The sequence below is a fragment of the Glycine max genome, chromosome 5 (assembly GCF_000004515.6).
Source record: "Glycine max cultivar Williams 82 chromosome 5, Glycine_max_v4.0, whole genome shotgun sequence".
Taxonomy (NCBI): domain Eukaryota; kingdom Viridiplantae; phylum Streptophyta; class Magnoliopsida; order Fabales; family Fabaceae; genus Glycine; species Glycine max.
The window spans coordinates 5,428,160-5,489,107 of NC_038241.2; the positions used below are offsets into that span (position 1 = coordinate 5,428,160).

A 60,948-nucleotide genomic window follows, 5' to 3' on the forward strand; every position below is an offset into this window, starting at 1 on the left:
CAGGATGATTGAGGTGGGCCCAATACACAGCCCTTCAAGCCATAAGTACAGTATGCGTGAAGTGGGTTTGTAGAGTTCAGGTTGACCGAGGTGTGGCTCAATACACAAACCCTCAAGTCATGAGTAAAGTATGCACGAAGTGAATTTGTAGAGTTTGGACCCACTGAGGTTTAACCCAATACAACTATCAAGATTGAAATTGCAAGGTACTTATTAAAACACGCCTATTGAATTCTTAACAAGTCAACGATTACAAATCTTGCAAGAACACTAGTTGAAATATTGTGTAAAATTATAAATGAATGAACCGCAAATAAAAGTGCCTAAACCATCCCTGCTTAACATAGTATAGAAAAAAAAGAGTAGTGATACATGAATCATTACCTATTATATACACCCCATCAATATCCATCTTTTTTTTTTATCTCTCTCTTTCTATCACATTATAATATCTATCATACCTATATTTCTCCCCCTTTATATCCCTAGGTATTATAGGACATGGGTACCATTAACTATTTTCCAAAAGAAAAATAGAATACTTTTCTCAATCAAGATGTCCCCAATACAATTTACAAAAGGAAAATATTTCTTAAACCCACAACACTGCCTCAACGAGTATAGCAAACAAATTAGGGTCTACCTAGGGGTAGGAGGGTGGAGATAACTTCATGAAGACTTAAAGTTCCATTTTTTATTGTAAAAGAAGTGATCGAGTGCAACAATTGATTAATTGATTGAATAAATTTGCCTTCCCCACTTCCAGTGTTTAAAATTGTATGGGTCTATTTGGATAAACTTTTCTAGAAGTATTTTTAGGAAAAAAATAAGAAAAAATAAAATAATTTTTTTCATAAGTTAAAATGAGTTATTAGTTAATTTGTAGATGTTTTTTTTATTTTTATAAGAAAAGTTATATGAGAGAATTTTTACAAATTAATTAATAATTAATTAATGCAAAACTTATTTTAGTTTATGGAGAAGTTCATATCATTTTTTTTTTAGAAGTGCTTCCAAAGAAATTAACCCACACAAATCCTATGTCCTTCTAGGAGGTGACTACCAGCAAAATTGCATGTGTTTTTCAAATTGAACCATCTAAGTTATCTATAAAAAAAATGAACCATCAAATTAAATTGAATGGTTGAGACGTTGTATACAACATTATAAATTGAATTGATATGATGTTGTACATTTTTTTAGTCATCAACATACGTGTGGAACAAAACCAATTTATTACATTTCTCACATGTAAATTGAACCGATGTGATTTTACATAGAAATGAGCTTTCTTGTGTAACATGAGTGTCCCTTTTATAGTCAGTTTTGTGGGAATGAAAGAGGGACGAGTGAAAATGAAAAACGATGAAAGTAGAAATGTTAAATTTAAAATAAGTAGCTTTTAAGTAATTTTAAAATAAGGGAGACGTGTGTTTGATAGGGATGAAAGTGGGGTGAAAGATTTAAAAAAATAGATTCCCACAGCACAATAATTTCACATCAAAATTAGATGAAAGTAGGATAAAGTAAGTAGCACCATTAAGAGAGAAAAAGCGCTCCTCGATTAGTTTGATTCGGCAGTTATATATAATCGATTATGTTATATTAATAATTTGTTATATATATATATATATATATATATATATATATATATATATATATATATATATATATATATATATACAATTTGTTTTAAAAAAATATTTATCATAAAAATAAAAAAAATAATGATATTTAATAATATTAATAAATATTATTAGTAAACAATAATAATAATATTAAATTCAATATTAATATTTTTCTTACGTATCTATCTAATACCTTTAATTCAAATATTTTATATGCCTTTCACCATTTTTTTTATCTAAACTAAAAAAAATATTATTTTTTACTATTTTTATCTTTCTTTTACATTGAACATTAAATTTAAAATTGATGAGACTCATTATATTATTTCTTATTTATTTTTACTCATTTTCCCTATCTTTTCAACCAAACATCTTTATTTTTAACATTATTTTTCACCTATTCCTTTTATTTTTATCTTCTTTATTTTCTTTTCATTCATCACAACCAATCCAAACATAATATCTTTCATCAAATTCTGAAGTACTATAATAATAATAACTAGCCTGTTAGCTAGTGGTTATGTGGTGATTCGGTACCGTGGGCAATAGGCAGTCGAGACACACTTGCATTTCTCCTTTTGATAAACAAAATCGAATTTCAATCTTTTGTACTAAGAGATACAGGAATAAATTGTAAAAATGTTACAAAATGAAAATTAATCATTAAAATTATTCACGCATAATAAATTAAAAATTCAATTAAATAAATTTTGAAATCAATAATTTTAAATTTTGTCTTTTACAGTAAAATGTTAATGTTTAGATGGGCACATTACTTACTCTCTTGTATCTTCTTACATGCAGTATTCGCTGTATATACTAAGATCCAGTCTTGAGTAACTGGTGCTCATATGCAACATGAAGGCGTCTCTGTTACTGTTATATGTCGGTTTGATTTTTTGTTAGGAGGATTTATTGTATCTTTGTGTTGGTGGTGGTAAAAAACGACAGTGCTGTGACTGCTGTCATCATGTATGTTATCTATGGCCAATTCGCTGATTAAAAAAAAAACAGTTAAATGTTAAAACCAACGAAATTAATCACATCTGACAAGGGTTTGATTCGTTTGAAGAGAAGGTGTCGTCAAGTTCCAACAACAATAAGTGGAGGACTTATAATGGGACCCGCTATTCCACATGCAAAAGTTAGCGTTTGAATAATTCTGGGGATTCCACGATCTTAATTACAGTGGAATCAAATCGCTCAATGGGTGTAAAAATTTTGCTCTTAGATCCACAGATTGAAGGCAGCCCCACGTCAAGACCAAGACTTAACTTGTGTTCAAGCATTATGATAATTTCATTAGCTAAGATTCAAGTATTCCCCCTCTACGCGAAATCTCATATATATGACATGCTTCTTTAGCTAAGATTTTGTCCTATAAGGATGTACTAGTACTTCAACAGATTTAAAGAAGAAAATTATTTAGTACTCCTGTGACTTTTTGACACATATAAATACTACTTCATGATAAATACTTTGATATATTATCTTTTGGACTCAATTAAAAATAATTGATTTCATATTTTTAAAATATTCTTTATTGGAAATTACTATCACGAATAAAAAGAAATAATTAAAAATAAAAATAAAAATAAAAATAAATAAATAATATTTTAGGAATGTAAAATTAGTTAGATTTATTTATATATAAGTTTAATATATAAGATTATTTTTTTTCTTATACATGAGTTTAGATGGAGTATCAAACTAAAAGTATTTTTATTTTATTTTATAAGATTCAATTAATTAACTCATTTGAATAAAAAAAACTAATTATTTAGTTAATAACATTAAATTTATCTTAAATTATATATTATTTTTTTAAAATTATTCCTAATATTAATGAGACGTACTTTTATTCTTTTTAAAAAAATATATTATTATTAGTTTTAATTCCTTTGATATATCTCATTAATTATTTATTCTATTATTGACTATGCATAAGGATAGTCAATGTAAGGTTCTTAAAATATTTTTTATACAAGACAAAGATAGACTTCCAAAAAGTCTAATACATGATTAACTTATTTATTTCATTTACTACTATTTATTGAACTAAAACAACTTATAATTAAGAGTATTTTTGTGCCAAAAAAATTAATATAAGAGATATCATGACTTGAATTTTATATATATAAAAAAAAAGACTACACCGCTTTTAATTTAGGTTTTATAATAAGAACGGAAGGAAAAAGTAAACTTGAGTTCAAAGCATTAATCTCTTAAATAATTATGTCAAATATTAAATTAAATTATTTCAATAAGCTTTAAAAACAATTTGTTTATCAAAAGAATTTATATACAGTATTGACAATATCAAGTTTTTTTTTACATTAACATCTAATCACGTATTTTCATATATGGTAAAATTGTTAATATTTTATAATAATTAATTAAAAAAATCATTTCTATACTGATTTTTAATTATTTAACAACTTTTAAAAAAATATATTGACGGTTTTTAAATTAAATTCTTATAAAAAAATTGCTTTAACTTATTTTAATAAACTTCATATACAACCATATAAATAAAATCTCTTTTAATAAGAATTTATTAAATAAAGAAGTTACTTAATTTTCCCAAACATAAATAAAATTTTCCCTTTTATATTTTTAATCAATAATTAAATTGATTTAGTTAATATTAAATTATTTGGATATTTAAAAATTGCAAATAAAATTATTTCTATCATTTAAATCAATTTTTATTTTTTAAATTAAAAGATTTAAATACTAATATATTTTTGCCAAAAAATACTTCTATTTTTATTTTTATATTCATGAAATAATCAGTTATCAGTTTAATCATTTTTTCTTTTTAAATGTTTTTTATATGAGAATTTTTACATAATACACGAACTACTTGCTAATTATATTTTTATAGATTCGTCACCTTGGCACTTCAAAGCACCATGAGCACTATATAAACCACCATCAGCACCAAATTATTCCCATCTTCACAACATTAGCATTTTCTAGTGATTAAGAATATAAACATATACGATAGCTACAACAGTTTAAGATAAGATGGCTTCCAACACTTGTTCCTCCCTTGCTCTTTTCTTCACACTCAACCTCCTCTTCATCGCACTTGTTTCTGCATGCGATTGTGGTAGTGGTTCAAGCCCTGGTCCAAAACCAAAACCAAGTCCAACACCCAACCCCAACCCAACCCTAACCCTAAGCCCGAATTCCAATCACATCCTAATCCTAACCCTAACCCTGACCCCAATCCAAATCCTAATCCCAATCCTTCAGGTGGCTTGTGCCCCCGTGACGCACTCAAACTAGGCGTATGCGCCAATGTGCTAAATGGGTTGCTCAACGTGACTTTGGGCCAACCACTAGTTACCCCTTGTTGCTCCCTCCTCAGCGGTCTTATTGACCTTGAGGCGGCAGTGTGCCTTTGCACTGCCCTCAAAGCAAACATCCTAGGCATCAACCTCAACCTTTCAATCTCACTCAGCTTACTTCTCAATGCTTGCTCAAGGCAAACCATATACAATGCCATGTATTAGTCAGTGCACTATTCTAACAACCCATGGTTATCCAATATTAACATAACACATGTAAATATTGATAAACCAAAGGCTAGCATGCCTTCCATCTGAAGCTTATCCAAGTGAAGAAACAATCTATTTATAGCAAAAGAATCTATATTTAATTTTTTTTCATGTGTAAAATTTTCTTATACTAGTGGCGTGCAATTATGCATTACAAATATAATTAGTCTTTGACTTAATAGATTGTGAAACACCGATAATATGTAATCTAAGACAAAAGAAGACATAATTAATTAATCGCAAACATAACTATTGGATAAATCATTCATTTTTTTATATCGGCTGAATAAATTATTCATGCATTATAAATAAATAGTGTAGCAAAGATATTTTTACACTGTTAACTAATTAATCACAAAATGTCATTGATGTGTTGCATTTTATTCTAGGTTTTGCATGTTTATTCATGCAGTTTTGCATTCATTTTGTGTTTTGATCCTTATAAAGGTGAATTACTTAAGGAGATTATCATGGATGCTTGAGGTTCTATGCTTGTGATGACTTTAATATGGACGAAGAGCATTAGGAACTAGGAACCATGTTGAATCTTGAATCAAGCAAATGAAGGACCACGAGCAACTATGTTCCAAGATAAATTAAAAAAAAAAGTGACAAATTCCACAACTAGAAGACATGGTGTATGTGCATTATTTTTAGGATATCTTGAGTTGTAGACATCAAAACAACATGAGACCAATGCCTAAATTTTTAGGACAAAATTATCTACAATTTTTGTAAAGACACTAAGTCAAGAATCTCACGTTCTAAATGTGATTTTGGTTATGCAAGTGATGCATGCTGCAACACTTTGTTTCACATTTGTTTATTTTGTGGTTTACTTGTAATTAACTTCAGTCCCTTTTAGGTTTTTAGATTTAAATAAATTTATTTAGAGTTTTTTTTTTTTGGAAGTTCCCCATTACGGGAAACCGTGGGGAGGAGCAACAACACATTGGGATTGAAAACAATTTGTCTTTCTTCCTCCTTCTTGGTTTGATTGTTTTGCCCCTTTTATTAATGTTTGAATTTCTTTTGGTTTGATTCTTATTGATTTTATTTGTGTGAATTTTTGGGTCACTTGTTTGCACCTCTTAGATAATTTGGAAAGAACCGAAAGGTCAACCTAATTGTTAGAACTATAGGAATCTGAACATAAAATCTAAAACGCAAAAGTAGTTTTATGTTTTGCAGGAAGCACCTATAAATTATTACCAAACTTATTGGATTTAATTTAACATAACTACTATAAAGATATGGGTGAATTTAATTAGACACAGTCTTTATAGGAGTCGAGAAGAAGGGTTGTTCTGGCCTCCAATCCTAAGTCGCGTAAACCAAAGTGTCTATAATCCCCTAAAAGACAACCTAAAAGAGGTATTTAGAGGTCTTGGCTCATAAATGATTAAGCCCAAGTACAACATAAAAAAAAAATACAAAATAACAAATGTATTGGATTGCGCTCGCCCCCCAGTGATCTTATCTCTGGTGATTTCGGCCTCCTATTAGCTTCTTAACCATGGTTGTAATCCTAATCACTCTTCTCCCTATGAATTTCTTTGCCATGCAAGTGCAATAAAAACCTTCCCAATTTGGGTCTCTGAGTTCTAATCCTTTCCAAGATCAGTCAAACCTAAAATGAAACAAGACAGTTACACCATAACAAGTCCTAGAATGGAACACGTCAACGGAAAAACACAATGAAATTACACTAAAAAGAGAAGAAAAAGCATGGAAACCTAACTAGACAATATAGAGAGATGACATGAGATGCAACGATTAAACAACTAGATCGGTGATGCCAAATTTTATTGAAAACCATCAGCACACAAATATTTTTAAAGAATTAAATAGGTTTGATTTCCCCATTGTACCCAAAAATACGTAAGAACAATTTTGATGAGATCAAAACAATCTTCAAAAAAATATACTTACATTCTGAAATTCACAATAAAATAAAATAAATTATTTTTAACAACTTAATAAGCTAAAGGAAAAGGCAATCATTATTTCATACATTATGTTAAAGGATACGTAACTGTTGAAAAATAATGTGATAGAATATTAATATCTTTCTTATGCATAGTTAACTCCTGAATCTATGTCTAGGTTGAGACATTTCATTAGGATGTTTTCATATGTTTTCTTAATAAAATATGGTAGTGGCACCCATTCTTTCATTTGATTCATAGTTAGGTATCATGTTCTGATCCCAAAACCTATAAGAAATTAGGCTTAATTTAAATCAACATATTCAAATTACAAATTAATAGAAGAATTATATTTTATTAAATTAATTAGGTTGCTACATAGGGTGAAGAGAAAGGAGATTCATACCCCAGTTGTCTCTAAATAATTTTTCTTTTTTCATGTATGTGATTTCTGTTTTGATTTGCATTACTTTCACGTATTTTTGGGGTACTCAAATAGTCCAGGCCATTAGTAATATTGGTATTTGCAAAAACTCCTTGTGAGAATCATACTGTTTTTAACTTTATTACTTGACATGACTGGTGCCCTTTCTGTGATCGAAAATTGGTATTTTACTACTACTTGTGTACCTCTATCAAACCTTCCTCATTTTTGTTTGGGTACAGAAACCTTCCTTAATAATTATATACGAAGAGTTTAATTATATATATATATATATATATATATATATATATATATATATATATATATATATATATTTGTTGCAATTCATATGTAAAGAATAAATTATTCAGTTATATTTAATTGCAATAAGTCTTATATAATTTGATCGTATTTTATTAATGACTTATTTTTAATATTGTTTGCCGTTGAGGTATTAATGATCATTTAGGAAAAATCAAAAGGATTAGACGATTTTTCCATATGCTTAATATGGCACTCTATGGCTTGGCCTTTATGGTTGATAAGTAACAACTTTGTTTTTAAAATGTATCATTTGATTTTATCTCTTTGTTGTATTTGATTGAATTCTAGTCTTGGTCGTGGCTATAAGGCTATTCACTAATGTTGGTAAGTTGTTTTTTTCCGTTCGCAAATTGGTGCATTAATTTGTTGTACTATATGTAAAATTTGTTGTTACTTGTTAAGGTCCAAATTGTCTATAGGAGACACTATGGGATATATTTTGAAATCTAGCATATTTAGAAGATTTAGAGTTTAATTTTCGTATATTGTTAATATAAAATTTTTTACACCGTTAATTAATTTAAAATTATTTTAGATATAATTTTTAAAATAATTGTTATAAAAATTGAGAATTTTTTTATACATAAAAATTTATAATTGAATGATATATAATGTACATAAAAAATATCGTAATAAAAAATATATAAATTTGTGTATATCTTAATTAAATTATATTGACATTTGTTAAGGCAAATAATTTGCGAACTTTGCGTAATATAATTTATTTATTTATTTTACAAACGCATAATATAAAATTGGTTAATGTGACTTCACGCAATCCCCCCCATACACACAAATTAAGAACATTTCACGGCCAAAACGCGTGGAAAACTTAGATATGATCTTAATATTAAATTTGCAATCAGTTTAAGTCAATAATTTCGGACTTGTTCACAAAGGATTGTCTAAACAAGCACTTTTTTTAAAATGAAAAGAATTTAGTATAAGTGTATAACGTTCTAATAATTTCAGTGCCTATTAGTTTGTCAGACTTCTGTACCTAGTATAGGCTCCTAGATGAATGTTTCGTGTTGAAAAATGATCAAATTTTACATAATTATTTTTTTAAAATTTAATAATAATGCACTAACACATTATAAAATATTTTTAAAATATCATTCAATGACAATTTATCATTAATCTGAAACAAATTTATTAAGTTATTATTTATAATAATTTATGATTGTACGACAATATAAAATTTTTTACATTATAATTTTTTCTCTCTTTATTAAAAAAACGTGGTTAATTTTTTTTGTCTTGAAACAGGATACTCTCGCCCGGCATTACCATTAGGAAAGTTTCTTAATAATTGTATTTTTCAATATCTAAATTTTGCTTGTTTTATTGGGATTTTTTATAAAATATTTTAAACATAAATCTAATTAATACAATTACATACTAATTTGCCCTTGGTTTCTTTTTCAATCCTGAAGATTTTATGACGCAAATGAAAACGACAAAAAAGATAAGATAGGTATTGAAATTATATTGCATATCATGAAAGAAACGGAATATGAAAATCTAAGAAGAAGCACATATATATATATATATATGGGACTAAATTACAATACTTTCTAAGCTTTTTGCAAGTCTTTAAAGTATTTTCTTTAATATATTACACATGGATTTAACTATCCATATTAACTAATAGTCATTATTTATTTCTCATATTTTCGAAGAAAAAAATTATATTATTTGATTATTTGTAGTTTAATTAAAAGAATATAACTTATAAATACAGTACCTTAAAATGTTTTTGAAATTATTTTTAACTAAGGTTTTTATTTTGATAACGAACCCCAACTTTTGATTCTAACTTATATTGCGTGGATTATCGAAAAAAAATTAATTTTAATTATAAAAACTTTTAAGAAACTAAGCCTAAGTTTTCTTTTCTTCAAATTCATAATTTAAGAATAGCTATTAGCCAGCCAATTAGCTAGTGATAATGTGAGGATATGATTAAAAATGTAATAATAGCTATTAGCCAATTAGCTAGTGGTAATGTGGGGATTTGATAGGCTGTCGTGATACACATTTTTCTTTTATTTAGAAGTTATCGGTGGGGTCTCTGGAAATTCCAAATTTAAACAAAATAGAATTTCAATCTTAAAAAAAAAAGAGGTACACGAAAATAAATACTTAAAAAAAGGTATACGAGAATAAATTCTATTAATTATCAATAATTTAAATTTCTAATTGAATTATACATATATATACTATATTAACTCCTTAAAATTTATTTTTTATTTATAGGAATAGAATTCAAATATCCAAGAGTTTACGACAACGTACACACATGGCTCGATCAATGGAATTAAACCTCTTTGATATTTTTTTATCAATAAATATTAATTATTAGTAGTTAGTTTTTGTTAGTAAAAATTCTCAAATTTATAACCTCTTTTTTTTTTCCTTCTTCTCTCATTTTTCTTTCATCACTATTTCAATCTTATAACTCTTAAAAAAGATTCAAAAGTTTCCCTAATGCAAAATTGAACTACATACAAACACAAAGACCTCCTTGATATTAACTAATTAAAAATGATACACTTAATTTTTAAAATAATTATTTCAAAAATTAATAACTTTATCACAAACAACACAATACACCTATAGCTTGCTAAAAGGAACCTTGACAAAGCTGTTTTTTTTTAATAAGGGTTCCCTCGGCCCTTTATGTTCAAATGAGACTGAGTCAAATGCTCATTTGTTCTTTTCTTATAGGAAATCTCTCCAAGTTTGGACTCACATTCGTGATTTGGCTCCTTTCCGCAAGCGTTTCACTTCTTTGCAGCGCATTACTGACTCTTTAATTAAGGGCAGATCCACAGTGTTCAAGGAAAATTTCGTTGTCTGACTATAACAATTATAGTCTACTGCATCTGGCTGTTTAAGAACAAACTGATTTTTAAAGATTATCAATTTTCTGTAATAGAGATTATTAGTAAGATTAAGTTTTTTATATATAGACAAACGTACCTGTTATATTTGTTTTAACATCTTGATATAGGCCTTCTTATATTAGGGAGACTTTTGATTTTCTCTAGTTGCAGAGTATGCCCCGTTTATTGTTATATTATTTTGGGTTTAATATAATTTACAATTTTTCAAAAAAAAAAAAAAGTGATTGACCTATGTGGCATTAGATTCAGATCCTTTGAGCATGCACTAATTAAGAAACTCAAATCCTAAATAGCGTGCATGAAAAAAAACTTAATTGGGTGAAAACAATCTGCCTATAAATGCCAACAAATTAAATGTCTTTGAAGAAATTAAAAATCTCGGTGATCCACATGAACATTTCTTTACAATCATATGCCTACAAAAACAACATAATACATTTAAATCCAAATTTTGGTATTTATTTAGGCTAAACTATCATTTAGTTTCTCTATTTGTTTAATTAATTCAATTTGGTTTTTTTATTAAAAAGATTAATTTTGGTATTTTTTTCAAAACTGATGCATGTGTACCTTTCCTGTTAATGCCATTTAAACTTCTATCAGAAATATCCTACGTGGTCATTACATGTTATTATTTTATTGTGCTACATATATAAGAAGTTAACGCCGTTTCGTACCTATATAGAAATGATAATATAGTATCAATTTTAAAAATTAAGGAATTAAGTTAAACTTCTTTAATAATAAAAAAATCAAATTGAATTAATTAAATAAATAGAAGGACGTGCTAAATTAATAATTTAGCCAAAAGTTTAAATGCAACCAAATTAATCACATCTAACAAACAAGAATTTGTAAAAAGTGTGTCGTCAATTTAAAACCTTAACAGGTAATTATTGTCAAAACTTATTCGACACTTAATTTCTTTATCAAATCATTAGGATTTGATTTTGACTTGAGAATAGATAGAGTCTTGTAATATGACTTTATTCTCAAATAAATTAACCCGATGGGTGAAAATTTGCTGGATGCCTAATAGTTAGAAACCCAAAATACTTTCCGATTATGCACACACCAAAAGAAAAAGTGATACTTATAACAATACCCACTATTCCACGTGCAAAATCTCTCGGGTGGGTTTGGTTGCGAGAAAATAAAAGAAAAAGGAATTTTTATATAAAAAAAAAACATGTATAATATTTCACACTTTTAATATTCTATTTTAATTCAAATATTTTTTTTTACAATTTTCTTTCTTTTTCTTCTTTTTTTCCTCGACCAAATTAAATCGCCCTGCATACTCTCTGATCCACCGATTGATGGAAGTCCCAACATCACAGATCACAAGTGTCCAAAACTTAATTTAAGGGCTTTCCCCGCCGGCTAAAATTCCCATGTTCACACAAGAGCATGTACTTAAATTTATGTAATAAGTTCAAGTGTTTACTTATAGTTTTCAGGTATTGTATTTATAAGTTTGGTTAAATTAATTTATTTTTAATTCAATTTACTCATTAAATTCTTTTGGGATTCAATTTATTTTTTTAATTTTTAAAATTGATTCAATTTAATTATATTATCTAAATTCAATCAATAATATTTAAAAATTATATTTTATGATCGTTTAAAATCACTTAATAATGATTGTAAATCATCATACATTTAGATGAAATGATCAAATTTAGATGACAGAACCACTCAAATTAATTTAAAAAAAGATTAAATTGAATCAATTTTTAAAAATTTAAAAATCAAATTAAATATAAAAAATTAGAAAATTAAATCAAACTAATTTTTAAAAAATTAAATTGAACCTAAAAAATAAATTAGAAAAAAAAATCAATTTTACTTGTAAGTTTTAATTAGATCGACTACTATTATGTTTTGGTTCCAATAATCAGTTTCAGTTCACTTTTTTTTACAGCAAATTTCGGTTCACTTTATGGTTATCTAACCTGATATTATTCGATTCCGGTATCGGTTTATAAGTTTGCAAACCCGAATAATCTGATCCAATCCAAACGCATATACACTGAACTTTCGTTCTAGAGCTCTGCAGCACTTCAGCACAATCGTTTTTATTTTTTCTCAGGGTACCAGAGCTTCTGCCATCATGGATGGACACCGTGTTACTCCAAAAATACAAGATTGATTTGATGATTGAAAAATAAGAATTTAAACATAAAGGAAAAAAGAGAAGTCTCAAGATTAAAATTCTGCTTACCGATATTTTAATAAAATTAACAAATTAATTTGTTTGATAAAAAAATAATATTAGGATGTCTCTTGATAAGGATCTTTGATCTTAGTTCGCCAACCTTGACTTTCTTCCAAGCTCGTTCTCTCTCAATCTCTTTCAGTCACGAATGGTCGCACTATGCAATAACTGCAGCTACGCTATTTTGCTGCTCCCTTCCCATAGAGAGATTAATAGGGCACCCCCATTATCACACAAAATTAGTGGGATGGGTTTGGACTTGGACCGGACTCCTCTAGCCTTTTCCTTTTTTATATTTTCCCATTTCTTATAGTCAAATGCTTATGAGACCCTTTCTTAATTAAGACTTTATTTCTAGCTTTTTTTTTTTAAAATTACTGATTTGAAATGTTCCACTTTTAAACTAGGAGATAGAATCGTTAAATAAAAAATAAAACTCATTAAAATTAATAATTTCTAATAAATTTTATTAGAGAATGATAGAAAAAAAAAGAATAAAGAGAATAAATTATTACACGTGACACGTACATAAGTTATTAAATTTAATTTAAGAGAAAATAATTCATAATATTTAATTATTTTTCATTTAAAGATTGATTGAAATCATCAACAAGTGATCATCCGTGTAATAATTTTTTGCATATTGAATTTAGTGACTCAAAAAGTTTCGATAAAGATAGGATTAGTTTCATTAGGGTGCTTATATAAAGATCATGAAACGTGAAGCAATTCTGTTGTGTGTGGCTGGACGATCATGGTCCGGACGACCGGGGCAGACGAGGGAAATTGTACTCAGTTAGTTGGTTAATTTCTGTTATAACTTCCATAACAGAAATAATTATTTTCTGTTAGAGTCTATGGGTATAAATACATTGTATTTATCAACTCTTGTACGTTCATGATTGATTAATGCATAAGTCCCTCTTACGCTGAGAATTACTTGTTGTCTCTTTACTCTCGTTTTCTTGTTTTCTCTCTCGTTTGTTGCGTCCATCTCGAGTGTTCGTAGGCTCTGTTTTGGGTAACAGATTGATATCAGAGCTCAAGGTTGGAGTTGATCCTTGGGGGTATTCTTTGATCTTTGAAACAACTTCCTGATTGTTTAACAAAGGTTTCTGCATCAAAGAATGGGTTCTGCGAAGTTTGATATCGAGAAGTTCACAGGCAAGAATGATTTCAGCCTGTGGAGGATAAAGATGAGGGTGTTGCTGGTTCATCAGGGGCTGGATGTTGCTCTTGATGGGAAGAACCTCCCAATGCATTTGTCGAAGAGTAAGAAGAAAGAGTTGCTTGACAAGGCGCACAATGCTTTGATTCTTTCCCTGGGTGACAAGGTTCTAAGGGAAATATCAAAGGAGAAATCTGTTGCGGTGGTGTGGCTCAAGCTGGAAAGCCTATATATGACCAAATCTTTGGCCAATAAGTTGTTCTTGAAGTAGAGGTTGTACACGTTCAAGATGTCATCGGGTAAATCCTTAGAGGATCACTTGGATGATTTCAATAAGATCATTCTTGATCTGGAGAATATTGAAATCAAGGTGAACAATGAGGATCAAGCGTTGTTGCTGCTCAGATCATTACCAAGTGAGTATGATAGCCTCTCAGACACGCTCATATATGTCATTGGATGAGGCGAAGGCTGCCCTATTTTCGAAGGAGTTGAAGAAGAAATTAGAGGGAGGTGGCTATCAGGACGCTGAAGGATTGTACACGAAGGGCAGAATGGAGAAGAAGGATCCCAAGAACAAGAAGGGATCAAGATCGAAGTCACATGATGGAAGGAAAAGAAGGTGCTTTGTGTGTGGGAGTGATGAAGAAAGATTGCCCAGACACAAGGAAAAAGAAGCAGGGCAATCAAAAGAGTCAGAATGGTGATGCGGACGTGGCTGTAGAAGGGTATGACAGCACAGACGTCATGTGTGTTTCAGACGTGAAGATAAAACCAAAGTGGGTGCTGGACTCTGGGTGCTCATTCGACATGTGCCCTGAGAAGAACTGGTTTTGTTCGTATGAAGAATGCAACGGAGGCCAGGTTCTTTTGGGTGACAATAAAGCCTGCAAGGTGGTTGGGATTGGAGCTATAGAGTTGAGGCTTGCAGACAGCACCATCAGGACACTGAAGGAGGTGAGGCATGTGCCTGACTTGAAGAGAAATTCAATTTCTCTTTGTATGTTGGACAAGTAGGGGGCACACATGCAAGGTTAAAGGCAGAGTCCTGAAGGTCACGAAGGTTCATTAGTGATCCTGAAAGGGAGATTGGTGCATGGCTTGTATCTCCTAGAAGGAAACACAACATCGTTCAACATTGCGTCGTCCAGCACTAAATCATCTAGTGCTGCTATTGTGACTGCACAGATGCACTCTCAGGCAAGTCTCTGGCACAAGAGACTTGGTCACATCAGTGAAGGAGGCATAAGAGAACTTAGCAAGCAGAAGTTGCTTGGCAAGAAGAGTCTGGACGCATTGGAGTTTTGTGAGCACTGCATCTACGGCAAGGCCAAGAGGTTGAAGTTTGTTGTTGCTGAACACCATTTGAAGGGGACTCTGGACTACATCCATAGCGATCTATGGGGGCCTACGTATGTTCTTTCACACAGTGGAGCAAGGTACTTCCTATCCATCATTGATGATTTTTCGAGGAAGGTATGGGTTTTCATCCTTAAGAGTAAGGATGAAGTCTTTGCTAAGTTCAAAGAGTGGAAGGTGTTGGTTGAAACTCAAACTAGCAAGAAGGTCAAAAAGCTGAGGACTAACAATCGTTTGGAGTTTTGTTCTGATGAATTCAATCAGTTCTGTAAAAGGAATGAGACTGAAAGGTATAGAAGGATCAAGGGAACACCTCAACAGAATGGACTTGCAAAGAGGATGAACCAAACGATTATGGAGAGAGTCAGATGCTTGTTGTCTGACAGTAATTGTTCGGGGCATTTCTGGGGTGAGGCTGTGATGACAGTCTGTTACCTCATCAATAGGTGTCCGTCCACTGCCACCAACATGGTGACTCCTGAAGAGATGTGGAGTGATCATTCACCCAACCTCAAGAATTTGAGAGTGTTTAGGTGTGTGACATATGCTCACATTAGACAAGACAAGCTTGAACCGAGGGCCTTGAAGTGCATGTTTCTGGGGTACCCACAAGGAGTAAAGGGGTATAGGTTATGGTGCATGGAGAAGGGGCATGTTGTGTTCAAGGAGTCTGAAATGTATCACTTGAAGGAGGATTCAAGTAAAGGGAAGGCAGTGTGGACGCAGGAGAGCGTCCAGTTAGAGGTGGAGTCTGGTGCAGGATCGTCTAGTGCAGGAAGGGGTCGTCCACTACTTGGGTCTACAAGTGCTGAAGTGGAGCGTCCAGAGCATGGGTCGTCTGGTGCCAGAGTCAAGACGCAAGGGGAGGAACAGGAGGCTGACATCATGCATTTAGACTTGCAGGACTATCTCTTATCACGAGATAAGGAAAGGAGGGTCAGCAACCCACCAAATCGGTTTGGTTATGCTGACATGGTTGCATTCACCCTCAATGTTGCTGAGGACATTGAGGGAAGCGAGCCGAAGAGCTATGTGGATGCTGTGAATAGAAAACACTCCAAGGAGTGGACGATTGCTATGCAGGAAGAGATAGACTCGTTGCACAAGAATGACACTTGGGTGCTAGTAGACAAGCCAAAGGTGTCCAAGTTGGTTAGCTGCAGATGGCTGTACAAGCTGAAGGAGGAAATTCCAGGAATGGAAAAGGCTAGGTACAAGGCACGATTGGTGTCACAAGGGTTTACACAAAGGTAGGGTATCAATTACAATGAGATATTCTCGCTTGTTGTGAAACACTCATCAATCAGGATGGTGCTAGCCTTGGTCGTCCAGCAGGACATGGAGTTGGAGCAGTTGGACGTAAAGACAATTTTTCTACATGGAGAACTGGATGAGGAGATCCATATGATGCAACCAGAAGGCTTCATAGAGGAGGGCATGGACGACAAGGTGTGTTTGTTGAAGAAGTCTCTCAATGGCCTTAAGTAATCTCCAAGACAATGGTACAAACGTTTTGATACGTTCATTGTGGATGGGGTTGTCACATATCTTCTACTGTATGTAGATGATATGTTGATTGCGTCCAGATGCAAGGCAGATATTGAGGAAGTTAAAGTGCTATTGGAAAGGGAATTTGAAATTAAGAATTTGGGTGCTGCAAGTAAGATTCTAGGGATGCAGATCACGAGGGACATGGTCCAGGGAGTGTTGTGCCTGGATCAGAGGAGCTATGTAGCTAAGGTGCTGAAGACGTTCAACATGGATCAGTCCAAGGCAGTGTTGACACCCATGGCCCAATATTTCAAACTTTCTCATCAGCATTCACCTCAGACGAAGGAAGAAGCAACATACATGGAGAAGGTTCCATATGCGAATGCAGTGGGCAGCCTCATGTATTTGATGATCCGCACAAGGCCCGACCTGGCATATGCTGTGAGTTTAGTTAACAGGTACATGGGAAAACCAGAGAAGATACATTGGGAAGCTCTGAAGTGGATCTTCAGATATCTGAAGGGAACGTACAAGGCATGATTGTTGTATGCCAAGCATGAGAGCTCAATGGACGATGTGGTTGGATTTGTTGATTCAGACTATGCTGGATGCCTCGACACTAGACGGTCACTTACTGGTATGTGTTTAAGTTCTGTGGTAACACTGTGAGTTGGAAGTGCAACCTACAGCATGTGGTTTCACTATCCACAACTGAAGCTGAATTCATTGCTCTCACTGAGGCAATCAAAGAGGCTGTGTGGATGAAGGGTATGGCAACGAGCTTGTATACTAAGGTGAATGGTGTTAAGGTGTACTGTGACAACCAAAGTGGCATTCACTTGGCCAAGAACCAGACGTACCATGAGAGGACGAAGCACATTGATGTTAAGCTGCACTTTGTGAGGGAGGTTATTGCAAAGGGGGAAGTAGTCGTCGAGAAGATCCACACTAAAAACAATCCAGCGGAGACATCGACGAAGGCATTACCAGGGCCTAAGTTCAAACAGTGTGTGCAAATCATGAAGGTTGAAGGAGCATGACGTCCAACCAAGGTGGGGAATTGTTGTGTGTGGCTGAACGATCATGGTCTGGACGATCAGGACAGATGAGAGAAATTATACTCAGTTAGTTGGTTAATTTCTGTTATAACTTCCATAATAGAAATAATTGTTTTCTGTTAGAGTCTATGGGTATAAATACATTGTATTTATCAACTTTTGTACGTTCATGATTGATTAATGCATGAGTCCCTCTTCTGCTGAGAATTACATGTTGCCTCTTTACTCTCGTTTTCTCCTTTTCCCTCTCATTTGTTGCATTCATCTCGAGTGTTCGTAGACTCTGTTTTACGTAACAAATTCAATTTGAATAATTTTGGAATAATTTAAACTTGATTCAATTAGACCTAATTACACCCTATACTAAATCAATTTAATTTTGAAATGTCATTCAATTTAAGTTTGTATATTTTACCTATATATTTGCATGATACACTAACTACTTGCTAATTTTTTAATATATTCGTCATCATATTCCCTTTGACACTTCCAAACACCATGAGCACTATATAAACCCCATCCACACCAAATTACTCCCATCTTCACAAACACTCTTCTTTTAAGCTCTAGCAGTTAACTAGCAATATTAGCATTTCCTAGTGAAGATGGCTTCCAAAACTTGTTCCTCCCTTGCTCTTTTCCTCGCACTCAACCTCCTCTCCTTTTCACTTGTCTCTGCATGCGGTAGTTATTCATGCCCTAGTCCAAAGCCAAAGCCAAAGGCCAACCCCAACCCTAGTCCTTCGGGTTCATCGTGCCCCCGTGACGCACTCAAGCTAGGTGTATGTGCCAACGTGCTAAAAGGGTTGTTGAACGTGACTTTGGGTCAACCACCAGTAACCCCTTGCTGCTCCCTTCTCGATGGGCTCGTTGACCTTGAGGCTGCAGTGTGCCTTTGCACTGCTCTCAAAGCAAACGTTTTGGGCATCAACCTCAACCTTCCACTCTCACTCAGCTTACTTCTCAATGTTTGCTCAAGGAAAGTTCCCCGTGATTTCCAATGTGCCTAATATAGCCTATACACAACATATCATATATATATATATATATATATATATATATATATATATATATATATATATATATATAGCATGTTTGAAAACTCGTTGAGGATGGAGAAATCATGTCTGGGATGTGTAAGCTACAACTATTAGCTTCTTAAAATCACATCTAGAACATGAAAAGTCGTATCCGAAACATGAAACCAAACATGTTAATCATCCTATCTACTTTTTCTTCGTGTTTGCTAGTTGTGGCTTTCCATTTTTTTTTTTCAAAGTCTATTGATCAGCGTGTGAATCTTGTACGTGCATAGAGGGTTAACTTCTCGTTATTCCTTCCTTTCCGTGTTCTTTAAATTGTAAGGTTAGAGTGTTGCAATAAATTAATAAATAAGTTCCCGATATGCTTGCTTGTCTACGCAAGGGAACCAAAGATGATGAACTGTGTTATTTGTTTGATTGAGAAATGATCATTATATGACAAATAATCGTTTGGAAAATTAATAAATATGTTGGGCACGTTTATGAAGGGGGTCACTGATGTAATAGTACCAGATTACGTATGCAGGGGCTGAACAAATATGCTTGCTGGATGCTGTGAGATTTTATATATGCTGCGTCAATAGTTTAGGAGCTGGAGCAGATTATATGTGTGTTGTGGGATTTTGCAGGGTAGTGGTTCATAATGTAAAAGGGTTTGGTTACCCATATACCCTCTATTATATAAAATTTATTTGGATCATATAAAAAAAATCCTTCTTAATTTATTTTTGCCCTTTCCTTTTGTATTTTTGAAGAATGAGATCACCAACTGATCAAATAAATTACTCGGCCGTTCTATTTTACTATCGTCCAATTCCCTCGTCCCCAAAAAGAGGTCACTAACTGGCGACATCCAATTTAGTCCTCTATTAAGGAGGAAAAAGCTGCATACGATTCGTTACCTTTTTTTACCATGCATGGTATGATCTATTTAAGCCATGCATAATAATAAAATTGTATTTCAAGGTGTATCTTTCGACTTAGTAGTGTTTTAGATTTTGATAAAGATTAGACCGTGGACATTAAGAAATAGAGTTTAATATTCTTTTTCTGATTCAAGTATTGGTTGAAAATGTATATTACGGGACGACATATTACTAATCAAGTGTTAGTTGAAAATGTCGGGAACACAAGAGAGTCCATCATATTATTAGTAACTTGTTGAACCATGCATTTCCCCTCAATTTAAGAGATCAATGGAAGAAAAAACCATCGACATTCAAATTACTTTTCCCGGTTATAGTGACAATATAATAAATAATATAAACAAATAATATATTTTGAATCACCTTAATATTAAATGTAAAATATTTATTTATTTTATTAATGATTATTCTCCTTTAGATAACCTTACAGGTCACCCATTAAATCTCTCTTTCCATTTTTTTTAATTATAAGATTTGAACTTCAAATCCTACTTAAGGAATTTAAATCTAATTTTACTCAAATTAATAACATTTGTTATTCAAACATATGATGTATTGATTGTATACATATTTTTATATATTAAAATTATGCACATCTATAAAATTTATATGACTAAATTATTGTTTTAATTTTTTATTTATAGTTTTGGAGTCGGCAAATAGAAAATGGAGGATTATATGGAGTGCTGTATCTTGTGTTATATGGAACTGGAGGAACAACATGGTGCTTAGAGGTGCAACCTTTCACCGGGATAAAGTAATCTATGAAATACTCTTTCAAAGCTGGTCGTGGAATAGATAGATCTAGTGAGCACAGGATTTTAGCTCCTTTGTACCGTGGGAAATTGGTCCTGGGGAATGCTTGTTAATTTGAAAGGTATCTTTATTTTTGGCCTGAGTTCGTGGTGCTGAAAGCTGCGTATCAGATGCTTGTAGGATTGCTTGGTGGATTGTTTATGGTCTGCTGCGGTTTGGCTGGAGTTGGTCCTTGTGGTGAGGTGCTGCTGTATTTAGAGGTCAGGGGCGTTGGTGTTTGCTTGGTTATGCCACTGGTTGGTTACGTGTGACTAGAAATATATATATTGGGTATATGATGGTCTTTAATTTTCATAGCTTCAATCTTTTGAGTATGCAATTGTTCCTTGTACGTATACTTCAAGCTTCAGGACTGTTTGAAGCATATATATTTTAGGTGATTTTTGGTTCAGCTTTGTGGTTGGATTTTCCTTTGTATTAGCCACAAAGGACATGTATGTTTTATTCTATGTCATGGCCCTACTTGTGCTGCTATCTTAATAATATATGAGGTTCCATTTGATTATTGAAAAAAATATTTTAATTACCTTTTTTTATTTAATCGATGTAAGTTGATTTCTTTATAATAAAAGTTTTAATTTAATTCTTTAATTTTCAAAATCATGTCAAATTTTGTTATTTTCATCTAATTGATCAAAATATATAATCATCAAAATGGGTTACAATCGACAAGCCACCCGATCCATCACAAATTTGAATCAGGTTGGATTATTTTTTTTCCATTTCATTTATGTATAAAATATGACCCACCTGACCTGTGCTGGGCTATGTTGACTAGCGAACCAAAGACATGTTAATGCTACAAAAAAAACTCACTAGTCACACAGCACAACAATTATGATTAGGCTTGACCTTTTTTTTCACTCTTTTTTCTTGATTAAGTTATTATTCTTGCTTTCTTATTATTAATTAGGCAATTTTTTTTTTCCTTTTGAGCAACCCATCTTCGACTGACTTGACCCACTTTGACAGCTATAGGTGTTAGTGAAATCTGACACGTGCCACTTTTACTCGTTTTAGCCACCAATGCCATTCTAATCAATTAAACATAAATGATAATATTGATGTAATTTTTAAAATTAAGGAATTAGCTTAAATTTTTAACAATAAAAAGACCAAATTGAATATATAAAATAAAAATTGAGAAAAAAAGAGTATTTTAGCCTATTTATATTAATAGTTTAATTTTCGTAAAAAAAATGCATACATAGACTAATTCAAAACTTATTTATTAGAGTTTTATTTTTGTTTAATGAAGTGATTTAATAGTCATTATTTGCTTCTATGATTTTTGAATAAAAAATCTATCAATTATTTTTTTATACTTTACTTGAAAGAATAAAAGTTATTATATATCATCTAAATTTTTGTTATTATTTTTAAATAAGGTTTTATTTTAATGACCGTTTTTATTTTAACATATGCAGTATTACTAGATTGTCGAAATAAATATCTAATTTTAATTAAAAAAAACCTTTAAGAAACTAACGTACCGTTTGATTTGAGTGTTTTTTTTTTCTAAAAATAATTTTCATTTTCAAATTTTTAAGATTTATAAAGCATATATCAAAAATAAAATACTCTATGGTGTTTTCATTTCTTCATAAAAATTAAAAATATTGATATGTTGTTTTTAATTTTGTGCCTATTTTTAAAAATATTTTCAAAAAAATACTTTCAAAATTCTAAACAAATGTAGTTTTATTATTATTTTTTATTTTCTTTAAAAATAAAAACAGAAAACACTCCCATCAAACACCACCGAATTCTAATTAGTTTTAAATTAATAATTTAATCGTTGCTAGTATAGGCAAAATAGCTAGTTGTAATGTAAGGATTTGATTAAACATGTAATAATTGCTGTTGGCCTATTAGTTAATGGTAATGTGAGGGTTTGGCAGGCTGTCGGGATATACATCATCATCATTTTTTTTAACAGAGTTATCGATCGGAGTACTCTAGAAGGTCCAAATTTAAAACAAAATGGATTTTCAATCTTATAGAGCTACACGAGAATAAATGCTAGTAAAGTTATAAATTGAAACTTAATTAAATATACTGAATATATATACATATATAATATATCATAAAATTGATCAATTTTGTTAATTTTTATCGATGATAATATTTTTGTTTAAATTTAATTTTTATATGATGTCAGTGTAATTTTTTTATATTAACTAGTTAAAAATTATTCTACATAATTATTATAAAAATTAACGAGCTCATCATTAAAAATTTAATGCATTACAATTAAATTCTTCCTACTTTGTTGTTTAAAATTTTAAATCCAACCAAATTGCTATTGGCTCTAATCTTAAATGTAAATAAAAAAATAACTCATATATAGTTATTTAAAACAAATAAATTTTAACTTTTTTAAAAAAAATTCTCCAAAACATTTTTTTATTTAAATTTTATCTCAATAACCTCTTTAATTCTCGTGATATGAATTGCATGACTTTCAGAAAGAAAGAAAAAATTTCAATAAAAAAAAGTTTCTATTAAAATAATGTTTTATAACAATTAGCGTGTGAAGAGTAGTTTGAATAATGGACATTATTTTTTTAACAAAATACAGAAAATTAAATAAATTAAAACTCACTAAACTATTCTGAAACAATCATCATATCCTTCATCCGAGTGAAATTTAACTTAAATTTTTTAACTAAAATATGAAATTTAATAATTGTCGCAAAAAATTATTTTTGGTGTAGTGACACTTTGTAGATGAAAGAAAGTAAAGAAATAATTGAGATGGGAGACTCTCATAAAAGTGAATCATTCATATTATTTAACAAAAAAATTAATTGTTAGTAAAATAAATGAATATTTGGTACTGATAATATCATAAAAATTACCATGAATGTTTTTGAACATAAAAAATAGTAAAGAATATCTTACATGATGATTTTGTAGAGAAGTTGTGGTCAATTTACAGCCACAATTAGTGATACTTAGAAATGGGACCCGCTATTCCACGTGCAAAAGTTAGCAATTGCATAATTCTGGGGGCTCCAACGATCTTACGGTCGCGGAATCAAGTTGCCCAACGGATGCAAAACTTTGCTTCCCGCAGATCCACCGATTGATGACAGTCCCTACATCAACAAGTCACGAGCATCCAAAAGTTAAGGACTTAATTTTTCGCCAGCTAAAATTCGATCTCATGTTCATACATCATTATTTCATTAGCTTCATATTTATTTATAAAATAAATTATGTTTATTTTTTATTGTCAAAAATCAAATACTGTACTTAAGGTATTATATGTCTTTATTCTTAATTAAAATTAGCATTTCATCTAGATAATTATTCTTAATTTTAGTTATAAATAATAGTAATTATTAAAATAAAATTTTCATTTTATTGAAAAATCACTCCAATTATTTTTATAATACCATATCTAGATTTAATTTATTTTTAAGAGAAAAATCACTCTCATGCATGCATTCATATGTTCCTTTTATCGGTAATATATAATACTTTTTTATATTTTTTATTAATAAAACTAATCTATCATTAATTATATCAATTTTGTAAATGTCTTTTAATTTAAGCTTTATATTTTACCTATATCGTACATATATAATACAAGAACTACTTGCTAATTTTTTAATAGACTCCTCATCATAACCCCCTTCACTTCAAAACACCATGAGCACTATATAAACTACCTTCCACAGCAAATTACTCCCATCCTCACAAACACTCTTCTCCTAAGCTCTAGCACTTAACTAGCAATATTAATTAGCATTTGCTAGAGAGACTAGGAGTATAAACATACCCCAGTTTAAGATGGCTTCAAAAACTTGTTCCTCCCTTGCCCTTTTCCTCACACTCAACCTCATTTTCTTCTCACTTGTTTCTGCATGCGGTTATACACCATGCCCTGGTCCAAACCCAAAGCCAAGGCCCAACCCCAACCCTAACCCTAACCCTAGCCCAAGTGGCTCCTGCCCCCGTGATGCACTCAAACTAGGTGTATGCGCCAATGTGCTAAACTTGGTGAACGTCACTTTGGGTCAACCACCAGTTACCCCTTGCTGCACCCTTCTCGATGGTCTCGTTGACCTTGAAGCTGCAGTGTGCCTATGCACTGCCCTCAAAGCAAACATTTTGGGCATCAACCTCAACCTTCCAATCTCACTCAGCTTGCTTCTCGATGTTTGCTCAAGGAAAGTCCCACGTGATTTCCAATGTGCCTAAGCTTATACTATCACATATCATCTTATATCCTTCTTCTGCTTCGGGTTTGCTCTAGTTGTGCTTTTCCATTTTTTATTTTTATTTTTCAAATTCTATTCATCAGTGTGTGATTCTGATTAATTTGTACGTGCATGGAGGGTTAACTTCCGATCGTTATTCCTTCCTTTTTGGTGGTATTTTAATTGTATGGTTAATTGGAGTGTTGCGATAAATAAAGTTCCCGATGCTGGCTTATGTAAATCGCAAGGGAACCAACAAGATGATGAACTATTGTGTTATTTATTTAATTTGATTGAGAAATTATTATTGTATTACTTACAAAGAATCCTTCTTAATATATTTCTGTCTTTTGTCTTTTTGGTAAATGAGATCAACAACTGATCAGTTATTTACTTGGCCCGTCTAATTAACTTTTGTCCATGCGCTCCAACAAGAGGAAAACAAATTCAGTAAAAGAATTAAAAGGAAGGAAGAACACAGGCGTTTGCAAATGAGCTCGTTATAAATATGCTACATCATATCTAATATATCACGAGATGACATAATCAAGCTATAGGTTGAAGATTTCGGGAAAACAAGAGAGTCCATGACGTTAATAAATAGTTGAAGCATTTACCCTCAATTTAACATATACTACCACGACTTCTGCTAACTACGGGGGAAGAAATTAACTACAATTAATGAATTACAAATGTATTATTGCATTACTTATTAAAAAAATGATTGCATATCTGAAACCATTGGCATCTTGTATGTCGTTTTTTTCCCTTGGACTTACATGTAAGGAATCAAAATAATAAACTACGTATTAAACCCAAAACAAGATAAATAAATAAACTACTTCATAACTTTGTTGAATTATTGTTAAAAATAGTTGAGATGCGCGATCCAACATGTCCAAGTACAAATTGAATTATTTTTGAATTTAATGGTAATACACTAATAATAGCTTAACGGTGACAACATAAATTTGGAACCTCTCCGTTCGCATGATCCAATTGAAGATTTGGAAGTCAAGGTAGGAGAGGAAGGAGCGGTGGAACTAGGTAGGAAGTGGAAGTGGAAGTGGAAGGAGTTTTTTGTTTAATTAAATGTATACATTAAATCATATTATTTGTTCCGCATTTAAAAAATAAAATAAAAAATTAAAACTATACCCGTTAACGTTAACGAATCAATGGTCAACATTTAAAATTTGAATAAAGGACTAAAATCATTGATTTTGAAAGATTGAAAAATTAAATGTATATATTTTAATATTTTTTTTATATATACGTATGTCAAAAATAGATTACAGATTTGAATAACCTTACCTCAATTATGTTCAAGAAATACTTTCCTTATAATTATAAAATGTATAATTGTTCCAACTAAATTAACCAACTAGTATGCATGTTTTAATGAATTTGTTTAAAATTTTCATTTTTTAGTTTCAAAGAGGATTTCTGAAAAAAATTAGTGAATAAAAAAATTTTGTGCAATATCCATTTTTTAAAATTAATACTACTATTTTATAAAAGTTTTGGGCTTCATATTTTTGTTTCGAAGGAGTAGCATGGCCATTTTGTGCTTCATGTTCAAAGGCAATCACGGCCATCAATCACCTTAATCAAAGTCATCATTGTATATTAATTAAGAAGCTCTTATAGGTGTAGACTCATCACATCTCACAGCAACCTCCACTAAGATATGTGATACACTCATGATGAAAAGAGCCATTAAACTTATTCGCACACTGCCTATAAATACTCTCATAACAACCTTAGCAAAGTACATATAATTCATACATCTTAGCTGTTATTCTGCCAAATATTGATTTAACCATTGAAGTCTATGCAGATATTCAGGCACGGTGTAGCCTATCCTCGTTTAAGTATAAGAGAAAGGTTTGATTAAGAGAAGTCCACGAATTACTGTAACAGTGTACCATTTCAGTTCGTCCAGAACAATATTATTTCCTGTTATTTTTTTTATGTCAGCACGCAGATTAATTAAACCTGAAATCTGTCTGGTAAGATCGTTGCTTTCTTGTATGGACAATATTATACATCACTTTTATTGAAGTCTATGACAACTAGCTTTTGAATAATCGGAGCACTATTTGTCCCGTGACATGCAACGTGGAGAAACTAGAAAAATGAAATAGATATTCTTCCCACTCAAGAAAAACATGTCGGGCGAGAGTTCATTTCTTTTATATAAATGTTTGATAGATATTTCATATGTTATCTAACATCTAAATAATATATATATATATATATATATATATATATATATAAATAGATTTATGATGATTTAATATGAAGAAATAAAATAAAAAGAAATAAAAGAAGTTAATAATTCATATCATTACTCTTTCTTTTTCCCTTTCATGTGGCACTTCTTACAAAAGCTAATGATCCAAGCTACGGAAATCTCTTTCCCAAATTCGATCAACAAAAACCCAAAGAATTTACGAGACAAATCACGTGAAAAATAAAATGCTTTTGCACTTCGTAAAAGTTCGAACACCGTGATGTTTAAAGGTTGACTTCACTCCACATAGATTGAGTGGTGTCTAGCTGGAAAAGAAAGGTTAATGCCATAATTAACTACATTAATTTCAGATCATTTTATATATTTTGTTAAATATTGTTTTATTTAAACTTAAATATTATTTTGCTTTCTAGTTTTCTTCTATCCATAATTTTAATCTTCATATTTCAAAATAAAAATATTTGGTTCTTCTAATTTAAAAAATTTAAAACTTTGGTGCAATGCTCAATTTAATCTATATTTTTTATTTCTTATATTTTAATTAATTCAATAATTTTTTCATAGTATCTTAAATGAATATGTTAATTTAGGATTCAATTAAATCAAAATAAAATGTAAGAAAATTTAAAATTCGGCCAAAATTGTGAGGATTCTAGAATAAGAAGAACAACATTATATTAAAGCCCTTTTATTTATTTTATACTACTATAAGTCAGGTAATAGAAGTTTCTCTAGTATATACTACCTTCATTCCTTTTAATTAATTCCCGAGTTTTGGATAAATTTTATTTTTATTTATTTATTATTTTCAAAGTTTAAGATTGCATTATGAATTATTATTTTGTCAATTATACTCTTACTTTCCACCTAGTTTTCAATTTAATTTTTACATATTCATTCATTATATGGGTAGAAACGAAAAAGGAGTAAAATACTAAAATTCACAACTATTTTATTACAATCAAAATAATTTATTGCATTTTTTTATTTCTACATAAAAATCTTTTAAAAAATAGATAAAAAACGAAGAGAATAATAAATATTTTCCAATTAAATACTTTTTTTTATCTTCGTTTCTTAACTTGTATATTTGGTCTTGCATCCCAATAGTCAGAAGGATTAGATTTCAACATCAATAATATTATAGATTAAGTCCAATATCTTAAAGCTTCTTTGAAATTAACTTTGTTCTATTCATGTAGCTCCATTAAAATCAACCTAAGCATTAAGTGCAAGAATCTTAAAGAACACATGTATCAAAAAGTTTTATACCTAGAACTATTTCAATACAAAACAATCAAACTTTGTTTCAACACATATATATACAAGATCTCTCATAATGCATATATGTAGCTCATAATTAGTTCATCAATGATTAGTTGACAAAAAGTATTAAAAATAAAGACGATCACTCACAATAATGAGCTCTAACAATAATGAACTCATAATCGTGACTCGAATAAAATTACCTATGAAAAAAAGACTTGTTGGAAACAAAAATAATGGTTTAAATTAAAAAAAACTATTTATTTTTATAAATTATCTTTAAAATCACTAAATTAAATAATCACTTATTTAAAGTGAATTAAACAAAAAAAAATTATATTATTTTTTCAATTGTTAAAAATATTTTTATGGATGAATAAGAGAAAATATCTTGAAATAGTCATAAGAAATATTTAATTTTTTAAAAAAATATGAATGAATTAGTTATGCATTCAAAAAAATGTTAATAGCTAAATTGGATAAATTTTATAAAATGGATCATGAATGAATTAGATTTTTTAATGAATTTTTAATGAATTGTTTATAGATTAGTGACTAACATTTTTAATACTTATAATTTTTAAATTTATCCATTTTAGTTTCTATAGTTAATAAATAGAATTTTTAATTCCTAAAATTTACATTTTAATATCCAAAAGGTTCCTATTATTATTTAACGAATGAGGTTAAAAAAATGTTAAGAACAATGACCTTTTAAAAATTAAAATATAAACTTTAAAAATTAAAAATTTATTTATTAAACTTATTATTATTTTTTATGATTTTATTTGATATGTTATTAATTTATTTTAATATTTTATTATTTAAAATATGTTATATGTTTTTAATATTATTTTATTTAAAACATGTTTTTTATTTTAATATTTTTATTTAAAAAGTTTTACCACTTTAAAGTCATAAAATAAAAAATAAAAAATTCTTTACGATTTCATCGCTGTTGAACATATGTGGTTATTAAAATTGAGTTATATAATTTATTTTTATTACAATATTTTATGATTTTTTTATTTCTCTTTTTTTTATGAATCTTTTTTATTTTTCTTTTCATCTTAATAATTATGTTGTCTCCCATTTTATTTTATTTTTTTACTCTTATCTTTCTCTGTTTGCTGTAAAAATATTGTCCAAACATGCACACCGTGCCGAAATAAATTTTCTGATAAGAACTTAAGATCATATATGGTCCCGATTGGTTGTCGTTGGCCTGATCTCGTCAATCTTTTGTTCTGACACCCCACACTGTATATATGCTTGTAGACACTAGGAAAATAACTCTTTTTACCCCTTTTACTCACACTTTATCCTATTTTTCTCGTATAAAGGATTGGAATCATGCAACAGGAAACACGGTAAAAATTAGATCAATCTAATGCATGGTATAACTTAATTTTACAACCAACATTTAATGAATGACAATATACAAATACCAAAATACTTAAAATAATGCCACCTACAAGTGCAGTAATTAATTTAAAGACAATCTATACGAATTGTAGTTAGATCAATAAGTAAACAAAATTATAGTGATTTGAGTTGGGAGCAGCAGCAACAGCAAACGAGGATTCATCTGTTAGAAATTAATGAATACTTGAAAAGCTAACAATATATATATATATATATATATATATATATATATATATATATATATATAACAATATTTTTACCTGCCACGAATACAGTGCTCTCGTTTATTCAAGTATTTTCCTTTTTAAATATAATAACTCAAACTAGTTTTCATCACAAATACGTTAAAACTATCCAAATTATACGCACATAAACAGAAAACTAGGACAGTTCACAAAAAAGTGCAGATGCGCATAAGGTTGTTCAGCGAATGTTTATAACCTTTTTTAATTAAGTTAACGATATCTATTTAAACTTCGTGAAGTCAGAATAATGAATAATGAAATGTGAAGGGAAGTATTTTGACTCACGAGACAAAATATATATTTCAAAATGTTAACACATTTTTTCCGACTGACTCTTTATTAGTTAAAATTTGTTAAAAAGCATAAACTTTTTCTCAGGCACTAATGGTGTTTTGCTATTTACTAACACTCATTTCACGAAATAAAAGTAAAAAACTACAAAAATAAAAAATCTTTCAAACCTATACATAATACATAGGTCGTACGAACTCTCCCAATCGAAACATATACTTTAACGTAAACCCTTGTATATACGTACGTATTCCGAGTTGTAGCAAAGAAAAAATAGATGAAGCACGGAATAGCAGTAACAACATTAAACGAACTTTATAGCAAAGAAACTACAACCCTCAAATTCGTAACAGGAAAACTTAGCAGTAAATCCTGAGAAGTATATAATTAATTAAAGCGTAAACTCATACACATAAAACGAAATAAGAGTCATTACATAAACCCTAATAGAAAAGATAAAGACATATTAATCTAGTAGTAAGTAGTAACTAACTAGAACTATATAGGCTTGAGTATTGGGGTAGTATGAAGTAGTGCATGCAGTGGTTTAATACAGCGGTGGACAAACAAAACCAGGAGGAGGAGTCTTCCCGCAAGTGACCAAGACTTGAAGTGCAATAGGAAGGAAGATGCTGAGGTTAAGAAGCTTAGCCCTAATAACGGTGCAAAGACAAATTGCAGCTTCAAGATCAAGCAACCCTTGTATAACTGGACAGCACACGTTCTCAACTGGGTTCCCTATTCCCACATGCACCAATCCTCCAAGCACATCCAAGCAAAGCCCCAATTTTAGGGCATCAACTGGGCATGTCCTTTGTGGAGGAGAACCACCACCACCGTGCGGCGGCGGGTATGGCGGTGAGATTGGTGGAGGGTATATCACCACCGGTGGCGGTACCACCGGAGGGTTGATTATGATTGGCGGCAGCGGAGGCGACACTTTCGGCCGGCCTCCTCCGTGATGGGGCGGCCCTTTGGGGTAACGTGGCGTAGTGCATGGCCCACATGCATATATTGGTGGCAAAAGATTTAACATTAATATTTTGAAGATGATGAACATAGCTTTAGCCTTTGATTTTGGAGACATGATGGTTAGGGTTTCTAAATTCTTCTTATTTATTTTCTATGTATGAGTTTGATATTTCCAGAGCTCGTAGTACAGTGTGTATATATATGGGTTGAATTAAGCTTTCATTTGGAAACCTTGAATAAAATATTCAAGCTGGTGCTGGTAAATGTTACACATGGCAGCATGTACGTAGAACATCCATCCACCAAGGCTTCTTCTAAGTGACAGAGAGAGAGAGAGAGGTAATTGAAGTTTTTGGAGTTTTCATGAGGGTTTCTCTGATTTCGAGAGTGATTCCGTGACTCGTTCAGTACAATCCGTGACCTGGTTCGAGTTCAAAACCAGTGTGTAGTCTCACATATTTTCATTGTTTTCTTTACATAATTTGCAATATTTGGCCTCTCTGGTGAAAGTTGTTTTCCTTTAAGATCGACTTGTTAATCAAAGATGCATATGTGATTAGAGTGGTAATTAAGGGTTTCAGTATCATTCTTTTTTTATGAATAACTGTGTTAACCTATTGATAAGTGTATCAATTTTATTAAAAATAATAAAGATTAAAATAGAAGTTTAAATGTTAAATCTATATGAACTTTGGTTAAGTTGTACTTAAGTAATGTAAACTCAATTATTAAATAATGAGAAGAAAAAATTATATATATAAAATTTGAGAGTAAAAAGGGCAAAAGAAAATTATAATAAGAAAATTAGACAATAACTTTAAATGTAAATGATGAATTCAGAATATGATAATGTTGGGATCTAGTATGCTTAATTACTCTTATGCAATATTATTAACGGTTTTCTCTATTAAATGTCTTTCCAATTTCCTCTCACATCTACTAATATGCTCAACTCGGATCCCTCATGCTGAAGAACCTAATTTATGTATTTTCTCTCTTAAATCCCTTTGCAAAGATGGAATAATAAACAATATTAAATATAAAGATGTATGCAGACACAACAAAGTAACTCTATCCTTAGAAATACAATGTTGAGATACTTTTTCTCAGTTCTTTAGACATTACTATTTCCCAATGAATAACTCGTAAAAAAAGATGCATGGATGGCCAAACCACATGCAGGAAAGAACAATAAAAATTAAAATTGCATTAATATATAGGTAAGAAGAGCAGTTACATTACAAGGGACTTTGGTTGTTAGGCTCCAACTGAGGGGGTTTAACCTCTCATAGACATGAGAGACTTTTACACTTTAGGGGGTTGATGCAGAGGGAAGACAGTGATAGATGACTAATAATAAGAAAAGAGAAATGGAAGAGGATTTTCCCTAAGGGATAAACCTCAGGCTTTTGATAGCTCTGAGACTCTGTGTCTTTTCTTCTTCTACTTCCTCCTCCTTATAAGTATTAGGTAACTTAATTTTCACAGTGACTTCGGGTTTTCGCGCTAAGCACACCTTTGAGTTTCGTCATGGACCTTTTTCGCGCTAAGCGTGTGTTGCGCGCTAGGCCTGTCTTACGCACTAAACAAGCTTTCGAATTCTTCCACTTTTTCTTCAAGATTTTTTCTTTCTGTTTTTGTATCAATTTTTCCTCTAAAACACTTGAAATCTTCTTTTAAATTTTGTTAATAAAAAATAACAAAAGTATTAATTTCTTCATTATTTCACTAAAAATAAAAAAAATAAAAAAATTACATTCATTTATTAATCTAAATTGACTATCAAATTAATTTATATCTCACAGTTATCAAGGTAAATAACTGGGACTACACATACAGGTAGACGAAGAGAGATAGAAATTGAGTTTCTTAACAATACTATATCTTGATCTTTACATTTTCAAAAATGTTTATTAAATATAAAAGTATTTATTTTAGATATGACATCCAACAATTGATTTGATGTTGCTTGTATATAAACCATTTATGTTTAAAGTTCCTTTTTTCTAAAACAAAAGAACACGATGAATCCATATGCTGAGCCGAATGCTGTCGGTGTTAATACCCGTAAGTAATGACTATACTTAATACGACTCAACTAAATTTCTTGATTTTAGAATAAATGATTTTAAATTATTAAATATTGAAATGTGTCAAATTAGCCTTAAGATAGAAGAATTAATGTTAGTATAGTCAACCAAGCCAAAGTGTCAATCTCTTCAAAACAATATCTCTCACGAATGAGGTAAATGTACACAAATAAAATATAAGCAGGGAGTGCTAGTATACATATCTAGGTATCAAATAGATATTGAAATGCAATTAAAAAGTTGTTATCCACACAAATATAAAATCAGATATGAATATTTTTCTATCAAACACTAATATAAACACAAGTACGTACTATAATATTTTATTAAGAAAAAATATTATCTAAACCCCACTTGTTATCATCCCTAGCTATCTCCGAGGAGAGTCCATGGCCACGGACGCGTTGGCTTTGTGCATGAATTGTCACAGCAAGATGTTGGGCCACACGGATTGGGAAGCTGCTTAGCTGTCCATGCAAGTCCAGAGTCACGACACATAGCATACTGTTTGAGGATAAATTCTAACAAATTCAAGATGTAATACTTAATATTTTTATTTGAAATAATTGTTCTAATTAAAATATTTGCTTTTTATTATTTAGTATAAAAAATATGAGTTTAATAACATTTATTTATAAATCATTAGAAATCATTCTTAATATAATATAAGATAGTTAATATAAATGTTAACAAATATCTTTTTGCACTATTGACTATTGTTTAGTGCGAACAAGGAGTATTTTTATGGGATGTAATCCTACTCAAGCTGCTTATCAGAAATCAAATTTAAGAGTATTAGTTAAGCTAGCTAGAACAACCCTGTCCTAGATCATTCATACACTCAGTCGCAATCTTTATACTACTTGTACATAGATTATTTATTGAAAATTATTCCTTGTATCTTTTTTAAATTTAAAATAATATTACTTATTTTATTTTTTATTTTGTATTACTCACATGTCTATTTATTTTTTTAAAATTATATATATCATAAATGAAATGAAAATATAATAAAAGCCATATTATAAAGTGAAAAATAGTTTTAATATAAATAAAGATATTAATTAAATGTTTTTAATTTGTATCCTATCGTTTTAAATTGACAAATTAAAAAATGAAGGTTAATTACTTATTTAAAATTATAATAAGACATTAATAATTTATATTAACAATAATTTTAATATAAATAATAAAGATATTAATTAAATTTTTTTAATTTGTATCCTATTGTTTTAAATTGTCAAATTAAAAAAAATGAAGGTTAATTACTTATTCAAAATTATAATGAGCCATTAATAAATTTTTGGTACCAAAAAGTTATTTAAGCCTAAAATAAAATAAAATAATTTATTATCTTTCTAATTCTTGGTTCCCTTCTTCTTCCTCTTTCCTGAAATAAAATTAAAAAAAATTAATCCCATGTTTATGTTGTCAGCAATAAAAGTAAGAGATGATAGCTATAAATCTGCATGAATTGGAATGAACAAATGTAATATCACATAAGGAAGAGGAAGAAGAAGAAGGGAGTGTATAATTCATGTGATGTAATGATAACCATAATTATTTTTTTATTTTAGATTTAAATAATTTTTTGATACCCATATAATAGGAGTATTTTTATGTTGGTACCTAATGTGAGGCTTTGTTTGAATATATATTTTTTGTTTTCATTTTCTATTTTTCATATTTTAAAAAGAATTTTTATTTTTAAATTTTCAAGATTTATAAAATATGTATTGAGAAGAAAGTACATTAAAGTATCATCGTATTTTTACTTCTTCAAAAAAGAATAAAAAAATATTTAAAACGTTGAGATGTTATTTTTAATTTTTATTTTATTTTTGAAAATATTTTTAGAGAAAATATTTTCTAAATTTTAGACAAACATATTTTAATTTTTATTTTCTTTTAAAATAAAAATTAAAAAATACCCTAAATCGAGTGTCACCTAACTTTTTTATTTTTTGTTTTGGTACCTAACAAATTTTTATTTTTAAAAAAGGTACTCACTATGAAAATGACTTGGTTTCTATGTCAACAATTTTTAAATTACCTAGACTTCGTGATGTGGTACTTCATTAGCCACACATCATCGGTACGTTAATGAAAATTCTCAAATGACAGATAGCTATTTTAAAAAAAAATTGTCAAGTATCATAATAAAAAAATAAACAAGAAGTTTAGATATATCAAAATCAATATCTCCCTATTTATAGGTAGCATGAGTTTATTTAAGTCTAATTTTTTAATAGAACTTAAATAATCTATGTCTATTTATGACTGGCTTAAATACAATATAATGCATTTTAAAAAATAGCTTCATTAAGTTTTTATGAATATTTTTTATATAGGAGTTTATGTTGTAAGAGTTTTAAATTCAATAAATTATTTACATTTAGATATATATTGATAACTGCTTATACGTTGTTTAAGTCGTACTTATAAAAGGCTGTCTTATTTTTAAAAACAATTATGATTCAAAATAAATTAAAAATTACAAAATAGATAATATAATGACAGTATATAAATCTAAAAAATATTAAAAATAGAAACCACTAGCCACTATTTACATAGTTTTAGTTTTCAAAAACATATATTTTAGAATCATAATTTTTTTTTTAAAAACAATCATTAAAATTTATGGATAGTAAATTTAAAAAATTTACAATTAGTTCCATAAAAAATTACCATACATGCACCTATCAGTAATATTAAAAATTGATATATTTAATAATTAAAATATAAATTAAGGTGCTAAAATTATATTATATATATCATTACATGATATAAAAAAATTAATATAAATATATAAAAATAGTAAATGATTTTCTAAGATAATTAACATATTAGGATTCAAACTCTGAATAGTTCTGGAAAAAAAAATAATTAATAGCTTAGGATTTCAACTCTTAATATTGTACGTATGTAAAGTTTGCAAGTCATAGCTCACTTCTATTATGACTAATACTATGGCCACATGTATTGTTGAGGGTGGGAGAGGTAATGGGAGTTAATCTTGATTACAGAAGTGGTATTTGGTATAAGGAATGATTTTCACGAACTGCACCAAATAATTTTAAAAATAAATAGCAACTAATTAACTATTTGGACCATTTGATGTACCCAAAAAACAAAACTATTTGGATTTGACGGAAAGCAAAGTAGTCAAATAAACAATTCTGACCAATCAAAACCCTTCAACTATTCTGTTATGTTATATGTAGCATTAGCTTGTTATTATATATGCTGTTGGGACAGGATTTTACTACATTTTTATCCCTTTTACCAACTTGAGCATGTTGCATATGTTGACCTATGATCTTGCATAAGTTACCCACATCTGATCATTTTTGTCTGTTTTTATACCATTATTAATTCTTCGTACATTTTCCTTCAAAATATATTTATTTATACCTCCCTCATTTTCCATGAATCCTCCATTTGAAACGGATACCTCCAAAATAAAATAGTACTACTTACTGTACCCGACTGTAAATATTGGTCAAACGCATCCCAGAATTGCATATGTTATCAGCTAAGGTACAATTCTCTTATTACCTGGATTGATATTTTTACGTAATTACTTTTGTACGAGGGGGCATTTATTTTGAGCTTTCTTAGACAATTATTTGAATGCTTTTGTAATCTTTCGGTTGGGTATTGGGCACATCTTGTGTTTAACTTTGACTCTTTAATGAAATCTATTGCTTATAAATAAAAAAATTGCTATATATTTACTATGTCTAGGTCGTTGATGAATATGACTATACATCACAAGCTCAAGCAGGTAGTGGCAAATGACAATTTGAGAAACAAAATTACAAAACATAAATAAATAATAATTGAGGTTGCGCACGCAGAATATCAACCACTTTCAAACACATAGAGATAGCACACATACATATATTAAAAAGTTTGCCTTCTTTACGAACTTAGATGACAAATCCTAGTTGGGCACAAGAACATCTTGCCCTCTTTATCATCAATATATTTTATCTTTTGCTTCTGACAAAAAAGAGAGACAAATCCTAGTTCTGTTTAAACAATATGGACGTGGAATTTCCTCGAATAATTTGTGTTAGAATAATTTCATTGCTGAATTTTTTTTTATCAGCAAAAGAAAATATATTGATTAGAGGTACAACGAATACCAAAAACCCATATAGAAAAAAAAAATTATGAGAGTATTCTTGACTTCAAAAAAAAAAACAGTACTAGACCCTCCCTCTATCTTCTAGCAGTAAATTATCTCTCTCAGACTTTCTTTCACCAAAATACAGTTCATTGGTGAAAGTGAAAATCTTCTTTTAAGTTCTTCTATTTTTGTACGCTGTCGACCTCTCTCTATGGGGAAGAGTATTGAAAAGCTTCCATTTCAATCTTTCTAGGGATTCGATTAAGCAAAGCAAAAAGCAATTAAAAAATACTTTTACTAGTCAACAGCCTCTGTCTCTTCATTCGAGTTCTACAGCCGATACATATATATCATTTCATAAGTGGTTTCAATGCTCAAATGGAAATTATGAAATGAAAAGGGAAGAAAAAACAGATTGAAAGAGGAAATAAATCATAGCTTAAATGAAGAACTTTTATTAGTCTAGAAAGTTCACTTAGAATACAAAGGACTGGTGAGTCTGACAGGGAAGAGACCAAGGAGCCTTCCATGTTTCAGCCATCACAACAATAATAATGACCAAGCTAGTACGAACCAAAGGTTCGTTGCCTAAGGGTGTATTTGTTTTACCGTTTAGTATGGATTCTGATGCACCATTTTATGAGAAGTAACAAATCTTGAACGTACATTCGGAGCTTGTTTAACAAAAATAACAAACATACATTAAATGGTACGTGCCAGACAGAATACAAAAGTACACAGAATATTATGAATAAATAACCAGTTAATATAGCAAAATATAGAACCTTAAGCATACTAATTAAGTATAGGAAACTAGTTATACGCGAAGTGTTGATTTAAGCGCAGACGAATCCCTTGGGAACACCCTTTCCACAGTAGTTGAGAAGCAAGCCCAACTTGACTGGGACATTGAGGTTGATGCCCAACACATTAGCCTTGAGAGCAGTGCAAAGGCACACAGCAGCTTCAAGATCAGCGAGACCCTGAATGAGATTGCAGCATGGGGTCTTTGGTGGCTTCCCAAGTTGCACGTTGATCAAACCTAACACATCAGCACACACACCAAACTTAAGGGTGTCTTTGGGGCAACTTGCTTGCTTTGGGGAAGGTGGGTGTTTGGGAACTTTGGGGGGTGGGTTGCATGGCACATATGTGGAGCTAACCACAGTGAAGAAAAGGATGTTGAGACACAAGAGAAGTGCAGCCTTGGATGCCATTTCTCACAATGGTGTAGGAAGTTGCTCACTGTCACAACACTACCCTTGCTATGGTTTGTTGTGTGAGCTTGGGATGGAGTTGAAGAGGAATGAGTGGGGGTTTTATAGGGTAGGATTTGGGGAGAGTCTGCGCGTGCTAGTGCACCCAGCAATTCTTTAGAATTCCCAAAATACCTCTTAACGTTTCCGCACTTAATGTTACACATGTGGAAGAACTTTCTTCTTTGAGGGAAGAACTTCTTCCGCAGGAAGCTACGGAAGAACCTTCTTCCGTGAGTTCTTACGGAATAACTTCTTCGAAAGAAAATTCTTTCGCAGTTGTAACATAACATTTTTCCGTGTCGCGTAAGAACTTCTTCTGCAGGAAGCCATGGAATAACCTTCTTCCGTGAGTTAATTTATTTTTTTGGTTTTTAAATTTTTGGATTATTTTGTATTTGTCTATGTTATTTTGTATTTTGTATTTTACTATTACAAAATTTAGTGCATATTTAATTCGGGTTATTATTACAAAATAAAAAATATTTATTTAATATATATAAAATTTTGTAATAGTAAAAAAATTTGTGAAAGTAAATATTTTTTATTTTTAAAAGAATATACGGATTAAATATTTTTTATTTAATCTAGGCTACTATTACAAAATTTAATGTATACTTAATTTGGATTACTATTACAAAATTTAATGCATTAAATATTTTTGTAATAGTAACCCGAATTAAAGCATTAAATATTTTTTATTTAATTCGGTTTACTATTATAAAATTTAGTGTATATTTAATTTGAGTTATTATTACAAAATAAAAAATATTTATTTAATATATATTAAATTTGTAATAGTAAAAAAATTTGTGATAGTTAATATTTTTTATTTTTAAAAAATATACAAATTAAACAATATATAGGTTATTAGCACAGTGCTATAACCAACCGGGATAATGAGATAATTATGTCATAAAATAAATAATGTTACTATACATATCACTACAATTTCTAATGCATATTTAATGCGCATGTAAATTTAAATAATAAATTTTATGATAATTAAATTTGATATAAATCATATGAATTATTTAATTTGTATATATATTTTTTTAAAAAAAAAATATTTACTATCACAAATTTTTTACTATTACAAAATTTAATATATATTAAATAAATATTTTTTATTTTATAACAGTAATCCGAATTAAATATGCATTAAATTTTATAATAGTAACTCGAATTAAATAAAAAATATTTAATGAATATTTAATTCAGGTTATTATTACAAAAATATTTAATGCATTAAATTTTGTAATAGTAACCCGAATTAAATAAAATATATTTAATGCATTAATTAAGGTTACGTTTACAAAAATATTTAATGTATTAAATTTTATAATGATAACCCAAATTAAATAAAAAATATTTAATTCGTATATTTTTTTAAAAAATAAAAATTATTTACTATCACAAATTTTTTTATTATTACAAAATTTAATATATATTAAATAAATATTTTTTAGTAATAATAACCTGAATTAAATATGCATTAAATTTTATAATAGTAAAATACAAAATACAAAATAATCCAAAAATTTAAAAACCAAAAAAGCAAATTAACTCACTGAAGAAGGTTCTTCCGCAGTTGAAAATAACAACAGCAGAAGAACCTTCTTCCGTGCGATCTCGCGGAAGAACCTTCTTCCATGTCATCCGGCGGAAGAAGTTCTTCTGCAGGAATCCACGGAAAAAGGTTCTTCCGCAGTTCAAAATCACGTTTTTTAAATAAGGGCAATATTGTCCTATCACATAATTACTGGGTGCACCAACAATTTGACTGGGTGCACCTAGCAACTCCCTTGGATTAATTTGGAGGCCCATGTTAGTGAACCCATTGGGTGGAAATTGAATAGGCTGGCAGTGGGGTCAGCAGGGAATAAGGAATATAAGAATATTTTTTTAAAAATTACACAGAATTTTTCGGATTTATCCTTATTATACTTAATACTTCACTGTTTTTTAATTGTCATAAAATCTCCTAATTCTTAGACTTTCATTAAATTCACCTCTTCTTGTTAAATTGTTACACTAATCTCCCTTTTTAAGCATAAAAAATCTTACACCATCTCCCTTAGGGCATAGTGAAAGGGAGTTCAAAGTAATATAAAAAAATAAAAGAGTATCCGATGTGATGAAAACAAATGAAGAATATATATGCAATTTATTCTAATATTAATGATATCAAGTATGGAACCAAAAATGCATTTTCCAATGTGGTTATAATTAGTTGTCAACTCGATGAAATCATTTCACGCATATGTTTCAATGGTTTGCTTACTGCTCCGTGGCCATAGTTAGTTGTTACTCATAGTATTTGCTTATCGAGGTTTTCTTATTATGATTTATTAATAGCTAACTATTTCATAATTTTTTGTCACAATTAGGACAATTAATGTTTTTACATGGTTTTCTTTACATCTCTAATGTGTATGAGTAAAAATTAACCAAGAATTACTACAACTTACAGGTTTTACCAATTGCATTAAAAATATTAATTACAGTACGTAAAAGGACTAGGGCTGTATTGCAATTTTACAATATTTTGTAGACCATGTTAACTTGCATGACCTGCTATTGCTAATACTTATACACATATCATCAATTAGAAAGTATATTTCATGACCTCAAATTTACAGGGCATAAAAGCAAAAACCCTTTATTAATTCTAACCGCGCTCATTTTCGATGTATTTTCCATTTTGAAACATATAGTTCCAAAATAAGCGTCACGTAATAAAATAGTACTTACTGCACGACTGTAAATATTGGTGCATGCAACACATAAATTCCCAGACTTGTTAATAGATATTTATTTATATGTACTGTGTCACTGTCATGATCTAGATAAATATGACTATACACATATATAACAAGGTCAAGCAGGTAGTGGCAAATGACAATTTGAGAAAAAAAATTCAAAACATAAATAAATAATAATAGAGCTTGCGCACGCAGACAAATCAGTCACGTTTAAACACCTATATACAGCACATATACATGTATACATCTTTCACGATGCTTTATTTATAAAACTTATCCAGCTTACAATCCATACTTTTTCACCAAACAAAAAAAACTATAATAAAAATTTACTTAGTTGACTTAAGTGACAAATGCTAGTTCTATTTAGCTTCAATGAATATCAATGTGTAACTCGTCGTATAATGAGAATTACTAGTCTCAAATTACCACAAACACCAGCGAAACCAGAGCTACATGCCATGTACAGAGGTTTACAATTTGCTTGGTCCAAAGGTATCCGAAACCTTATACGTGAGAATCAGATTCCATGACAGTTTTAAACTTCATTCGAAATGGATTGGAACATTCCCATCCTGTAGCAGCCATTATCATGCTGATTAGAGATTTCATGAGCTAGCAAAGATTGGTCACTCTCTTTCCTTCATATCTTGAGAGAGAGGGAAATAGTGTTGCAGATAGCTTGGCTAAGTGAGGTTCTTCTCAAGATAATAGCTGGATTGCTTTTGATGACTGCCCATCTAACTTAAGGATCCATCTCATTGTGAATGCTGCTGGAATTCAGTTCTTAAACTGAAATAGCTTGCTAGTTTCTTGTTTTCTTTGTTTCTTCTTTTGTCTTAAATTTATATTTCTGAAGCATAAAAAGAATAGTCTCAGATTCTTAATCACATATTTATTATCTCGATTAATCTTTATATAATATATAATCTAATATTTTAATTTATGAGAAAAAAATGAATAACACTTATCTAAAAGTTTTATATATATATAAATATATGAATAACACTTATCTAAAAGTTTTATATATATATATATATATATATAAAGTTAGTTGAGAATTAAGATAATAATAACAAGTTCAATTTGTTGATCAGTATATATGAATTATTATAAATTTTATAATATTTATTTTTAATTCTTGTAAATAAAAGAAAAAATTGAGGCAATAATAATTTCTCGTGTCATTTGTGTTAGGATAATTTCATTGGTTAATTAAAGTGAATTTTATTTCTTGTTATTTTCATTTTGTATTTTTTTTTCGATCTCTCTTTATGCGAAAGATAATTGAAAAGCCTTTTCAATCTTTCTATGGATTTCGTTTTAGAAAAGAAAAGAAAAAAAACAATTTAAACAACAATTTTACTCTACAGCGCTTTTACATCTGTTCTACTAGCCTCCTCTGCCTCTCCATTATTAGAGTTCTAATAATGGGGATATATATATATATTATTTCGTAAATGGGCTTCAATGCTCAAAAGGAAATTAAGAAAGGAAATGGGAAAAAGAGAAAATAAATAAAAAGGGATTGGTAGCGGAAATAATTAATCATAGCTTAAATATAGATTATTTATTAGTATAAATTTCACTTAGAATACAAAGGACAATATAGTGGGGCACTGGGGCTGCGACAAGCAAGACCAAGAAGCCTTTCAAGTTTCAACCATCACCACGGTAATAGTAACCAGCTACGAACGAATTGTTCGTTGGCTAATTGGCACGTGCCAGACGCAATACTGAAATACACAGAATAATGATGAATAACGAATATAGCGATATAAAACCGCAAGACATACTTAACATTAGTAAACTACACATTATACAAGTGTTTATTCATTAATAGCAGACGAATCCCTTGGGAACACCCTTTCCACAGTAGTTGAGAAGCAAGCTCAAGTTCACTGTTACATTGAGGTTGATGCCCAACACATTAGCTTTGAGAGCAGTGCAAAGGCACACAGCAGCTTCAAGATCAGCGAGACCCTGAATGAGGTTGCAGCATGGGGTCTTTGGTGGCTTCCCAAGTTGCACGTTGATCAAACCTAACACATCAGCACACACTATTTTAATGTTAATATTTATTTCAAAAGAATTTTTTTAGAAGATTTAATTAAATGTACAAGAAAAATTATGACATTTAAATTCAAGAATTTGAAATTCAAATCTCCTACAATTAAGCAATCAATTACATTTCCTATTAATGCTAATAAAAGTGAGAATCAAGTGGGGAACAATAGCAATTATAGGCTCATAATTGATGATAAAAAGGGGGGTTGGCTGAAGGTATTTGAACGTGATTTTAAAAGGTTATGGGCCAATTGTTTTGTTCCTCCTCTTTACTTCTATTAAGCTTTTCCCCTCTTTACTCCTAGGTCAATTATTTTTCTTTGTGAATTATGTAACATTAGTTTTGCTAAGATATTCTTGTTGTATTCTGGGAGGTTTGTGTGGGACATTGCGGATAAACCTTTTAGGTCAGTGATTGTCACGCCTCAGGAAGTTCAACCGCGTTTGTAATTTTCGACTTCAGCAACAATAATCTAAAAGGTTTATATCATGGTTGAAGCAGCAAAACCTGTCAACAATGCCTGACGCTTCCAACCCTATGCCACCGATTTCAACCTTTGTCAAGCTGCTGCCTGATGTCTCAAAAATTGAGGTCTTCACTGGCCAAAACTTTTGTTGTTGGCAGGAACACGTTCATATCTTGTTGGACGTGCATGTAGTTGTCTTCGCTTTTTCCACTCCCAAACCTGATGTCGTTGATGATGCCAGTCAACTTCAACAATGGGTTCAAGCCAATAAGGTATGTTGTCACACTTTGTTAAGTGTTTTTCTAATGATCTTTTCGATGTCTACTGCTCCTACAAGGAATCCAAAGAGATATCGGACTCTCTCATACTCAAATACACTGTAGAAGACATGGTCAGACAAAGATTCATCATCGCCAACTACTACCGTTGGATCATGAATGAAGAAAAAGACATCAAGGTACAAATCAACGAATACCACAATCTACTAGAAGACCTAAAGACTAAAAACATTTCTCTACCTGACCAGTTCGTTTATGAACTCCTGATCACCCACAAACATACATCACTGTCAGACCTTATCACCCACATTATCATTGAAGATACAAATAGGAAGGAAAGTGTTGCAGCAAGGACCAAAGCAATGTATGCCAAGGCAAACACGGTACAACAAGACAAACCATTTCATAAGAGGTATGCCGACAAAATTGATCACAATACCAAGAATAAGTACAAATATAACAACCCACGTGTTGCTCCTTCTAATCTCATCCCACGTGCTCCTACTTCTAATTTCTTTCAAGAAAAATGGAGCTTGTTTTGTTTGTGGGAAGCCAGGACATTTTTCTCCTCAGTGCAGGTACAAAGTTGTGAGAAATGACAATCCTTCTATGCCTAGGGCTAACTTGGTTGAAGGAGATGACATTATTGTTGCGGTCATTTATCAAGTGAATGTTGTCACCGATGTGAACAAATGGGTGGTAGACTCTAGGGCTACCAAGCACATCTGTGCTAATAAGAATATGTTTATCTCCTACATTGTTGTGCGGGATGGAGAAGAATAAGTTTATCTTGGTGATTCGAGAACAACTTGTTAACTCGTTGGCAAGTGTACCAAATCGTCACAAGTAGTAAAGTTCTCGGAAGTCCGAGTGTCGAATCCACAAGGACTTTGTTTGTCCTTAGATTAATGCAAACCCAATTTAAAAGCAAGAGATAAGAATTTAAAATAAAAGATAAAGAAAGATAGAATATAAGGTAAAGAAAAGATAAGATATTTAAAGATAAAATTAGAAGATAAAAGAAAAAGATAAAAGATTGAAAGATCAAAATAGAAGATAAAAGATTTAAATTGTGATATGATAAAGATAACTATTTTTACGAAATTCAAATAAAGGAGAAATAAAATCTATATAATAAAATTGCTAAAACGTAACAAGTCTAATCAGCCTAGATATATGGATTCAGGATTTGTCTGTTATCAATACCAGTGAACTAATTCTGCCCCACATCTATCCATCTACTTGCCCCTGATGCCTCACGATGACAAGCCTACCTTAATTACCTATCTTCCAAATGCTCTTTGCGAAGACTCAATAACTAAGATGCATTAGGATTACATTCTAGATGTTTGCTAAAGCATGGGCATTGGGGCATTAAGTCATGCTAACCCAATAATTTCTTTCTTTTATTGTTCTATTAAGCGTTACCCTCTCCCGAGTGGCCTAACCCTTAAAACCGATTCACGCATTCATTCCTTATCCCTAATTAGGCTTTACCCTCTCCCGAGTGGCCTAAAGACTAACATAAAACAAAGTCCGAGATGCAGAATAAGCAAAAAAGAAAAGCAGATAAAAGAAACTGGAAGGAAAAATCCTCTAAAAGATAACTCGATAATTTCCTCCTTTTAGTGTTCTCTTAAGCGTTACCCTCTCCCGAGTGGCCTAACCCTTAAAACAGATTCAAGTATTCATTCCTTACCCCTAATTAGGCTTTGCCCTCTCCCGAGTGGACTAAACCCTAACAGAAAGCAAGTTCAGAGATACAAGATGTAAAAAGAAAGAACGGTAAATAAAGAACCTGGAGGAAATTCCTCTTTTTATTGATAACTCTTGAAATGCTCCATACATCATTGGCTTTTTAGGCATGCCAGGCCCTAGCTAGGGGATTAGCCACTCATGGTTATGAGGGCTTTACAATGAGAGGAGGGGTGAAAGAAAGAAAGGGAGTAAATGAAACCCCTAGGAGAGGGGGTTCTGTGGTGGTCTGCTCTGTCCCTTGGACTGACTCTTTATTTATAGCTGCTGAAGTGGGCTTTGGGCCTTCGTAGGCACACTTAGCGCGACACCCCGCGCTTAGCGCGTGTACTTCCTAGCCCGCTTAGCCCGTGATGCGCGCGTATTGGGTTGGGCCTTCTTCAAATTTTCTTCTTTTCTTCAATTTTTCTGCCTTTTTTGCTTGTTACACCTCCAATTTTTATATCTGCACCCAAAAATTCAATTTAATTAATTTTCTAACTTTTAATCACAAATAAATGCTAAATAATTAATTTCTGGCCAATATTTGACTAATTTTCTACTATCAAAATACAATTATTTAGCAGTTATCACAACTCCGGTTCAAGGAAAAGGAAAGTTCTTCTCAAGCTCACATCTGGGAACACACTGGCTTTGAATGATGTGTTACATGTTCCCTCTATCAGAGTTAACCTTGTTTCTATAGCATTGTTGGGAAAGGTTGGGGTAAAGATATCCTTTGAGTCTAATAAGATAGTTATGACTAAGAATAATGTATTTGTGGGGAAGGGTTATTGCGATTAGGGTCTCTTTGTACTCAATGTTTTTGAAGTGATTAATGAGAATGCATCTTTTTATGCTTACTTGATTGATTCTTACTATATATGGCATGCTAGATTAGGACATGTTAATCCAACGTATGTTATGAAATTGCAACAACTGGGTTTAATTAATATGCATGATAAACAAAGTAAGAAATGTGAAATATGTGTTAAATCAAAATTAACTAAAAAATCATGTCCTTCTGTACAACGTGAAACTGAACTGCTAGGCTTAATTCATTTTGATCTTGCTGATTTAAAACAAACTATGACAAGAGGAGGTAAAAGTTACTTTGTAACCTTTATAAATGATTACTCTAGATATACTAAGTTTATCTAATTAGACACAAAGATGAAGTGTTTGATATATTCTTATCTTATAAAGCCGAAGTTGAAAATCAATTGAATAGAAAAATCAAGAGGCTAAGATCTGATAGGGGTGGTGAGTACACTTTGCTTAATGACTTTTGTGAAAAGGAAGATATAATTCATGAAGTAACCCCACCATATTCACTTAAGTCAAATGAAGTAGCTGAAAGGAAAAATAGAACCCTTAAGGAAATTATGAATGTTTTACTTGTTAGTTCCTCTGCTCTTAACAACCCTTGGGGAGAAGCCTTCTTGACTGCTTGTTTTTTATAAAATAGAATTTCACATAAGATAACAGGTTTGAGCCCTTATGAGTTATGAAAAGGATATAAACCAAACCTCAAATATGAGAGTGTGGGGGTGCCTAGCTAAAGTGATGTTACCCAATCCAAAGAAAAGGAAAATAGGATCTAAGACTTTTGATTTCCTGTTTATTGGTTATGTTGAACATAGTGCTACCTATAGATTTCTAGTTCTTAAGAGTGATATGATTGAGTGTGATACCATCGTGGAGACAAAGAATGTCGAATTCCTTGAGGACGTTTTCCCTTTGAGGTCTAGGGCTAGTTCTAGTACCGTTTCTAGTCTTAACCAACTAGTTGAAACCTATAATGAACCTATAAGCAAGGATTTGAGGAGAAGTAAAAGACATATGATAGAGAAATCTTTTGGAGATGACTTTTATACATATCTTATTAAGGATGATTCCTTAAGTTTTTCAGAAGCTATTAATTCTTTAGATGCAAACCTTTGGGAGCAAGCCATTAGGACTGAAATTGACTCTATTAAAAAGAATAATACATGGACTTTAGTAGATCTACCTAAGGGTGCAAATCCTATTGGATGTAAATGGATCTTTAAGAAGAAGTATAACCCTAATGGATCTATAGATAAGTACAAGGCAAGGTTGGTTGCCAAAGGGTTTACACAAAAATCTAACATAGATTTTTTTTATACCTTCGCACCTGTTACAAGGATTTCCTCCATTAGGATTTTGATAGCCTTAGCTGCAATCCATAAGTTAGTGATTCATCAGATGGATGTTAAGATAGCTTTCTTGAATGGTGATTTAGAGGAAGAGATATATATGACTCAACCTGAGGGATGTGTGGTGAATGGTCTAGAGAACAAAGTGTGCGAACTTTTGAAATCCCTATATGGTTTAAAACAAGCGCCTAAACAATGACATGGAAAATTTAATGAGACTTTACTTGTTGATGGTTTTTCTAGTAGTGATGCTAATAGATGCATGTATACAAAGTCTGTGAATGATGATCATGTTATTATATGCTTTTATATGGATGACATGCTTATTTTTGGTACATGCAATGATATAGTTTTTAAAACTAAATTTTTCTTAGCATCTAAATTTGATATGAAAGACATGGGTGAAACAAGTGTTATTTTGGGAGTTAAAATTATAAGGAAGGGAGATAGTATATTACTATCCCAAGAGCATTATGTTGAGAAACTTCTTGGGAAGTATAAATATTATGACTTTAAGTCAGTGAGTACCCCTTATGATGCTAACTCTCAATTAAAGAAAAATAGAGGAAAACCAATTGTTCAAACTCAATATGCCCAAATCATTAGGAGCTTATTGCATTTGATGAACTTTTATAGACTTGATATTGCATATGCAGTAGGCAGATTGAGTAGATATACCCATAGTCCTAATTAGGATCATTGGGATGCACTTGTTAAACTCATGAGATATCTGAGAGGTACCATGGATTATGGTATTGAATACAGTGGATTTCGCATAATAATTGAAGGGTATAGCGATGCTAACTAGACCTCTGATTCAGATAAGACAAAATCCACTAGTGGTCATGTGTTTGATAACTACAAAATTTGAGTTAATTTGGCAGTCAATTTTACGGTTGTTTTTAATGAAATAATGAAGAAATTAATATCTTTGCAATTTTTTATCAGCAGAAGTTAAAAGAAGAAGATTTCAAGTGCTTTGGAGGAAAATTGATGCAAAAAACTAGAAGAAAAATCCTTAAAGAAAAGTTAAAGATTGGGATAGGTCGCTTAGCGCACAAGACAAGCTCAGCACGTCTCCTCGTTTAGCAGTCAGCTCACACTTAGCGCAAAGAAGGCCTACGAAGAAGCCCAAATGTGTGCTTAGCGCGAAAGCCAACACTAAGTGTGAGGTCACGTGGAAATTGAGCTACCTTAGGCCTATAAAAGGAGTAGAAAGCAAAGGAGAAAGACACTAACACATCGACCAACACACTGAGACGCCGAGATTCAGAGTTCTCTAATGAATACATTCTAAGCCAGAGTATCTCAAATAGGAGAAATCCTCTTTCTATGTTATTATCCCCTTCTCTTTCTTTATCCATTCCTTCCCTTCTTCTATCCACATCAACCCCTAAAGTGTAAAGCCTTTCATGGCCATGAGAGGCTAAACCCCATTGTTGGGAGCCCAGCAGCCAATACTCTTGCAATGTAATCTTTTCTTATTATTTAATAAATGCAATGCCAATTTTTATTGTTTCTTTCCTGCGCTTTATTGTTATTGTATGGTTTGATCATCCATGCATTAGTTTTAGGAGTTATACATTGAGAAATGATAATTTCTAAAGAACTGGGAAATGGCATCTAAACAATTCATTGCTAGGAATAACATGACTTTGTTTTGTCTCTACATACATCTCTATGCTTTATGTGATTTACTATTCTATCTTTTCAAAGGGATTTGGGAGGGAGAATAGATAAATTAGGCTTTTCATCGTAAGGGATCAGAGTTGAGTGTCTTAGTAGATATGAGTGGAAATTAAAAAACCATTAAATAGAGAAAAACATTAATATTGCATCAAGGGTAGTTAGGCATACTAGGCCCCAACATATTTAAATTCTGAATTTACCTTTAAGCATTATCATCACCTTTATCTTTATCATCTTTTACTTTAAATCTTTATCTTATCTTCTACCTCTCTTTATCTTTTATTTTAAATTCCTTATCTCTTGCTTCTAAATTGAATTTGCATCAATCTAAGTATAAACAAAGTTCGTGTGGATTCGACATTCAAACTTTCGAATACTTTACTACTTGAGACAATTTGGTGCACTTGCCAATGAGTTAAAAGTGTTTACTCTTGGTGGTGGTGCAATAGCATAGAGATCAGCCGGACAAACTATTATTGCTTGATCAACAATGGAATCAGAGTTTGTTGCTCTAGAAATGGCTGGTAGTGAGGCTGAGTGGTTGAAAAACTTCTTAACTAACATTCCTTTGGGAATGAAACTGACCCCATCAATATCTATGCATTTTGATTCCCAGTCAACAATAGCTATGGCTAAGAATAAAACATTCAATGGGAAAAATAGGCATATACAACTGAAACATAATGTGGTTAAGCAACAGCTAAAAGATGGAACAATTTCCATAGATTATGTGAAGTTAGAAGGAAACTTAACATATCATTTGACAAAACCCTTAGGGAGGAATATGATATTAGAAACATCAAAGGGAATGAGACTTAAGCCACTTGAAAAAAAACAAATGATGGTAACCCAACCTTTGTGATTGGAGATCCCATAAAGAAGATTCATATGGGTAAAAACAAGTCATTTGTCAGTTCTACTAGCACTCAAATTGATTTCTATCAATTTGTTTTTAGTCCCTTCCTATGGGGAGAAAGTCTCATTACTACATTAATGAGAGGATAAACTTTATAGTAAACTTTACATGTTTGAGAAAGTTTTACATCTTATAAAGTTTTTAATAATTTTCATATCCCTTATGGGTGGTGTATGATTTGCAGCATGCACTTGCTGAAATCACCTATATGAATGTCAAGTGGGGCAGCTTGCATGAGATCTTGGCGAGATCTCTAAAGCACTCATGAATATCGGGCATGTGCATGGCCTAGTAACGCAACACAACAATAACAAAAAATATTGTGGGGATGTCTTGTGATTGGTAGACCACTATCACACGCCAAGTGTTTTTGGTTCATATAGCTTGCTACACCAACTACATTGTGTGTTAAGTTCTATGAGTCTAGGTTTGGTTCATATAACTTGTTATACCAGGTCTGATGCATTACACCTCATGTTGACCCATGAATTTTATTTTATTTATTAAAAGTAATTTATTCTTTTGAAATATGTGGGGGATTGTTGTAATTTTAATATTTATTTCAAAAGAATTTATTTTGAAAAAGATTTAATTAAATGGACAAGGAAAGTTATGACATTTAAATTCAAGAACTTGAAATTCAAATCTCCTACAATTAAGCAATTTGTTACATTTCCTATTAATGCCAATAAAAGTGGGAATCAAGAGGGGGATAGTGACAATTATAGGCTCATAATTGATGATAAAAAAAAGTTGGCTTATGGTATTTGAATGTGATTTTAAAAGATGATGGACCAATTGTCATGTTCCTCCTCTTTGCTTCTATTAAGCTTTCTTCCTCTTTACTCTTGGGTCAATTATTTTTCTTTGTGAGTTCTGTAACCTTAGTTCTACTAAGACGTTTCTATTGTATCTTGAGAGGTTTGCGTGAAACACCGCAGATAAACTTTTTAGGTCAGTGACTACCACGCCTCAGGAAGTTCAACCGTGTTCGTGATTTTTGACTTCAGCAACAACACACACTAAACTTAATAGTCTCTTTGGGGCAACTTGCTTGCTTTGGGGAAGGTGGTTTTGGGACAGATGGGTGTTTGGGAGTTTTGGGGGGTGGGTTGCATGGGACATATGTGGAGCTAACCATAGTGAAGAAGATGATGTTAAGACACAAGAGAAGTGAAGAAGCCTTGGAAGTCATTTCGCAAGGTGTTGGAAGTTGCTCACTCTTAGAACACTAAACTCTTACCTCGGTTTGTTGTGTGAGCTTGGGATGAGGTTGAAGAAGAATGAGTGGGGGGGTTTATAGTGTAAGATTTTTATACTACTTTGGTCACAATTCATCCACGTCCAGTTACCTCAATATGAGTTGAAGTTTCTGCTATTAATTTCAAAGTTGTTACAAACTCTATGCACACACAATGAGATTAAAATAAACCCTCTTCTCAAATCCTCCAAGAAGAAAACACAATCACCTTTATGAAACCCTTCCATAAGAAACCTTATTCCATATCTACACACAAACCTTAGAAAAGGAAACGTTTAGGAATGAATTCACTTGATATGAAGAATCCAACAATTAAGCACAATTATGCCAATGAAGAGAGCTAAGTCGTGATCACTTGATGTGAATCAAAGATGTAATAAAAGATGTATCTCATCCTTCTTGATAAGCTTCAAAACTCACAATCGAATATGAGTGTTAGAGTTCAAAACAAGGAGTGATGGCATTAGTAACATTTTAGATTTTAACTAAAATAATCAACTATTATATGTTATCGATTAATTTTTCTTAGTTGATTCAGGGTAAGCTTAAGACTTATTTTAACTGATCAAATTATGTGTGTAATCGATTAAAATAATAAGACATCATTTTTACAAGAACCACAAGGAACCTGATGTAATCAATTAACTCAAGGTGTAATCAATCAAAACAGTGAAGGCACATGTTTGTATAAAATGTGCTTTTGTTCATTATGTAATTGATTATCTTGATAAGTTATCAATTGAATCAATAACATTACTTCTTCCCAAACTCAGTTTTACTTAGTGTAATCGATTGCAACTAATTAATAATCAATTATAACAATAACATGTTATTTTGATTAAATTGACTTAGATCCTCTTAAAATGTTATTTTTTTATGCTTAATAAGGGCTAAAAGCCCAACTTAAAATGTCATGTTTATTGTACATTTACTTGGCTATACTATGCTAACCATACATAACCTAATCTAAACAACCAATACAATATGCCAAACCAAAATGGTGTTGCGCATGTAAAATCAAAATCAAAACGAATACAAGCACAAGTTTTCAATTACAAGCTTTAATGACAATTAACTACATGTCCTAGACTACATAAATAATTTATCATCTTAAGCTTAAATAAATTTTTTGTTCTTGTCATATATTATTTTTTTGTCTTCATAAAATTATTTTTTAAAATGATCCTTCTAAATTTTCCCTTTTTTATTTTTTGTTGTTGCTATTTTAATTTTATCATTGTAATATAATCATTATTTTGTCCATGTAATATGTGCATAATTTGCTTTTAGTTCCTAGCATTTTTTAGAGGGACTCACTCAAAATGCACAAAATATTATAGACACTAAAATTAAATGAAGAAAAAAAAGATATATTACAAGAAATAAAATAAAATAATAAAGATAAAAAGTTAAAAAGAATACAAAATTATTTAAAAAATATTTTTAAAAACTTAAAAACATATTTTATAGAAACCAACAACATATTTAAATCCCCACATATCAATTTTGTTAAAATTATTTCATTGGTGAAAGTGAAAAATTAATCTTCACCTTTGTCGTTTTCCTTTTGTATACTTCGATATTCGGAAGATTATTGAAAAGCTTCCATTCAGTCTTTCTATTGATTCGATTTAGAAAAAAGATAAAAGAGCAATGGCAGACTAATTTTACTCAGCCAGCAGCCTCTGTCTCTACATTATTAGAGTTCTAATTATTTTTATGCAGAATGAAGATGATAAAGTCTGAACCTAAAAGCTCCTACAAGTTACCCAACCTTCCACTGTTAAGCCCATATCTGTACAAGATTTCATAAGTGGAATGCTAAAATGGAAATAGAGATAGGGAAAAAGAAGATTGATAGAGGAAATAATGTTGCATCTTTAATTAGCTTAAATGCAGAATTTTTATTAGTAGAATTTTTCACATAGAATACACAAGAGAAGTGAGACTACAAGAAAGATCGAAGCCTTTCAAGTTTCAACCATCACAACAATAATAATAACCAATTACGAACGAAATGTTCGTTGGCTATACGGAATACAAAAGTACAAAGTACAAAGGATGATGAATAACGAATATAGCGAAATAGAACCTTGAGACATACTTTACATTAGGAAACTACACATTATAGAAGTGTTTATTCATTAATAGCAGACGAAACCCTTGGGAACACCCTTTCCACAGTAGTTGAGTAGCAAGCTCAAGTTCACTGGAACATTGAGGTTGATGCCCAACACATTAGCTTTGAGAGCAGTGCAGAGGCACACTGCAGCTTCAAGATCAGCGAGACCCTCAATGAGGTTGCAGCATGGGGTCTTTGGTGGCTTCCCAAGTTGCACGTTGATCAAACCTAACACATCAGCACACACACCAAACTTAATAGTGTCTTTGGGGCAACTTGCTTGCTTTGGGGAAGGTGGCTTTGGGACAGGTGGGTGTTTTGGAGTTTTGGGGGGTGGGTTGCATGGCACATATGTGGAGCTAACCACGGTGAAGAAGAGAACATTGAAACACAAGAGAAGTGCAGCCTTGGAAGCCATTTCACTATGGTGTTGGAAGTTGCTCACTCTTACTTTGGTTTGGTGTGTGAGATTGCAGAGAATAAGTGAGGGTTTTATAGGGGAAGATTGGTGTGTGTCTTCAAAATTTAAGGTTTAAAATAATTAGATTTATTTGCAGGCCCATTCGATGATGTGAGTGAGCCCATTGCGTGAGAAAAATTGACAAGCTGGCAGCGCGTCAGCACGTAAGAAGGAATAGTATTATACAATATCTAGTTTGGAACCATATATGGATTTTGCAGTGTGGTTAGTTGTCAACTCGATAAAAATTGAAATCATTTCACGCATACGTTGTTCTGAAATTTTCAAAGTATAGTTTGATTAATTTCAACAGCGCATAGGATATTAAGGGTTTTTGTCATTTTTCATGGATTATTGAGAATGAATAATTACAAGGGCTCAAGATTGTTCTTATTACTCTGTATTTGTCTCTTACAACTCAACTCCTGTCGTCGAAGAACATGCTGAGAAATTACGATAAGCATCTAATTCACGCTTAGTTATTAAAGTTGTCTCTTTAATTAGTAATCGCTACAAGACTAGATATACACATGTCAGCCGATCTAGGAGCCACGATCGATGCTTAAGTGAAACATTCCCTAAGTTCAATTATATATAAACACGATCGATGTTTAAGTAAAACATTGGCTGAGTATCATATTAGGGTATCTTTAATCACATCGGCTACGACTAATTTTAGCCACAGTCAGCTAGTGCTTTTTGTCCTACATCGGCTAAGCTTTTTTTTTTTTTTTTTTGTTAACATGGACTAGTGTTATTTTTAGTCAACATTGATTTGGAATTTTTAACTGACATTAATTAGGGTTTTTTCGGTTAACATTAGTTAGGGTTTTTTCAGCCGAAAAAATCCTAGTCAACGTCAACTAATAAATAATTATGATTGATGTTGGTCAAAAACCTTAGTCAACATTGACTAAAATAACTCTTATCAATGTCTGCCAAAAAATCTACCTAACGTTAGTCTAAAAACCCTAGTCAACATTGACTAAAAATAGCTTTGGTCGATGTTGGCTAAAAAACTCTAGTTGATGTCAACCCAAAAAATCCTAGCCAACGTCAACTAGTGTTATTTTTAGTCAACATTGATTAGGAATTTTTAACTGACATTAATTAGGGTTTTTTCAACTAACATTAGTTAGGGTTTTTTCAGTCGAAAAAATCCTAGTCAACGTCAACTAATAAATAATTATGATTGATGTTGGTCAAAAACCTTAGTCAACATTGGCTAAAATAACTCTGATCAATGTTTGCCAAAAAATCTACCTAACGTTAGTTTAAAAACCCTAGTCAACATCGACTAAAAATAGCTTTGGTCGATGTTGGCTAAAAAAACTCTAGTCGATGTCAACCCAAAAAATCCTAGCCGACGTTGACCAAAAAATCTTAACCGGCATTGACCAAAAAAATCATAACCAATGTCAACTAAAAAATAACCTTGATCGATGTCGGACAAAAAAACCTAATTGACATTAGCCTAAAAAACCTAGTTGGCTGATAACTGCTAAATAATTGTATTTTGATAGTAGAAAATTAGTTAAATATTGGCCTGAAATTAATTATTTAGCAGTTATTCGTGATTAAAAGTTATAATATTAATTAAATTAAATTTTTGGTTGCAGATATAAAAATTGGAGGTGTAACAAGCAAAAAAGACAGAAAAATTGAAGAAAATAAGAAAATTTAAAGAATGCCCAGTCCAGTACGCGCGCTCAGCGCACTTCACGGGCTAAGCGGGACAGGAAGTACACACGCTAAGCGTGGGGTGTCGCGCTAAGCGCGGGGTGTCGCGCTAAGCGCGCCTACGAAGGCCCAAAACCCACTTCAGCAGCTATAAATAGAAAGTCAGTCTAAGGGAAAAAGACCACCACAGAACCCCCTCTCCTAGGGGTTTCATTTACTCCCTTTCTTTCTTTCACCCCATTCTCATTGTAAAGCACTCATGACCATGAGTGGCTAATCCCCTAGCTAGGGCCTGGCAGGCCTAGAAAGTCAATGATGTATGAAACATTTCAAGAGTTATCAATAAAAAGAGGAATTCCCTCCAGGTTCTTTTATTTGTTTACCGTTCTTTCTTTTTACATCCTGTATCTCAGAACTTGCTTTCTGTTAGGGTTTAGTCCACTCGGGAGATGGTAAAGCCTAATTAGGGGTAAGGAATGAATACTTGAATCTATTTTAAGGGTTAGGCCACTCGGGAGAGGGTAACGCTTAAGAGAACACTAAAAGGAAGAAATTATCGGGTTATCTTTTAGAGGGTTTTCCTTCCAGGTTCTTTTATCTGCTTTCTTTCTTATTTATTCTGCATTTCAAACTTTATTTTCTGTTAGTCTTTAGGCCACTCGGGAGAGGGTAAAGCCTAATTAGGGATAAGGAATGAATGCGTGAATCGGTTTTAAGGGCTAGGCCACTCAGGAGAGGGTAACACTTAATAGAACAATAAAAGAAAGAAACCATTGGGTTAGCATGACTTAATGCCCCAATGCCCATGCTTTAGCAAATATCTAGAATGTAATCTTAATGCATCTTAGTTATTGAGTCTTCGCAAAGGGCATTTGGAAGATAGGTAATTAAGGTAGGCTTGTCATTGTGAGGCATCAGGGGCAAGTAGATGGATAGATGTGGGGCAGAATTAGTTCGCTGGTATTGATAACAGACAAATCCAGAATCCATATATCTAGGCTGATTAGACTTGTCAGGCTTTAGCAATTTTACTATATAGATTTTATTCCCTATTTTATTGTTTGAAGTTTCTTTTCTTAGAAGTAGTTATTCCTTATTTTACTGATGGGTTTCTTAGAAGTAGTTATTTTTATCTTTATCATATTTCAATTTAAATATTTTATATCTATTTTGATCTTTCAATCTTTTATCTTCTAATTTTATCTTTAAATATCTTATCTTTTCCTTTATCTTCTAATATCTTATCTTTTCTTTACCTTATCTCCTATCTTTCTTTATCTTTTATTTTAAATTCTTATCTCTTGCTTTTAGATTGGATTTGCATTAATCTAAGTACAAACAAAGTCCCTGTGGATTCAACACTCGGACTTCTGAGAACTTTATTACTTGTAACGATTTGCTACACTTGCCAACGAGTTAATACGGGCATCATCAAAAAATAATTATGGCCGATGTTAACCAAAAAATCCTAGTCAATGTCAACCAAAAAAATCTAACTGTCGTTAGCAAAAAAACCTGGCCGACATTAGCCAAAAAAATACTAGTTGATATTGACTAAAAAATATCTTTGATCAATAACAGAAAAGTCCTTGCTAATACTGCTAAAAAATAATTTTGACCAATGTCAGCAAAAAAAAATTCTAGTTAATATCCACCGGAAAATAGATTTGATTGATGTTGACCTAAAAACATCATTGGTTATGGTCGGTCGAAAAAATCCTTGTCAAAATTATCAATATTTTATTTTTAAATTATTAAATATTTTGAAAAAAAAATTAATTAAATTTCAAAATTAGATAGTATTATTTTCTCTAAAGATTAATATTAAAATTTCATGTATTTAAAATATTAAAATAAAATTTTACATACAAAGAAAATTGAATTGTGTTATTCAAATAAAAAATTAAAATTTAAAAATTTAAATTAATTTATCCAAACAAAACATTAGAAAAACAAAACAAATTAAAATCAAAATAATTTAAATTTCAAACATTTTAAATTTCTTGAAATTTTGAAATGCCTCCTCAAAAAAAAAAACAAGTTAAGTTCAATTATAAACACGGGTTTGCAGTTGTTGATGTTCATATTTGAACGCTTTTGATCTGAAATGTGACTAGATGCAGCTGAACTCCAAAAATTGTGTCTGATCATGTGAAAAGGCTGAAAGCGGTGAAACAATTGTCACTTGACCCTGAAAATAGAAACCTCGGAACCTGATATATATGGATAGTCACTGATATATAGTAGAACGGAGTCCAAAGTAACACACACAAAGACAGAGTTAGCAATCAAAAATTAATTGGTTAAATTTAATTCATAAGTTAAATGGGCTGAACTTAATTTAAAAATTAAACTTGTGAAATAAAAAGGATCAACTTGATATAATTCAACTCCAACCAACTCCATCTATTTATACGTGTGTCATGGTTTTTTTGTCTATCTTTCTAGATTGGTTAAGATAATAACTAACCAATCTAAAAAAATATATTTTTGTATCAGCTTGAGCTTTAACCAACATAGAAAGTGATATTTTTATGTCAGTTTCAACTATGTAAAAAGTTTGATTACATTAGTTAAAATTGTAAATAATGTAAAACGATCGACGATGCATAATGTATGTTTTGCACTAATGATTAAGTCCGTTAATTGATCATTGACGTGATAACACTGACTACTTATATGGGACTTTGATGCTAACATAGCATTGTCATGGATCGATAATGTGACACTAATTAACGTGATAACATGTCATTACATTACTGGATAAAATGTACACTATTGTAAAAATATGAAGTCAAAATGTGTAGTATTATAAAAATATTGGAACAAAATGCAAAAAATATAATAAATAATACAATGTTGATATTTATTGTCTTTGAAGCTTCCTAAATTATTTTAACCAACAAACATTATAATCTCACATACTAAACCATGCATGTCATTAATCGCAATATGTCTAATGGTAGTTTAATATTGGCAAATGAAGAACTTACGTTATTTGTTGTGTAATTGGACTTGCATTTCGTCAAATAGTAATTTGATATTGACAATGATATATATGGTTTGGTCTGTGAGCGGAGCCAGCCTTGGGCTATGTTAGAACGGAGGGGTGACCGCTCAAGGCTTTAAGGCTAAAGGAGTACAAGAAAAAAAGTCTATATAATTGTGTAGTATATATATATATATATATATATGGTATTATTATAAATAGATTAAAATTATTGTTTGTTTTATGTCTATTTAGTATCCAAAATATTAAGATATATGCGATATGTGAATAAAAAATATGAAATATGGGCTTGATTAGGAAGAATGTTAAGAGCATCACGAGGGTTTTTAGTTGTAAAAGTTTTCCTTCTTGTCACTCTTTATGTATCTCTCTATTGTTTTATGCTTTCATGTGTCTATGGCTAGCTAAAAACTCAAAAGCTAAGGTTCAATCAATTGAATTGTTAGCTCTGTTTTAATTATCTTTCGGACTTGATTAATCTGAGTATTTAGTTAACTATTTGTTAGCGACTTTACTATTTTTAATTAACTGAATTGTGTGGTAATTCAATTTGTACAACGTTACATGACAGTATGTGTAGTGTAATAAATAGTACTTTAAACACACTTGTTAAAAAAATTATTAAAAATTATGTTGCAGATATATGTATTGGAATATTATATAGGTTTAAATAAAATGAGATTTTAATTATAGAAATTCTTCATTCCCGTACCTACTCTAATAATTAAGCTTACATCAAAAGACTCCTCGCGCCAACAAAGAAAAAAACAACCCTTAAAAATTAGATTATTTATATTTTCATCCTAAGACGCAAATTTCAATGTTTTGGATATATATATGATGTCATAGATGTTAAACTCAATAGAATAAATAAGCTAGTTATTGATTGATATAAATATTGTTAGGTGTAATAAGTATTCTCTTATATGTTGAACTATATACTAATTGTGTTGATTGAGTATTAGTCACGTGCTACTTTAGTGGCAGAAAAAACTAGCTGATATAATATCATTTCGTGTATTTGATTAACAACAAAAAAACAGAAATAATTTTCGTTGTAATTGTTTTCCCCTTTCTCTCTCTCGTTCTTGGAAAAGTGTATGTGCCTGTATGTGTATGATTTTTTTTTATGAATTCATACTCCAGCAATAGACGGGTGTGCATATTTTGAAAGAAATGTGCTAATTGTACTTTACTAGTGTGGATAATCCATGCAACATGGAATACATAGTCACATACATAGAATATCAAACATAGGGATATTTATGGGCAGTATATTGTTATTATATCAAATATAACATAAGTATATATTCGTCACA

At 31.0% G+C, this 60,948-nt stretch overlaps 6 protein-coding genes and 1 pseudogene across 6 annotated transcripts; 3 read left to right on the forward strand and 4 right to left on the reverse strand.

Annotated features, from left to right (window-relative positions):
• Positions 1-4,658: 4,658 nt before the first annotated feature.
• LOC100812748 (lipid transfer protein EARLI 1-like) lies at positions 4,659-5,149 on the forward strand (annotated as a pseudogene).
• Positions 5,150-18,590: 13,441 nt separating this feature from the next.
• On the forward strand, positions 18,591-19,804 carry LOC100804198 (pEARLI1-like lipid transfer protein 1). Its single transcript, XM_041015923.1, has 2 exons — positions 18,591-19,105; positions 19,144-19,804. The coding sequence occupies exon 1, from the start codon at positions 18,679-18,681 to the stop codon at positions 19,081-19,083; it is 405 nt and encodes a 134-aa protein (XP_040871857.1). The 5' UTR covers positions 18,591-18,678; the 3' UTR covers positions 19,084-19,105; positions 19,144-19,804.
• A 4,750-nt stretch (positions 19,805-24,554) lies between these two features.
• Positions 24,555-25,475, forward strand: LOC100500124 (extensin-like protein). The gene has a single exon (NM_001250225.2). It carries the CDS (start codon positions 24,657-24,659, stop codon positions 25,065-25,067), a length of 411 nt encoding a protein of 136 aa, NP_001237154.1. The 5' UTR covers positions 24,555-24,656; the 3' UTR covers positions 25,068-25,475.
• A 5,365-nt stretch (positions 25,476-30,840) lies between these two features.
• Positions 30,841-31,698, reverse strand: LOC100807391 (36.4 kDa proline-rich protein). The gene has a single exon (XM_003525768.5). The coding sequence runs from the start codon at positions 31,635-31,637 to the stop codon at positions 31,098-31,100; it is 540 nt and encodes a 179-aa protein (XP_003525816.1). The 5' UTR covers positions 31,638-31,698; the 3' UTR covers positions 30,841-31,097.
• Positions 31,699-38,186: 6,488 nt separating this feature from the next.
• LOC100808460 (14 kDa proline-rich protein DC2.15) lies at positions 38,187-39,019 on the reverse strand. The gene has a single exon (XM_003525769.4). It carries the CDS (start codon positions 38,962-38,964, stop codon positions 38,584-38,586), a length of 381 nt encoding a protein of 126 aa, XP_003525817.1. The 5' UTR covers positions 38,965-39,019; the 3' UTR covers positions 38,187-38,583.
• A 4,585-nt stretch (positions 39,020-43,604) lies between these two features.
• Positions 43,605-52,291, reverse strand: LOC106794288 (14 kDa proline-rich protein DC2.15). Its single transcript, XM_014775491.1, has 2 exons — positions 52,114-52,291; positions 43,605-43,828 (listed from the first exon to the last, which is right to left on the reverse strand). Exons 1-2 carry the CDS (start codon positions 52,289-52,291, stop codon positions 43,605-43,607), a joined length of 402 nt encoding a protein of 133 aa, XP_014630977.1.
• Positions 52,292-54,215: 1,924 nt separating this feature from the next.
• PRP (alpha-amylase inhibitor/lipid transfer/seed storage family protein) lies at positions 54,216-54,946 on the reverse strand. The gene has a single exon (NM_001251532.2). It carries the CDS (start codon positions 54,895-54,897, stop codon positions 54,502-54,504), a length of 396 nt encoding a protein of 131 aa, NP_001238461.1. The 5' UTR covers positions 54,898-54,946; the 3' UTR covers positions 54,216-54,501.
• Between the last annotated feature and the right edge of the window lie 6,002 nt (positions 54,947-60,948).

Coding starts and splice junctions, on each gene's coding strand:
- LOC100807391 (XM_003525768.5), bottom strand. CDS start 31,637: ATGTCTCCAAAATCAAAGGCTAAAGCTATGTTCATCATCTTCAAAATA.
- LOC100808460 (XM_003525769.4), bottom strand. CDS start 38,964: ATGGCATCCAAGGCTGCACTTCTCTTGTGTCTCAACATCCTTTTCTTC.
- LOC100804198 (XM_041015923.1), top strand. CDS start 18,679: ATGGCTTCCAAAACTTGTTCCTCCCTTGCTCTTTTCCTCGCACTCAAC.
- PRP (NM_001251532.2), bottom strand. CDS start 54,897: ATGGCTTCCAAGGCTGCACTTCTCTTGTGTTTCAATGTTCTCTTCTTC.
- LOC100500124 (NM_001250225.2), top strand. CDS start 24,657: ATGGCTTCAAAAACTTGTTCCTCCCTTGCCCTTTTCCTCACACTCAAC.
- LOC106794288 (XM_014775491.1), bottom strand. CDS start 52,291: ATGACTTCCAAGGCTTCTTCACTTCTCTTGTGTCTTAACATCATCTTC. Junction 43,829..52,113: donor GACTATTAAGTTTAGTGTGT/GTTGTTGCTGAA, acceptor ACATTAAAATAG/TGTGTGCTGATGTGTTAGGT.